General features: G+C 38.3%; 2 protein-coding genes across 4 annotated transcripts; one reads left to right on the forward strand and one right to left on the reverse strand.

Moving 5' to 3' along the window:
* The first annotated feature begins 7,497 nt into the window (after nt 1-7,497).
* MS3_00001945 (uncharacterized protein) lies at nt 7,498-10,524 on the forward strand. The gene is made up of 5 exons (XM_035733693.2): nt 7,498-8,151; nt 8,596-8,766; nt 8,854-9,051; nt 9,145-9,280; nt 9,405-10,524. Exons 1-5 carry the CDS (start codon nt 7,921-7,923, stop codon nt 9,698-9,700), a joined length of 1,032 nt encoding a protein of 343 aa, XP_035587815.2. The 5' UTR covers nt 7,498-7,920; the 3' UTR covers nt 9,701-10,524.
* Nucleotides 10,525-23,258: 12,734 nt separating this feature from the next.
* On the reverse strand, nt 23,259-60,579 carry HSP-25_2 (Heat shock protein). Of its 3 annotated transcripts, XM_051209466.1 has the most exons (5): nt 25,548-26,701; nt 25,210-25,380; nt 24,904-25,101; nt 24,614-24,758; nt 23,259-24,520 (listed from the first exon to the last, which is right to left on the reverse strand). In XM_051209466.1, the coding sequence occupies exons 1-5, from the start codon at nt 25,788-25,790 to the stop codon at nt 24,213-24,215; spliced, it is 1,065 nt and encodes a 354-aa protein (XP_051074924.1). In that variant the 5' UTR covers nt 25,791-26,701; the 3' UTR covers nt 23,259-24,212. The 3 variants fall into 3 exon arrangements, with proteins under 3 accessions (XP_051074924.1, XP_051074926.1, XP_051074925.1); XM_051209468.1 differs by lacking the exons at nt 24,614-24,758; nt 24,904-25,101; nt 25,210-25,380; nt 25,548-26,701 and adding exons at nt 59,097-59,241; nt 59,387-59,572; nt 59,693-60,579; XM_051209467.1 differs by lacking the exons at nt 24,614-24,758; nt 24,904-25,101; nt 25,210-25,380; nt 25,548-26,701 and adding exons at nt 59,097-59,241; nt 59,387-60,579.
* Nucleotides 60,580-63,174: the final 2,595 nt, after the last annotated feature.

Raw genomic sequence — 63,174 nt, forward strand, 5'->3', positions numbered from 1 at the left:
ACGGGAACGAGGATGGCAACAGATCTTCAAATTTATGTGCATTTAACAAATTGGTTATAGGTGGCACAATATTCCCACAAAAACGCTTACACACTGCGACATAGCTCTCACCGGGTCACGCTACATAGAACATTACCGACCATATTTGCATCAGTAGAAATTTCAACAGGTCAATGGAAGACATAAGAACCAGGAGAGAAGTTGATATAGCTTCGAACCACCATGGAAACAGGGTAAACCATAGAAACCGATCAAGGACAAACAAGGCAAGGCAATAGGAGGAAAACAGCTTAACCTGACAATATGCCACCTGAAGAACTGAAGTCAGACATACAAGCACACTCTATTCAAGAGGATTTGGGAGGAAGAACAAATACCTACGGACTGGAAAGAAGGAGACCTCATCAAGATACTAAGGAAAGATCTCAGCATATGTGAGAACTAATTAAAGAGACATCACGCTACTGTCAATACCACGAAACATCTTCAGCAGAGTGTTGTTGAACCGGATAATAGATTTAGAAGACGACCAACTTCGAGATCAACACACCAGATTCCTTAGGGATTGGTCGTACCTGACTGACGCACTCCAAGTAAGGACCGAAATCAGACAAGGCTGCTTACTTTCCTCCTTTCTCTTTCTTCTAGTAGTTGTCCGGATTATGAAGACCTTCAAACCTGATGGGAAGCACAGAATGCAATAGACAGCTTGCATACAGCTAGACGATTTGGACTTCAAAGATGATCTAACCCTTCTATTCCATATACACTAACAAACGCAGGTCAAGAAAACCTGTGTAGAAGAAGTCTCTGTCTAATTAGACCTCAGCATATACAAGAGAGAAAGCATGATTCTCAAACTCAACATAGAGAACACCGACAAAATCACACTTGATGTAGAAAATTTGGAAGATGTGGAAACATTTGCGTACCTATCAGATAAGCATCATCTATAAAGCAGGAGGATCCGATGCAGACGTAAAGGGAAGGGTTGACAAATAAGGGCCGTATTCTTACAGTTGAAGAACTTATGGAACTCGAGAAAACTGCCAACCAAAATCAAAATATTTACGTTTACAACATCCATTGGATACGATGACAGTTCACTGTCTGTTTGAAAGGTGAACATTTATGAATCTATTGATTACGTGGTGACATTCGGTTCTTAAATCAAATACTTTTACTCGTTAAAGCTACACGCTCTAATTTATTGATAATCAACATTAAAAGCTTTTAGATTCCACGTGCAAATACAAACTGTAACAAACCAAATTACTGACGGTCATCGGTACGCATCGTGGTAGTAAACGACGTCCCAGTAATTCAAAATCCCACAGCAACCATGAAATATAGCAAGAAACTTCATATAAAATTGATCAGCGTTTAGTACCAGTGTGAACTTTGAAATTCTAAAATGAAGGAAATAACAGTTAATAGGAACTACTGTGAACATTGTAGACGCCTTATGAATGGAAAAACGTCTGGGAATCGAAAAGACATTAGATACAGTAGAGTGAAGAACGGAACGTAAAAACATACATGACATACTATATACCATGGTTTATAGAAACGGCAGAAGTGATGCATGAATCTGAAAAGTTAACAAGATGTTTGGCGAAATTTCAACTGGGCATAATGAATGACTTCGAATTAAATATCACTGATGAATGTGTAGTGTGGTGTCGAGTGCCAGTTGACTATGAATACCACTACAAAGAAACACGTGCCAATAAATTCAGAAGGCGGAATAAAACCAAGTTTATTTGATTGGCGATCTCGTGCTATCGAAAGAATACCAAGATCGTGCCAAGAAATGGTACAAGCAGAAGCAGCAGAAGGGAGTACGTGTGAGCTAAGTCACTAACCGCGAAACAATAATGGAGAATAATGGAAGCACAATATGTCTGTCATTGGCACAGTTAAACAAACGAGCACAGTAAGACAATCACTGGTGCAATTGGTTATAATAATAATTGTTTTCATTAAACCAATCGCGTTTTCGTGATAAAAGTAAGTCACTATAAATGTATGATTACTCGTTGCGACTAGAACGCATGGACGGTGCCTGAATGATACTAAACTAAATTTGAGAAAATCTGACCAATTGGTAGTTTCAAAATAGGATCAGGAATTAGAATGATGAATTGGGATCAGGAATCAGAGTAAGGCATTTTACTACGACTGACATAAGTTATAATGTCGAAATGCCACTCCACCATATAGATGGATAAATTTGGCACCAGAATCCAAGTGTCTCTGTGTGGTGTTTGAATGATTTAATGATTCCTTTGTACTTGTTAAATGCTTGATTTCGAATTCCAAATACAGTACATTCGTTCGTGCTTATCTGGTACATCTTGATCCGATTGCATTATTTCTGGGATTCTTATTTCGTACTATAATTCAAATACTCCTAATTATCACATTGGCGTCGTGATGGAACCTGTGATGGAATTGTTGGATATACATTCAGATTTTGATGCTTTTGAGGAATACTCTGAAAAGTTCGAAATCTGGGCTATGACCACGGAAGATGATGAAGATGTTAATATTGTAGCACATATCCTCAGATCCATTGGAAAAGAAGCGTGAGTGATGAGATCAATGCTGCTGACATCCAGTGGCAACACCATGTTAGCAATGCAGAGGTTTAGCATCGTGTGTTCGGTCACAGAGACGAAAATGCAATTGGTGTCACCATCTTGAAGCATAGACTTCGGTGGCTTGGACATGTTCTACGAATGACGTCCCAGAGAATTCCACGTCGTGCATTATTTGCCGACTCTGGGACTGGATGGAAGAGGCGGAGAGGTGGTCAGTGTATGACATGGTATCGTGGTATGAAAGAAAGCTGCAAAGGGCTGACTTCTGTTGGTCCTTCTCGACTCCCTGGCTGGTGTCCGAGAGATGGTGCAACACAGTGGCTAGAGACGTTATCAGATATGGCTGAGAATAGAAGCCAGTGGCGATCCTGCTGTAACCTTTTTTTACTTTCTTCGTAAAAAGTGGTTGTATCTTCCCTAACTGAAAAATTCCTTTTGGTTGTACCTTTCCGTTTCCCTCATTATTATTATTATTAGTAGTAGTAGTATTAGCATTACATTACCTTACACTAATCTGGTCGTTATTGTTCCTCTTTTTTCTTTTACGCTCCTTACCTTCCTTTTTTTCTCTTCGAATTCTCATTGTTTTGTGTGGCGCATATATATTTGGTACCACCTTGTACCAATATTTATGTGTCCAAATAAAATAAAATAAATAATAATAAATATCTAGTACTTCTTCATCCAGTTGCATTATTTCTGGGATTCTTATTTCGTACTATAATTCAAATGCTCCTAATTTTCACACTCTGGTTGATTCGTCCATGAACTATGGTCCTGTCGATTACTCAGAAATTCAACACTAACTATTTAAAACTTATTCTGCAGATAAATAATGGTTTGTTAGGGCCAATATTATTAAAACACCAACTTGATTATAAACATTGCTCACCGTAGTTAAAAATAAGTTAAACTGATCAAGTAAATAAACAATGAACTGTTGCATAATCGAAGCAATTAAATGACTGTTTTAATAATGTGAACATAACAAATGGGTTATCCAATCACTATATACATATCGTATTCTTTCTAATCTCATCACGAAGTGTCAACTTGCATGGTTTTTAAAAGCAAATTGTAAGTCGACTGACAGCTACATTATCGAACATCTTATCTATTCCATCCACGATTAGAATTAAAAAGTACACGCTAATAGAACCTTATCTAAGTTCTTCAAGTAGAAAATTAATTGTTATGATTTCCATCTGTAAAGTATTTTCATATCACTTTTCCATCAATCTAATTGTCATTATATGAACCCTTCTTGATACTTGAAAATCTATTTATTCAGAAGGTTACTATATCCAATAAATCAATAGAAATATAATTAGAGATGGATGGTAGCTAGTAGTGGAATCCAGGATGTTCGTTTCTTCCTATTTGGACTCATCATCTGGATGTACCTGCACCCGAGTTGATGTTCACAATGGATTCGAACCCCGTACCGTTTGCTTCAGTTGTCATTACGTTATCCTCTAGACTATTGAGCCCAGATAGGCACTGACTTGTGAAATAGAGTTCTGCCCACTAGCCAAAAATGAGACTAAATAATCTCAGTTGTAAATAACAATGAAAAGATTGAAACAACCAATACAAATGAAGTACTAATTAACCGTTGGTACTGTTGAACATTTCAGTATATAATATCACAGGGACAAATATCCCCAAAACATCATTACTTTTCTTCTCATTAGCGAATACGTAAATAAGTATTGATATTTAAACATTTTGGCGAAGCAACTAATTAGATTTCTTGAATATAATGATTTTCGGAGGTCGAGCATCAATGCATCAGTGTTTATTATTTTTATCTATGCCATTTAACTACTAATATCCTGACAAATAGTTATAAATATTGCATGGACCATGTTAGGATAGCACCTATTGATTTATCAGGACACATTGTTTTAAATTTGTGTAAAATTATCAGACATTTTCCGAAACACATAAAATGATATTGTGCAACCAGAAAATATGGAGGTATATCCTTGTTTAAATAAGAAATTCGCAGGTTTATTTTATAAACGTGACATCGTTGACATAAATCTATCGGTATATATATATATATATTTATTTCGTCTCTTGTTAACATCTTAAAATAATCGTAAGTTTGAGTTGTGTATAGCATCGAAATTAACGTTACTCTATCAAATAAACTTTAATAGTTCTAAAAATTAAACCCTGTAGATAAATGTAGTAAATTCTCACTGGTCATAATCTGAATTCCTCTGTCATTCATGAAAGTTGATTTGCAATAAAATGATGGATTGTGTAAGTTGCAATACACTTAGATACCACCATTCGACTGTAAAAAGAAACCAGCTTTTGATCAAATCTGAAAGAAATCCATTTGAAGTCTAATAGATAGTTCCAGTTTTATCGAGTATCCGACTAAACCACCGAGATACGTGTTAAATTCAAGTTCAAAACTAAGTTTAATCTTCAGAACAGTTCTATTATTAGAAAATAAATGTCGATTAGTTACACAACGCAACTCTCGACGTATCTGCGGCGGTTGGTGAGTTAATATTTATGGAAAAGAAAATGCTTCCTGTAATAATTACACAAAGATTATTTATTATTGTGATTACATTCTTCGAACACTAACAACAGTTACCTTTAGCTTCTTCACATTCCTTGACTCCTTCTTTAAACCCAATACCTTCCACATTTTTGTCCTTTTATTCTCCGTCTGATTGTTGATACCCAGCCATCATTGACTCCGGACGTCACTACCGTCTGTCTTTTACGTTATCGCGCATTCCGATTAAAAATGCCGTTAGATTATGCAAATACTTAAGAATATAACACGATGACAAATATATCCCACACTGTAAACTCAAACTTTATTAGAAGTGAGACTGTTTACTGAATATTGGTAAGTAGTATGAAGTAATACGTAAAAAGGAGTTAGATAAAAGGAGTGTGAAGACAGAATGTAAAAGAGCTCAATAAATAATTTATCTATGGTTTCTTGAGATTTATGATGGAGAAACAGAGGATTAGGTAACATTGTTGTCTTGCAAATTCTTGTTTATGGAATAGATATTTCTCATCCAGTTACTTTTGAACAATCCATTTACAGTTTGATGCGGATCAGTGTTTGATCAGTGTTGTGGTTTCGGTCGAACTGTTGATCATTGAGATTCTCAATGAACTTGAAAAGGATATGACTCGAAAACAAGATTTCAATTTGCGACTTATAGTTGTGAAAATGCTTGCAAAAGCGAAAAAACGTTTGTTGGAGAAGTAAGTTTGCACTCAAGATAAAATAGTATTTGCTAGTATTTATTCACGTCCTGCATAAAATACAATACATGTATAATAGTTTCTTACCAGTGTTTCATGTTGAGTCCAAAAAACCATTCAGTTTTTAGGAAGCGATATCACACTCTCACTAGGAATACTGACTGAATTATATTGAGTGGTAACTGTGCTGACGTAACTTTGTAAACTCCTCAATTTCACAAACATTTTCCAGTTATTCTCCATGTTGTCGTATATTGCATGATTTTTATCTCAACAAACGATTATTATCACCATTACCAGTCAAATTTGTTATGACAAACCACCTCTTATAAAGACTTAATGCAGTTGATTAGTATGTCATAGTGTACCTGCAGATCCAAACCACAAGGAAAAATATAAGTTATTTCTCCACTAATACTTTATATTTTTGCCGAAACCACAATGTACCAGACCTATATTGTAGTGTGATAAAATTTAATACTGTGTCATTTAGATTTCGCACTTGTAATCTCCGATTCCGTTTAGGCTGCTCATATGCTTAAGCCCGTTGATGTTAACTTTATTAGTTTAATAAAGGAAATTCGCAAACTTCGAAAACATATTTTAGTTAGCCCCTGAAGAAGGTTATTTTGTACTTCTTTTCCCAAACGCGCTGAAGAGAAAGACCACAAATGAGACCTATATTTACTTAACAAACAATAAAACATAGATAAGCTTGTTCAAGTATGAACCATTTATTGATTAACATTGCAACATTGATGGCTCGTAGTTTGAACGGTTGTTATAATCCTTCAACTGTTATTACCGCAGTATTTCATACAAAAATGTGTGATGAATAGGAGTATTTGAATTATAGTACGAAATAAGAATCCCAGAAATAATGCAATCGGATCAAGATGTACCAGATAAGCACGAACGAATGTACTGTATTTGGAATTCGAAATCAAGCATTTAACAAGTACAAAGGAATCATTAAATCATTCAAACACCACACAGAGACACTTGGATTCTGGTGCCAAATTTATCCATCTATATGGTGGAGTGGCATTTCGACATTATAACTTATGTCAGTCGTAGTAAAATGCCTTACTCTGATTCCTGATCCCAATTCATCATTCTAATTCCTGATCCTATTTTGAAACTACCAATTGGTCAGATTTTCTCAAATTTAGTTTAGTATCATTCAGGCACCGTCCATGCGTACTAGTCGCAACGAGTAATCATACATTCATCAGTGATATTTAATTCGAAGTCATTCATTATGCCCAGTTGAAATTTCGCCAAACATCTTGTTAACTTTTCAGATCCATGCATCACTTCTGCCGTTTCTATAAACCATGGTATATAGTATGTCATGTATGTTTTTACGTTTCGTTCTCCACTCTACTCTATCTAATGTTGAGTATTATGTCGGCCTCAAGTGAGTTCTTGTTATCAAACTACAATCTATAATGTTTTTCATATCGTTCGTTAAATGTAGTTTTGATAAATTCTGTTCACCCCTCAGACGTTCTGCAATCTAAAGGTTAATTTTCATGAATACTTTATGAAATCATGTTCTGGTAAAAAGCTGACATCAGCAAACGTTTCTTTAATCATACTTTCTGATAAAAATATCATCTAGCTTTATCTATCCGAGAATTTTTTATTGGCTAGTAACAAACAACTGTCACGAATTATGTGGTTCGCAATAAAGTCTCTTATTCGACTTTGATATGACATTTCTCATTTGGAGCTTTGAAATAAACACAGAATGGACGAAAAAGGAGGATACTTTGAAATGTAAGAGTCAAACCTTCATAATTATGTAATTCTGTATATGTTCATATGAAATATATCACAATATGATTGGATTTCATGGTAAACTAATAGAAACATGTTATCTATCCAATCAACTTTTAAGTAAATTCTAATCAATTGTAAAATAATGACCTTGTCCTAAAACATTTACAGTTTTTGACTTTCTAATCAGTTGTTTTTCGAATAAAAATATAGGCAAATACTAACATTGTGTTATAAAAATCAAAACTTTGATATTTTCACTAGTTTTTATTAGTGTATTTATAAAATGTCAAATGAAAAGCATGAGGTTTTCAGTATTCCCGTAAATTGCGAAAACCGTACATTTGAGAAACAAAGACGTGATTTGCTAAGAACCTTGGAGCATAGGAATGGTGATGGTTCTATTGAATTATATACTGATGAATGGCCGAATGAATTAAATGGTTGGATTGATTCGTCATGGAAAAGCTGGAATGATCGAATTCGACGTTTGAAACAAGGAATGTTTACACTCTTGGTGAGTTTGTTATGAACGTTTTCTCATCGCTTCATGTGTTAAGGTACAAGATCATTAGCAGAAAAGTGCGACGAAAACTAGAGCCATTAAAAGTGTAGGTATCTGAAGAATATTAAAGAGCGTTTAGTGATTTACATTGTATCACTAACTATCGAAAACAAATGTTAATGAAGAAACAATGAATTCTTCATTAGTGACCGGTTATTTTGTAGTTGACCTACTAAATACTCAAAAACTCATTTAAGTTACAGTTCAACATACTTAATATTTTGATAGTTGTAATATTTCAACTTAAGATCAGCGCCTTTTAAAAAAAAATATTTAATACGTTTTTCATGTCTTGAATTCTCATACCAATGTGCATTTCTAAAATTAAAATATATCTCTTTCTCGACAAGCTAAAATGTAGCTAACAATGACTTCTCTGGGTTCTTCACATTTCAGCCTCTAAGTACATATGGTCTCGTGGGGACCTGTGACCCTATTTTGCTTATGGATCAAATGGAGCGTCAAATGCAAGACATACGGGACCAGATTCGTGATGATGAAATACATTCGACAGGCTCGATAAACGATTATCTTAAGAATGCCTATGAAATAGGTGAAGATGGGAAAGTGAGAATTCATATCTTATTTCTATTGAACATTTTTACGAAATAACATCAAATACCTAGGACAACCAAACAGTGTTTTGTTTTTTAGGTGCACTTTCAAGTGTGTTTTGATGCGAAGGGCTTTGAACCCGAAGATATCGAGGTGACATCGACTGACGACTACATTAAAGTACAAGCCAAGAAGGAGATAAAGACGGAAGATTCCAGTTGTAGTCGTGAATTTTGTCGCATAATTGAACTCCCTAAATCGATCGACCGCAACCAGTTGAATTGTAGTCTAACCAGCGTGAGTTATGCAAAATATTGTATATGAGACCATTTGTTTTGTTTAATGTCACTCATAAATTAGACGTATCTGTTTCTAATTTGTTTACTTCAGGACGGTGTCTTAAAGCTTGGAGCCCCAGCTAGTGTACCCGACTATCAATCACTCACATTTAATGATAACGGTCAGATTGCCATTCGGCCTAAGTCACATAATCAAGTTCAAAATGCTCACAAACTGGCAGTCAAGGGTGAGCCAAATACATCTGTACTTATATTATACACCTATTATTTAATCAAGAATTCCAACGTTTCAAATCTATTATTTAATCATCTATTGTTTATAGTTTAGCTCGTTTCTTTATTTCTTCTTAGGTGTTAATGGTTACTCCATTGTTGACAACCAGAACGGTGGTAAGGATTTACATGTTGAAATATCATTGGATCCAATTTATAAACCTGAAGACTTGTGCATCAGTGTTGATTCGAACCGAATTATGCTTTCGGGTCGTCATTACATGAATGGTGATCATTCAGGTTCCTATACTGAATTCACTCATTCATATGAAATTCCGGAAACACTGGACCCATTATCTGTTTCTGCTCAAGTGATTGACAAAACACTGGTTTTGGAAGCACCTCTGATGAAGTGTCATAAAGTGGAACAGTAATAAGATCTGGATAATCTTACTTATTTAAATCAAATAAAATTTATCATTAAATTTCTATGTTATTCAACGTGTATTTTGTTTACCGTTCAAGGAAAGTGACACAACACTTAACTAGTATCATGAATTTTCAAGTACTGTTGTGATCAAGGACGTGAATTACATTTTGAACTACAATTTAATCAAGACACATTTTAAAGGAACTCCCTTTAGTTAGTCAGAGCTTGTGATAAGCATACTACATCGTATATGTCTAAAAGATTATACAAAAAAGAAGATGAAATACATATCACAACTAAATGCAGTCTTTGTAGTTATTATATTCAAACGAATGTGATAAATGAGTAAAATGCCACAAAATGGGTAATACAAAATACTTCCTCAAATTAGATGCTTATTGGAATTCATGAACTACAAATTACTTGTCTAGAATCCTATAAACTATATCTTTATCCTCAAATAGTGTTCGGAGTCAGAGTACAACTAAACTTTTATGATAAAAACAACTCTAGTTTGTTGAGTGGGTTTCAAACTTTACGAAAGAGCAAATTTTTAACCATATAGTTAGTAAAAATTGGGATTGTTTCGAAAATTCAGCTGTCTGTACTGACGTAAACCAAGTAAAGTTATTCGCTTTAAACAAATAAATACATTTTCAATACTTAAATGTGATCAGTCTAGTTGGGGAGCACTATTACTGAGCGTTAGTGCCTTAAACCGACGTCTTTTAGTGCTGAATATCTTGAGGTAATTCTTGTTAATATTGATGTATTGGGTTATTCACTTGTTTCGTACAAACTGGTTTTTACTATCTATTATATAGACCTAATTGTTAGCTAAATAATATAAGAAGGTAGGCGTATAGATAAACTTATTTTATGAATGTTAATACATATTTCTGTAAGTGGCTAGTTATTTCATCAGATATCAGTTCATTACATTTTCCATTAACAATGTAAAATTCAATTAACAAGAGAAAGAATAAACGAAGATCGGGACAGCAATAATTAATGTTTTAATTAGTTCAAGTTGAACTGACTTTCCTTTCAGTATAGATTTGGTCTAAAGGAATATACCTAATCGAGTTTTATTTGCTTAGCACGTCAACATTTCAGCAGAACAAATTCTCATCAGTTATGTTAGTTAAAGTCAAGTAAGCTGAATGAACGCTTTTGAATTCAATTGTGAATCATAGTTAATAATTTTCTACGAATCTTTAGTCATTATAAAATTCATCTACAATATATTTCTATTCATCAAAGTATAACAAGAATAATAAAATAATAACCTTCAACTATGATACGTCTTATTTGCAAATTCATTGACTGTTCAATCACACTATGAATATGAATAAACCCAGAACAACAATTGAAGCAGAATAGTATTAATTTATTACATTTTTTGGTTTATCAGCAACTCCATACAAAAATACTTGTATTAAATTGTAGCGAAAACCTAACAGTTCTACACCGACAGTTGAAGCAAACAATCAAATCAAAGTAAACAATGCAATCACATTATGTGCATTCAACAGTCAGTTTATAATGAACTAAATGAATATGATCAAATATTGTCATCATCTTGGAGATTTCTAAGAGAATACTACTAGTAATTAAAAATGAAGCAACAATAAGAACACATGAATCCAATTTATTGGAGATTGAACAGAGCATATATAACCATTTATTAAGTATGAAAGTTTGAATAAATCTACCAATTGTAGTTCTCAATGAGTAAATGAGGGAATCTAAATAAGGAATCCTTGTTCAAATCTTCCTCTTAATAACAAACAAGAACCTATCAGAGCCAATCTATGATAAGCCTAAAATATATGTTTTATTCAAATCTGAATGTAAGACAATCATAAACCCGACTTAATGAGCAGAATTTAAAAGTGACTTACAGGACTCGTTCAATATTGATCACTAATTAGGATGATATTAGTAGCTCTTTAGTAATTATCAGAATGGGTTTTGTGGAGATTTTAGAAATTTCACAGGTTGAAATCATGAGTCAATTGAAGCTAGACAACCATGGAAAACCTGGAAGTACTGGACGGCCGTTTCATCCTAGTATGGGACTCCTCAGCAGTGCGCATCCACGATCCCGCACCCCGCGAGATTTAAACTTTATTTCAATCTAATTTAATTTTAAGAAATTCCCAACACTTTCGTTAGCTTTGTGACTTTTATTTTCGATAATAATTAAGTCAAATTGAACTAAATTCACTTATCGTCACCGAAGTTGATTTTGACTTCAATTTGTATGTCATCCACTTCAAATAGTTACTTTGAGTTGTGTTAATAAAATATTAAAAAATTTCGAAGAATACCTGTCAGTACTGCAGTATCAACAAACAATTAAAATATTAATTTCATGTTTGTTTAGTTCAGAGTTGATGCTCATTAGGAATGTAGATGTATTCAGTTTCGGATTTATTGTCATTGTCTTATTCGATGTAATAGGAACAGCAATTCATTTAGAGTGGAGTTAGTTAAAAGTTGTTAATTGAATGACAAAAGTATCCTGATTCCCTCTTGTCTTTAATAGTAGTTACTTTCACAAAAGAGACTGGTGATGAAATTCACAAGAATTTCTCTTTCTGTTCGATGGTCGTTAACCGATCCAATATAATACTAAGTACTGTTGTTCCTATAAGGTATACAGCTCCAACAAATTATCAAATGTATTTAATTAACCGTTGAGTAACAGACAGATATTAGTTATTCCACATCTCAACACTGACAAGGAGATAGTTCAAATACTATATACATTCTATACTCAAATAGAAAAACTAAAATGATTGCCTGTTCACAAACGGTAAGCATACGGTTAAAAATAATCAAAATCAGCTCTATGAAATATGAGTAGATATGTGAAAGTAAGGCGTGGATATATGGAGGTGTTTGTGATAAGGTGAAGGTCACTTTCAGGACAACATCCCACAAAATGTTGTGAACACGATCAATATCATTAGAAGAAAGATAAGACGTTGAAATGAGTAAGAATTAGAACGGTTTTTAACACACGCCCTTGATAATACACTGATGTCGCTCCGTTAGTCGGATTAAAACATCGTATGATGTTGAATGAAAGGTGTCCATATTGTTGAGAGACCGTTTGTTTATTTGGGGTTGTAGATACTTGATGAAGGCCATTGTTTTAATAGTGATATTCAATGTAATGTGGGTATGTGAAATATATATATATGTATATATATATGTCTGGAAAATAACAGAGAAATATGAATTCCTGAAAGCGTTTCGTTGCCAAATTATACTGGTTTCATTGACGACACATGAACTGAATGATCACTATTTTCAAAGCTATTCATTGTAATATAAGAAAGGTCAAATTAAGTCTTGTGAGTGTTGTGTTAATCGACATCTTATCAGTCTTCTCAAAATAGTCGGTGTGAATAAACGAAAATGATCAATTCTAAAACTGAAAATTAGGCGTCGACATGTAGATATATGAGAATGACAGTCATCTTCAGGTTGACGTATACGACCGCTGGGTATACAAGCGGTAGTATGAAAAGGCGTTAAAATATTTGTAAGTGAACTATGCCAATGATGCACTTCCTATAATTACATGAAATGCTTTGAACTCGGTCAACACTACTGAGATTTGTAGTGGTATTTTGTTTGATCGTCCAAAATTCAAATATCGGAATAATCCCATTGTGTCAATCGAGGGCAAATAAAGACAATTCAGATAAAAAAATTTGTTTCGACGATATCACTTATCAACAATAGAAAAATACCTTGCTTGTCTATCTCAAGGATTACAAAGTCAGTCAATAGCTCAATCTTGGAGTATCCAGTTAGTTCTGGTCACTCGGCTTCACTCAAATCCTGTTTGACAATCATTCATACAGTCAGAGGAATCGGTTCAAACGAATACAAGTTAAAATTTATAAACAACAGAGACTGTAGCTATCCACAAATTTGAGTCTACCCTCTATGTACAGAACACAGTGTGTTCAATCCCTCGTTGTAACATGGTTCTAAGGCTCCTTGATATCTCCCCTAAAGGAGCACAGATCGACGACCAGAAATTTTCGACCTACTCCCTTCCAATTATTTTCCACAACTATTAATTATTCATCATTATAACTTTCGATTATTCTGTTCTTAATATCTCTGTGATGAACGATTATATTCACTCTGATATTTTTCAGTAGCCGATCATTAAGTAACTTCTTCTCAATATCCGACTTTTGTAAGCAATCTGTGACACGACACCACTTCGATTTTTCAATTATTCACCCCATTCTATTTTTTCATAGACTGAGATATTTTAGCAAATAAATTAACTGTAAAAAGATTTTCTGACCTTTCGTGACTTATTTTAAGCCACTTCTTCAGAGAATAAATAACCAACTCAAAATTAATCCAAGTTTAAATAGAACGACGAAATAGCAAGAATATTAAACAGTATATATAATATATTATATAATATCCTTGTTATTCCTTTGTACTACTTAAACTTGGATTAGTTTCGATTTGGTTATTTATTCTCTGAAGAAGTGGCTTAAAATAAGTCACGAAACGTCCGAAAATCTCCTTTTTCTACTCATTGGGATATTACAAGTATTTATTTATAACAATCTACTCAATGCTCAGTTTATTCAAAATTACCAGGTCAAACCTTGGTAATGAAACCTACTAACTGTAAATAAGATTTTCTAGCTTTAGCAAATGAAGTGAGCTACAATCTGTAGCTCAGGTGAATGATTTAGGCGGAGTTTCGTTCTCTGAGCTGCCTGATTCAGTCGTCGAGTTTTCACGGTTCTTCTGAACAACATCATGTGCACAAAATTCGGGTAGAAGTGAAATATTCGAATTTCATCAAATATCAGTCAATCAGAAAATCATAATCAAGTATGGGACTAAGAATTAGATAGAAGGGAGAAACAATCAAAATAAAGAGATAGACAATGACAGTTTAATAGTCAACAATAACCAGTCAAGATCGAGGTCGATGGGACAAGTTCTTAGTTATATGGGGAGAAATTCGTCGAAAAGAAAACTCTCTTCACTGAATAATCTTTATTCTACTTCAATAATTAAGGGTTTTAAATATGGAATATAATGGTCTGTAGTCTAATAAATTTAGATGGAAATTTAATATTAGAGTGATTTTGAGTCATAGGTTGTTTATAAATATTAAATATCAAGAGAAAGTTATGTAAAAGTCCAGTGGCTAGTGAAAAAATGTTAAGATGAAAATAATCTATTGAAGAGTGACAATTAACCCACTTGAAAACTATGGAGAACAGAATTATTCAATGTTGTAGTAACATCTAGTTTATAATTCCAACACACTGGAAGAGAGTAGTCAGTAAAACTCATCTGTTTTATTGTTCTTTTGAATTTGAGTTTCCGAGCACCAACTGTCGATATCAGTGTGGGTGTTGTCTTCACGAACCAGATGGCACAGGTGTCCCTGAAAACTTTAACTCAGTGACCAATAAAACTCCTTTTTCAAACGCGTCTGTGTTGGGACATGTGAATGCTTCACTTCAGTATTAGACAATTGTTCATACAACGCAGTTGAATAGACAAAGCATGATGGTCACTTAGGCTATGAGCAATAAAGTGTGGTGAGACTATAATTTATGGACGACCTTTGAGCAACGCTAAAATTACCTTGAAAATGTCCATCTACTTACTAAAGTTATAAATTAGTGCGAGGGACTAGGATTAGGATTCACAGTCGAACGTTAGAGTTAGAAATTATATTTAATGTTTTCATCACGAACTGACATCAGCTATAATGCCGAACTGGTAACTATCCAAATGAGTCTATGAATCTTGCGCCATAATATAAGACCTTCTATCTTAAATCTGATTGGTTCGTCCATAAATTATAGTCTCGCCTAGAGGGTTTCTAGTGAGAGATAAGCAACCTGGTTTGAAAGCTCATCAACTATGCAATTGATTTGCCTGCAATAATCCACTGAAATAACGTCTCACATGTTGAGTTTATAATCCAAATGCTCTTGTTTTAAACAAGTTCTACAAGGCAACGTTCTCATTATTCCTCTCCACGACACCGGATTTAAGAGTCATTTCAATTGTACACTGTTAGATCTGGACTGGAACTTAAATTTCAATCGACTTGCCAATCAATGACAGAGATTGGGAAATCTTTCATTATTCAGTGATTTGTGCCATTTAACTGTTCACCAGTAATTCATAATACATAAATATTTGCACAGTTGCTTACAGTGACCTAAAGCATTTATCATCTTAAGCATCGATATCTATTGAGAAGTAATAAATACAGAAATCATCAATTGAGGTACATCCGTGTTACAAAACCCAATTTTGTCATTTTCAATCTGAACATAGATGAATGATGGACATGTGGTTTTGATTCGGACGATCATTCACCCTTGGAAAGAGTGATTGAATCAAGTATTTATGGAAATCTGTTTCGGGAAGCGGTATTCTGTTTGCGGCTTGAATAGTCTTAGTATAGCTGTCACGCAAATCATTCCTATATTATTCCATAGAAGGAGCTCGTTCATGAAATTGTGAGACTATGTCAAACCACAAATAGTTAATGAATTAGAAGAATCTCTACTGATCAGTACCTCTCACGAATGTTATATGTGAAAACGCGAGAGAAATCAAAAACGTGAACAGATCATTAAAGCCACAAATTGCTACTACAACGTCATTATAGACACACGTACATGCGTAAGGTCTTATAACGCAATCAAAGAAGAAATCTCGAACCATATAAACATGGGATGTAGACAAAGAAATCTGACCAGAAATAGAAAAAGTTCGTTTAGTAAGCCTATGTAAATGCAGAGAACTGAATCTCCTCAGACCTAACAATGTTCAAGTCTGATGAATGATGACTCGATAGACATTGAGAGAAACAAACTGTTGATTTGAATACCAACTTTAGATCAATTATTAAATTATTCTTCAACCATCGAAATAATCTAAATGCAATGAGTAACTTATTTTGAAAAATCGAACACAGATTTCTAATTTCTAATCGTGATATCGATTTTCTTGCCAAGCTTTTTCTGACCTTGTCCGTAAATTCACCTTCAAACGTTTTGTACTATTACTACTAATATTAATACTAATACTAAAATCACTATTACTGCTGTAACTACTACAATCAATCAAAAGTGGAATGCATGCTTGTGGACGATTGAAAATTAAGTTCAGTGAATATAATCGTTCATCACAGAGATATTAAGAACAGAATAATCGAAAGTTATAATGATGAATAATTAATAGTTGTGGAAAATAATTGGAAGGGAGTAGGTCGAAAATTTCTGGTCGTCGATCTGTGCTCCTTTAGGGGAGATATCAAGGAGCCTTAGAACCATGTTACAACGAGGGATTGAACACACTGTGTTCTGTACATAGAGGGTAGACTCAAATTTGTGGATAGCTACAGTCTCTGTTGTTTATAAATTTTAACTTGTATTCGTTTGAACCGATTCCTCTGACTGTATGAATGATTGTCAAACAGGATTTGAGTGAAGCCGAGTGACCAGAACTAACTGGATACTCCAAGATTGAGCTATTGACTGACTTTGTAATCCTTGAGATAGACAAGCAAGGTATTTTTCTATTGTTGATAAGTGATATCGTCGAAACAAATTTTTTTATCTGAATTGTCTTTATTTGCCCTCGATTGACACAATGGGATTATTCCGATATTTGAATTTTGGACGATCAAACAAAATACCACTACAAATCTCAGTAGTGTTGACCGAGTTCAAAGCATTTCATGTAATTATAGGAAGTGCATCATTGGCATAGTTCACTTACAAATATTTTAACGCCTTTTCATACTACCGCTTGTATACCCAGCGGTCGTATACGTCAACCTGAAGATGACTGTCATTCTCATATATCTACATGTCGACGCCTAATTTTCAGTTTTAGAATTGATCATTTTCGTTTATTCACACCGACTATTTTGAGAAGACTGATAAGATGTCGATTAACACAACACTCACAAGACTTATTTTGACCTTTCTTATATTACAATGAATAGCTTTGAAAATAGTGATCATTCAGTTCATGTGTCGTCAATGAAACCAGTATAATTTGGCAACGAAACGCTTTCAGGAATTCATATTTCTCTGTTATTTTCCAGACATATATATATACATATATATATATATTTCATATACCCACATTACATTGAATATCACTATTAAAACAATGGCCTTCATCAAGTATCTACAACCCCAAATAAACAAACGGTCTCTCAACAATATGGACACCTTTCATTCAACATCATACGATGTTTTAATCCGACTAACGGAGCGACATCAGTGTATTATCAAGGGCGTGTGTTAAAAACCGTTCTAATTCTTACTCATTTCAACGTCTTATCTTTCTTCTAATGATATTGATCGTGTTCACAACATTTTGTGGGATGTTGTCCTGAAAGTGACCTTCACCTTATCACAAACACCTCCATATATCCACGCCTTACTTTCACATATCTACTCATATTTCATAGAGCTGATTTTGATTATTTTTAACCGTATGCTTACCGTTTGTGAACAGGCAATCAATTTACTTTGACTACCTAGCTCTGTCTAATTTGACGTGGAGCGACGAGTATGTGAGTAGCAGACGTGATATATTCTCTAGCTGGAAATCAGAATGTATGTATCTGATCGATCTCCACACGTTATAGTTTCTCGTTGCATGGTGTACGTTTTAGAACTGGTATGTCATGTTGAATGGGATCGAGTTGATTTTCTTTCTATTTGCAGTCATGATGGCAACGAAATTCAAGCTGTGTAATAGATGATGTTATGGTGTAGTCCATTTCACACTTTATTGATTGCGGTAATTGGAAGTGTAAGGATTTTATGGAGTTACAAGCTGGTGTGTTTCTCTGTACAGTTATCTAAGTAGTGTGCCAGTTTACGTTTCCCGATCATCGCTATTTTCCTTGACTTAAATTCTTACCAACGAATTTCGTTTCGTAAAGTTTTTAATTTTCCTATTGTTGCTTAGTACTGAAATTGATCATTCTTTATTGCTATTTGTGCATCGTAAAATTGTTGCCTCGAGACTAATTTGCAATATTAAGGAAACGTTCTGACAATACGCATATACCGATAGAGACATATGAACTGCCGTCTTCAACTTCATCAGCTTTTCCGTCTTCTTCTATAATGACTAAATAAAATAGAAATGTTGTTTCTTTCTCTTTCAGGTATATTTTACATATTCCTTGAGTAATTTAACCAATCCTCCCTTAGTCTTGACGTGTAATGGTAGTTTCATTATTCTCATTTTCTTAACCTACCAGTAATGATATAAGCAGGATCAATGACCTGCTTCCGAGCAATTTAATTTGATGACTTCAGTACTTTTAACTTATCCCGTCTAGACCTCGTAGACTCCAGCGCATGTTGGTATTTAAGTTCAATATTATCAACTAAAAATAAAGAAATTGCATGGATTACTGTCAATCAGTCTCCGAAAATAGAATGAAAACTCACTGTTTGACTAGCCATGGAATCACGTGAGGTTAGTGTGTGGTAACCTGACGCGGTCTTCTAGTTTATGAATGTCAAAGTTCAAAATGAACTATTGTTTGTTTATTAGACAAAAAAATGCTTTGTTTCTCACACAAATAGGAAATCCGTGATAAGAATCGAGTTAATTCACTAACCGAATACTTTTATAAACGCATTAAAGAAATTCTTACGTTTTTCTGCTATCTCGAATTCTTTAAGTGATGTTCTACATCTTGACTGCACTCGGGTTTGGGAAGAGGTTTGAATGAGAAAATTAATTGATTCAGCCAACATCAATGTATTATCATAAATGTCCACAGTGATGTCCACAGTGATCAATCAATTGTGATTACATCTCAGTCCTACAGGAGGTCAGTCACGGCTCGGATAGCTCAGTGGTAACGTCTCTGACTGTGAAGCTGGGTTACACGAGATCGAATCCGCCAGGGAGCACCAGTTCCCTCAAGATTACAGGTACACCTTACTGATGAGTGCCAAGTAGCACGAAACCCGGGTCCAGGGTTTCCTGTCGACTACCTCCAACCACCATCTAAATCTCAATATATAGTGCCCGCGGTGTCGAGCCACCTAGACTGGTGGCCACATTGCAACATGATCGATAGCATTCGATCTGCACTAATAAGGACTATTATTATGATTAATGGCTTTATTCAATATTATCTTTTTGGTACAATATAGAATTCTCAGCACAAGCATGACATTGATCACCACCCAGTGATCAGTCAATTGTGTCCGCCGTCCCATTTCACAAAATAGGAAATCTGTCTATATTTTATCAGCGTTTACAAAAGTGATCTTTTAGAAGCTAACCACCGAAGAGTCGGTGGACCGCCGTTCGAGTCTATTTAATCGTTCCATTTGATGGATTGGTTCAATTCCTTACTTACTTACTTACGCCTGTTACTCCTAATGGAGCATAGGCCGCCGACCAGCATTCTCCAACCCACTCTGTCCCACTCTGCCTCCTTTTCTAGTTCCATCCAATTCTTCTTCATTTTCCTCATGTCTATCTCCATTTCCCGGCGTAATGTGTTCTTTGGTCTTCCTCTTTTCCTTTGGCCTTGAGGACTCCAAGTGAGAGCTTGTCTTCTGACGCAGTTGGGTGATTTCCTCAATGTGTGTCCTATCCACTTCCAGCTCTTCTTCCTGATTTCTTCATCCGCTGGGATCTGGTTTGTTCTCTCCCACAGTACGTTGTTGCTAATAGTGTTCGGCCAACGGATCTGAAGTATTTTGCATAGACAATTGTTAATAAACACCTGTATTTTCTAGATGATGGCATTCATAGTTCTCCAGGTTTCTGCCCCATACAGTAAAACTGTCTTGACATTTGTATTGAAAATCCTGACCTTGGTGTTGGTTGACAGTTGCTTTGAGTTCCAGATGTTCCTCAGTTGTAAATATGCTGCTCTTGCTTTACCGATCCGCGCCTTCACATCTACATCAGATCCACCCTGTTCATCAATGATGCTGCCCAAATACGTAAAGGTTTTTACATATTCCAAATCTTCTCCGTCAATTGTGATTGGATTGGTTCATTCTGTGTTGTATCGGAGAATCCTGCTTTCTCTTTGTGTATGTTGAGACCTACGGCTCTCGAGGCTGCTGCCACACTGTTCGTCTTCTCCTGCATCTGTTGTTGCGTTTGGGATAGAAGAGCCAGATCACCTGCGAAGTCTAGATCGCCCAACTGCATCCTAGATGTCCATTGTATCCCGTGTTTCCCTTCAGATGTTGACGTCTTCATGATCCAGTCGATCACCAGGAGAAAGAGAAAGGGTGAGAGTAAGCAACCTTGCCTGACACCGGTCTTCACTTCGAACGACTTTGTCAACTGTCCTCCATGCACAGTTTTGCAGTTTAATCCATCATAGGAATTCCGTATGATATTGACTATCTTCTGAGGCACGCCGTAGTATCGAAGAAACTTCCATAGTGTTGTCCTATTCACGCTATCAAATGCTTTCTCGTAGTCAATGAAGTAGTTGATGTAGAGTGATGAATTCCACTCAATTGATTGTTCCACAATGATCCGTAGAGTTGCGATTTGGTCTGTACACGATCTATCCATATGGAATCCCGCCTGTTGGTCTCGAAGTTGGGCGTCTACACAGTCCTTCATCCTGTTTAACAATACCCTGTTGAAGGCTTTTCCTAGTATTGAGAGAAGAGTGATGCCCCTGTAGTTATCACAGTTGCTGAGATCGCCTTTCTTCGGTATTTTGACCAGCAGTCCTTCCTTCCAGTCTTCTGGTACTTGTTCCTCATCCCAAATCTTATTGAAGAGAAGGTGGAGTATCCTTGCAGTTACTGCTACGTCTGCTTCCAGTGCCTCTGCTGGAATGTTGTGTGGTCCTGCTGCTTTGCCGCTCTTGATTTGTCTGATGGCCATGCTGATTTCTTCAATTGTTGGTGGGCTAACATCGATTGGGAGGTCCGTGGGTACTGCTTCGATATTGGGTGAGTTCAGTGGTGCTGGTCGATTCAAGAGTTCTTGAAAGTGTTCTACCCACTTGTTTCGTGGCTCTTCAATGTTGGTGATTACCTTGCCTTCCTTGCTTTTCACTGGTCGTTCAGGTTTGCAGCGATTTCCAGAGAGTCTCTTTGTTATGTCATACAGTTGTCTCATGTTTCCTTCTCTTGCAGCCTTTTCCGCCGTCATTGCTAAATCTTCCACATATTTACGTTTGTCAGTTCTGATGCTCCTCTTCACTTGCTCGTTTACTTCTGTGTATTCAGCTTGTGTCTTGGCTTTTTCTGCTCTTGTTCGGCTAGTATTGATTGCTGCCTTCTTGTTCCTTCTTTCTTGAATCTTATTCAGTGTATCAACAGTGATCCATTCCTTGTGATGGTGCTTCTTGTGACCCAGGACCTCATGGCATGTTGAAGTGATTGCCTCTTTGATCCCCTTCCAGTTGCTCTCCATAGTAGTTCCTTCTCCATTGAGTAGATCATGAAAGGCCTGGAACTTGTTGCTGAGGACTATCTTGAATTTGCTCAGTTTGTCAGAATCCCGAAGAAAGGCCGTATTGAACTTTTGTGATATTGTCCGCAGTGGCAGTTACTCATCTTTCCACTATTACTACGTAAAGTTCATAAAATGAAGCACATGACAAACAACTTTTGAATGCACTTACGAATGGTTAAAGTTAAATTCTAAACAATAAAAGTAACGGTGACGATTCGGCACAAAATTTCATTTGAAGAGTGACTGAAATTGCATGATTGATATTACAGACTTCCTTCAACATCCAGTTGAGTGGACACTCCCGTTCAACAGACCCACTTCGACGATCATATGATCTGATTTCTTGATTATGCAGTGTATAGGTTTGAACATTTCTTGACAAACAGTCAGGATATTGTTTCATTCACTGGTTTGTCTCAAACAATTATCAGGAGGATACAATAATGACGATTCGCTTTGTGATTGTTTTTAGTAGTTGTGAAGCGGACAGTTCTGGTAAGCGTTTTTTTAGCGAGTTAGTTTTGTATGGGATGGGGACGCTAACCCCATGCCCAAACCTCCTCCTTTACCCGGGCTTGGGACCGGCAGTAACTCTAGAAGAGCTACAGGCGAAGAATCCTTCACATACCTGGGAAGCATCAACGATGAACAAGGAGGCTCAGATGCAGACGTAAAGGCAAGGATTGGCAAAGCAAGGGTCGCATCCCTACAATTGAAGAACATATGGAACTCAAAACAACTTTCAACAAATACCAAAGTCACAATCTTCAATACGAACATCAAAACTGTCAGATCTACTGTACGGAGCTGAAACTTGGAGAACTACAACAACCACAATCAAGAAGGTACAAGTATTTATAAATAGCTGTCTTCGCAAGATACTCAACATCCATTGGCCGGATACCATCAGCAACAGTATTTTGTGGGAGAGAACAAATGAGCTTCCAGCTGAAGAAATTAGGGAAAGACGATGGAAATGGATAGGACATACATTACGCAAATCGTCGAACTGCATCACGAGACAAGCCCTAACTTGGAATCCTGAAGGGAAGCGGAAAAGAGGAAGGCCTAAGAACACATTACGTCGGATAGTAGAAGCAGATATGAAAAGGACGAATAACAACTGGAAGGAGCTGGAAAGGATTGCCCAGGACAGGGTTGAATGGCGAATGCTGGTGAGCGGCCTATGCTCCTTCACGAGGAGTAACAGGCGTAAATAAGTAAGAAGCGAACAGTTCCGAACTTCTGATCTACCGGAGCACGCTAGTCTAATCACTCTCATCGATATGCCGCTTGGGGTTGCGCAACAACACAAACTGGATCTAAGAGACCAAAGTTTATCAATTCCGAGACAGTCACAATTATCGCTAGAACAATCCACTTCTAAGATCACCCAAATCTCACAAACGGTCTGGATAAATGTTCGGTTTGTTGGGAAGAACGAGAACAATCGTAAATATAGGAGGGGTGATGTTTGGTAATCCATACTTCCATATGAGTCATTCACTTGCCATTAAAATCACCAGAACTAAGCCTTCCGATTCAGACACAATTTATTCCAACCTTCAATCGGTGTATTACACACAAATACTGGTAACTAATCTTCATAAGCAATCGTAAAATCCAGAGTTTATGTAGTCAATAAACGACTATTTCCATCTGAGTAAAAAGAGCACTAGTTGGTGTCACACGTCGAAATTCACTGCACCGTAATCCTAATAAAATTCATTCGCATGAAAGCACATTTCACACTAAATCTCAATCTGATACATGACAAATGTTAAAGCATAAATATAACTCGAAAAACCACCTGTTGTCCGACCCAATCAATTACCAAGACTCATGCCACAAACATTTCACGGTTATGAAAGCAAATAGCAAGTAGGTAAATTCATTTATTAGGAAATTAAAACAAACACGTAAGCATGATTATCGCCATTATTATTATCACCATCTTCATCACAATCATCGTAAATACAGTTCGTACTATTTAGCTCCTAATGAGTAATCGCATGCTGCTTCTCCAATGGCGCCTCCAATACCAATGTATTGCCAACTACCTGAGCAGAAACAGATAACGGATCAACTGTCTCGGGAATCGCATACGACTGACTGAACTCTGCAAATGAACTTGACTTTCCATATTGACCACTCTTCTGCTTATGATGACGTCCACTAACCACAACACGATTCGAATCAACATTCACACACAAGTCTTCAGGCTTGTACACTGGGTCCACTGGAACCTCAACATGCAATCGCTTGCCACCTGAACCATCATCCACATACGATAGACCATGAACACCTGAAATGGATAGGGAAAAATACAATGTTAGGAAAATGCAACACACACAAACGAGAATAACACACCCACCAGGTCAATCACAACTCCTCTCACCTTTTGCAACAAGTGCTTGAGACGCAGGAACTGCCTTAATCTGATTGTCCGATTTCGGTCGAACACCCACCTGACCAGACTCGTTCAGCGTCAACGACTGGTTCTGATCAACCTTCACTGGAGCCTCCAACATCAAAACACCATCCTGAAACGGATAGACAAACAAACGCACAGAACAAGATGAAACGAGACTTCCAACTATTCTAACATGATTCGGAATGCAAACAACTGAAAATACAACACACACAAAACCACCACCACCAACCACAGTCGTCAGCTCAACAACTTACATCTGTCATGCGACATTTCAGTTGACTATCATCAATACTCTTCGGCAGCTGCACCATACGACAGAACTCCCGACTACACTTCCCACCATCGGTCGTTGTCTCCTTCTTCGCGTGTACCGTCACACGGTTCTCACTCGACGTCACATTGATGTCCTGAGGAGCGAAACCTTGTGCGTCGAATCGTACCTTGAAATGTACCTACGCAATAAACAACAACCATAATAACACTCGTCAATCAACGGCCATGTTCAAACCAACTGCACAAAACAATAAACACAACCTACCTGCTCGTCAGCACGGACTCACCTTGCCATCCTCACCTATTTCGTAGGCGTCCTTCAAAAAGTCACTCACTGAACCGGTCGACGGAACATCCATTGAGCCCATTCTCTCTCGGATATCCTGGATATGACGATCCATTTGGTGCATTAAAGCGAATGGATTCTCCCAAACCCCGTGGGTGAAGTTGTCCAACGGCTGAAATTCAAAGAACATACCGAGCTCATCAAATCTCTCCTCGAATTTAATGCGAAATCTGCTCACACAATGCATTATTGCACTCCTAACATACACAAATAATAAATCATTATCTCAGGAGATCATATGCATTAATGGTCACCTGAATACTGAATAGCAAAACTCACTAATAGTGCGAACATTCCACGTCTCAAACGTCGCATGTCTTCATCCCATCTCCTCCACGAGGAGTTGATCCAGCTGTCCACAGTACTCGGCCAGTCTTCCGTGTACGGTGCGATTAGGTTGCCACGATGAGTACCACCTCCGTGTTCCAGGCCAGTTAACAGGTCACGTCTCTGCCTCTCAAATGACCGTTGCTCACGATTCACAGGAATACTAACTGCTTGATGATGTTGCCCACCAGACATATTCAACACGATAACAGAAATAGAACAACAATATGCGTTGAATGCTCGACTGTTTAACTTGCTTATATAGTGGTGGGTGAGAGAAATTATTCAATAACCTCTAAACGGGTAACAACCAATCAGAACGCTAATATTTCTACAATGTAATTAAGTCCAAATCTGATTGGTCATTGAAGGACATTTTCTCGAAAGTTCTAGATTTCTCTCGCCCTGTCTAGTCTACGTTCACATATGTTCGCTCTGTGTCAACACACATTACGCCCTATTCACCAGAACTCTAGAAAACACTACCGAATTCTAGTGAAATCCCGGTGCTTCCATACTAATGCTATTCACTACAAGTCACAACTGACCATTAGTGACGTCGTACTTGATAATTTTACTTCTATACACAATCATGGTTACTTGACAAGGACATCAAAAGCACAGTCAACAGACTGTTTGTGTGTTCGGCTCATTTTCTTATTAGTTGAAAGCAGGTAACTTAGGTTGTTTGGTGAAAACTGAACTACAAACTGTGATTTTCGTGTAAAGCAATCGAAATTTTCAAAATTTCATGATACGTGCTGCATATATTCAGACGCGAATTCATCCCAAACTGTACTTTACTGAGAGTATTTCTGAAATATTCCTTTCACCAGTTTGTTTACTTATCACATAAATAATCTGAAGTCCGCAACTTGATTGTTGGGGTCAACGTCTTCTCTAATCGATAACGTTTGCTGGTTAAATTTGTGATACTCGATACATTTATTGGTTCTTAAAAAGCTTTCGTACTTCGATTTATGCTTGTTTTCTAAATCCCTTTGGTTCTATGCACTGATGGGTTTTCAACATTAGTACACTTCTGAACAGCTTCTCAATATAAAGTATTTTTAACCAAAATTATTTGGAAACTTTACTAATTGTTGCGAAGTAATATTGCTGTAATCCATGTCCAGGTTGTGCTTCCTGCTAGAAACCGATCAAAACTTACGATTGCGCTTCCCAGGCGTTTCCTACCAGTCACCATTTGAAGGACGGGAGACACATGGAACTTCCTTTCATGGGTTTTATTTGGGACAGACCTCTTTCAATTCGATCTTTCCTCCTTTGACCGATGGGAATCAGCCGTCACCGAGCTCACTTGAGGTGACTTCACATCGATTTGTGTGTTTAATGAGCGAGTAATGTTCGTTGTGACTGATAGAGAGAGAATTTGTAGTACTTCACCAGAGTCTTGAATACGGGTCTCGGATATGAAAATATATTTCTCACATTGGCTAGAGTAAACACTAGAAGTGACTTTGTGATAAGGATAAACAGCAGTTGGTATGAAATCATCCGAATTGTTATCAAAATCGAGCTCACTTATTACTCGTGCTTCGCACTGATCAAGTTTCCCACTAACAACAAATGAATTATGAGGACAAATAATATTTGATATGACATCAAGATTTGATTCTTCCGAAATAGTTTCCTCGAATTTATTAAGAATGTCATTGCAGGGTAAAGGATCATTAGAAAAATCAGCATCTATCAAAACCACATCAGTTTTTCGATCACGATTAAATTCATTCAACATATTTTCTTCAGATTTGTAAGGACTTTCATCAAAAATATGTGAATCATTAGGAAAAACCATATCTGGTACAATAACATGAGAAATCTGACAAATTGATTGATTAGAAATTGTTGTCTCGCATGGATTCTGAGTTCCATTTAACTATGAATTGCTATATGACTCCACACTGTCTTTTGAAATCATCGATAAAGATAGATGATCATTATGAACACTAAACTTAATAGAATCAGAATTACAAGACTTAATATTAGTTGCAGCAAGATGAACAGTAGTATTACAAACTGACTGAATATGTCCAATATCACCACATTTAAAGCACCCAGAATTACGAAATCTACATGAATTGAAGAAGTGGAATCTGCCACACAGGACAAACATTGACCAAAATTGCGCCCATATTCGTGAACTGCATCGCAACTCCTCAATGAATTATCTGCATAACCCTGAGTATGCACTGGGTTGGGATGACCTAATGTAGTGGAATTGTTTATATCCTCATCAATCATTTGACGAAATCTTCCTCCTTTGCCGCATTCGAAATTTGTATACTTAACATAGTCTAGCAGTAGTTCCTTGAGAGCTGTATAAGTAAGCGAAATGGGCTTTTCCGGTAAAGCCAGATTTTTTATTAAACTGTATGCTTCTTTTCCGATGAATCTGAGGAAATGGGCTACAATATTAACATCTTCATCATCTTCCTTGGTCATAGCCCAGATTTCGAACTTTTCAGAGTATTCCTCAAAAGCATCAAAATCTGAATGTATATCCAACAATTCCATCACAGGTTCCATCACGACGCCAATGTGATAATTAGGAGTATTTGAATTATAGTACGAAATAAGAATCCCAGAAATAATGCAATCGGATCAAGATGTACCAGATAAGCACGAACGAATGTACTGTATTTACAATTTGAAATCAAGCATTTAACAAGTACAAAGCAATCATTAAATCATTCAAACACCACACAGAGACACTTGGATTCTGGTGCCAAATTTATCCATCTATATGGTGGAGTGGCATTTCGACATTATAACTTATGTCAGTCGTAGTAAAATGCCTTACTCTGATTCCTGATCCCAATTCATCATTCTAATTCCTGATCCTATTTTGAAACTACCAATTGGTCAGATTTTCTCAAATTTAGTTTAGTATCATTCAGGCACCGTCCATGCGTTCTAGTCGCAACGAGTAATCATACATTTATAGTGACTTACTTTTATCACGAAAACGCGATTGGTTTAATGAAAACAATTATTATTATAACCAATTGCACCAGTGATTGTCTTACTGTGCTCGTTTGTTTAACTGTGCCAATGACAGACATATTGTGCTTCCATTATTCTCCATTATTGTTTCGCGGTTAGTGACTTAGCTCACACGTACTCCCTTCTGCTGCTTCTGCTTGTACCATTTCTTGGCACGATCTTGGTATTCTTTCGATAGCACGAGATCGCCAATCAAATAAACTTGGTTTTATTCCGCCTTCTGAATTTATTGGCACGTGTTTCTTTGTAGTGGTATTCATAGTCAACTGGCACTCGACACCACACTACACATTCATCAGTGATATTTAATCCGAAGTCATTCATTATGCCCAGTTGAAATTTCGCCAAACATCTTGTTAACTTTTCAGATTCATGCATCACTTCTGCCGTTTCTATAAACCATGGTATATAGTATGTCATGTATGTTTTTACGTTCTGTTCTCCACTCTACTCTATCTAATGTTGAGTATTATGTCGGCCTCAAGTGAGTTCTTGTTATCAAACTACAATCTATAATGTTTTTCATATCGTTCGTTAAATGTAGTTTTGATAAATTCTGTTCACCCCTCAGACGTTCTGCAATCTAAAGGTTAATTTTCATGAATACTTTATGAAATCATGTTCTCGTAAAAAGCTGACATCAGCAAACGTTTCTTTAACCATACTTTCTGATAAAAATATTATCTAGCTTTATCTTTCCGAGAATTTTTTATTGTTTAATATACCTTTTGTATTGCTAACGGTATTTTGTTACCTGTGGTTTTACTAACGGTCAGACATCTAGGTTTCTTTACTATTAATTTTTTTTTGGTATATCACTATTAACCTAGTGTGTCAATATATTTTGTGTAAGCTCCTTTTGTTTGGGTACCACCACAAATTTGGTGAGCCCGTAAATTTTTTTTCCCTTGAAACTACTTTTGAGTTCACTTACAGACATTGCGGCGTTATTTTACCCTTGGTAGTATTTAATTTTTTGTATATTTGTAATGTACACTTCTGAAACTGAAGGCACCATCCAGGATAACTTTTCAACAGAGCTACACGCTCGAAACCTGATCAATGTGCCCCCATTCATTCGATTAAATCCGCGCATTTGGTTTGCCCAAGTGGAAGTACAGTTCCAGCGTCGTAATATACGCTCACAAACATCAAAGTACTCTTTCGTGCTTGGGCTACTGTCTACCGAAGTAGCATCTGAGGTGTCACATTTGATAGATAATATTCCTGCATCTGATCCATATGATCAATTGAAGCAGGCGATTATTCAACGTACCTCATTATCGAATGTAAAGAGATTACAGCAATTACTGCACGAATGTGAGCTAGGCGACGAATCACCGTCTCATTTATTACGACACATGAGACAATTAGCTGGCCCTTATAAATTTGATAACTCCACCTGGAGTCCCTCCAGGGGCTACTGCCGGTCCCAAGCCCGGATAAAGGAGGAGGGTTGGGCATGGGGTTAGCGTCCTCATCCCGTAGAAAACTAACTCGCTAAAAAACGCTAACCAGAAAAAATTATTCAAACCTTTTAAACTCTGCCCTGGGAGTCAGAAGGTCTTCATTTAGAAGAATTATGACGCCTCATGATGAAAGCCGAATCCCTTCGGAAGTTACGAGGCCGATGCCCCTTCTGACAACCAGAGTGACCATTTATTTAGGTACATGGATTGTTCGTACAATGTGGGACACCGGAAGAGCCTTCCAAATTGCTGCAGAAATGAGAAGATACAACCTAGAGGTACTTGGGATCAGTGAAACACATTGGACACAAGTTGGACAACAACGACTAACTACAGGAGAGCTCCTGTTATACTCCGGCCATGAAGAAGAAAATGCACCACATACACAAGGAGTTGCATTGATGCTGTCCAAACAAGCGCAAAATGCGCTTATAGGATAGGAATCTCATGGACCAAGGATCATCAAAGCCTCCTTCAAAACAAAGAAAGAGAGCATTTCAATGAACATCATCCAATGCTATGCGCCTGCCAACAACTACAATGAAGACGCTAAAGATCAATTCTACAATAGGCTGCAGTCAATCGTCGAGAAGTGCCCAACAAAGGACCTGACCATTCTAATGGGAGATTTCAACGCCAAGGTTGGAACGGACAACACTGGATATGAAGACATCATCGGGCGACACGGACTGGGAGAAAGAAACGAAAATGGTGAGAGATTTGCAAATCTATGTGCCTTCAATAAGCTGGTCATAGGCGGCACAATATTCCCACATAAACGCATACACAAAACCACATGGACTTCACCGGATCACTCTACACAAAACCAAATCGACCATATTTGCATCAACAAAACGTTCAGGAGGACTATAGAGGACGTGAGAACCAAGAGAGGAGCTGATATAGCATCAGATCATCACTTGCTGGTTGCCAAGATGAAATTGAAACTCAAGATGCACTGGACAACGAGGCGGACAATATCACAAAAGTTCAATACGGCCTTTCTTCAGGATACTAACAAACTCAACAAATTCAAGATAGACCTCAGCAATAAGTTCCAGGCCTTTCATGATCTACTCAATGGAGAAGGAACTACTATGGAGAGCAACTGGAAGGGGATCAAAGAGGCAATCACTTCAACATGCCATGAGGTCCTGGGTCACAAGAAGCACCATCACAAGGAATGGATCACTGTTGATACACTGAATAAGATTCAAGAAAGAAGGAACAAGAAGGCAGCAATCAATACTAGCCGAACAAGAGCAGAAAAAGCCAAGACACAAGCTGAATACACAGAAGTAAACGAGCAAGTGAAGAGGAGCATCAGAACTGACAAACGTAAATATGTGGAAGATTTAGCAATGACGGCGGAAAAGGCTGCAAGAGAAGGAAACATGAGACAACTGTATGACATAACAAAGAGACTCTCTGGAAATCGCTGCAAACCTGAACGACCAGTGAAAAGCAAGGAAGGCAAGGTAATCACCAACATTGAAGAGCCACGAAACAAGTGGGTAGAACACTTTCAAGAACTCTTGAATCGACCAGCACCACTGAACTCACCCAATATCGAAGCAGTACCCACGGACCTCCCAATCGATGTTAGCCCACCAACAATTGAAGAAATCAGCATGGCCATCAGACAAATCAAGAGCGGCAAAGCAGCAGGACCACACAACATTCCAGCAGAGGCACTGGAAGCAGACGTAGCAGTAACTGCAAGGATACTCCACCTTCTCTTCAATAAGATTTGGGATGAGGAACAAGTACCAGAAGACTGGAAGGAAGGACTGCTGGTCAAAATACCGAAGAAAGGCGATCTCAGCAACTGTGATAACTACAGGGCATCACTCTTCTCTCAATACTAGGAAAAGCCTTCAACAGGGTATTGTTAAACAGGATGAAGGACTGTGTAGACACCCAACTTCGAGACCAACAGGCGGGATTCCATATGGATAGATCGTGTACAGACCAAATCGCAACTCTACGGATCATTGTGGAACAATCAATTGAGTGGAATTCATCACTCTACATCAACTACTTCATTGACTACGAGAAAGCATTTGATAGCGTGAATAGGACAACACTATGGAAGTTTCTTCGATACTACGGCGTGCCTCAGAAGATAGTCAATATCATACGGAATTCCTATGATGGATTAAACTGCAAAACTGTGCATGGAGGACAGTTGACAAAGTCGTTCGAAGTGAAGACCGGTGTCAGGCAAGGTTGCTTACTCTCACCCTTTCTCTTTCTCCTGGTGATCGACTGGATCATGAAGACGTCAACATCTGAAGGGAAACACGGGATACAATGGACATCTAGGATGCAGTTGGGCGATCTAGACTTCGCAGGTGATCTGGCTCTTCTATCCCAAACGCAACAACAGATGCAGGAGAAGACGAACAGTGTGGCAGCAGCCTCGAGAGCCGTAGGTCTCAACATACACAAAGAGAAAGCAGGATTCTCCGATACAACACAGAATGAACCAATCCAATCACAATTGACGGAGAAGATTTGGAATATGTAAAAACCTTTACGTATTTGGGCAGCATCATTGATGAACAGGGTGGATCTGATGTAGATGTGAAGGCGCGGATCGGTAAAGCAAGAGCAGCATATTTACAACTGAGGAACATCTGGAACTCAAAGCAACTGTCAACCAACACCAAGGTCAGGATTTTCAATACAAATGTCAAGACAGTTTTACTGTATGGGGCAGAAACCTGGAGAACTATGAATGCCATCATCTAGAAAATACAGGTGTTTATTAACAATTGTCTATGCAAAATACTTCAGATCCGTTGGCCGAACACTATTAGCAACAACGTACTGTGGGAGAGAACAAACCAGATCCCAGCGGATGAAGAAATCAGGAAGAAGAGCTGGAAGTGGATAGGACACACATTGAGGAAATCACCCAACTGCGTCAGAAGACAAGCTCTCACTTGGAGTCCTCAAGGCCAAAGGAAAAGAGGAAGACCAAAGAACACATTACGCCGGGAAATGGAGATAGACATGAGGAAAATGAAGAAGAATTGGATGGAACTAGAAAAGGAGGCAGAGTGGGACAGAGTGGGTTGGAGAATGCTGGTCGGCGGCCTATGCTCCATTAGGAGTAACAGGCGTAAGTAAGTAAGTAAGTATAAATTTGATGACGCTTTCCTCAAGGAGATTTGGCTACAACGTTTGTCAACTGTAGTTAGGCAAATTCTTTGCGCTTCTAGCCAACCATTAGATTTAGAAAGTCTTGCTAGCATGGCCGATAAAATTTTAGAAGTTACTTTCTATACTACACCTTACGTACAGACATCATAGCCCAGATTTCGAACTTTTCAGAGTATTCCTCAAAAGCATTATAACTTATGTCAGTCGTAGTAAAATGCCTTACTCTGATTCCTGATCCCAATTCATCATTCTAATTCCTGATCCTATTTTGAAACTACCAATTGGTCAGATTTTCTCAAATTTAGTTTAGTACCACTCAGGCACCGTCCACGCGTACTAGTCGCAACGAGTAATCATACATTCATCAGTGATATTTAATCCGAAGTCATTCATTATGCCCAGTTGAAATTTCGCCAAACATCTTGTTAACTTTTCAGATCCATGCATCACTTCTGCCGTTTCTATAAACCATGGTATATAGTATGTCATGTGTGTTTTTACGTTCCGTTCTCCACTCTACTGTACAGACCAAATCGCAACTCTACGGATCATTGTGGAACAATCAATTGAGTGGAATTCATCACTCTACATCAACTACTTCATTGACTACGAGAAAGCATTTGATAGCGTGAATAGGACAACACTATGGAAGTTTCTTCGATACTACGGCGTGCCTCAGAAGATAGTCAATATCATACGGAATTCCTATGATGGATTAAACTGCAAAACTGTGCATGGAGGACAGTTGACAAAGTCGTTCGAAGTGAAGACCGGTGTCAGGCAAGGTTGCTTACTCTCACCCTTTCTCTTTCTCCTGGTGATCGACTGGATCATGAAGACGTCAACATCTGAAGGGAAACACGGGATACAATGGACATCTAGGATGCAGTTGGGCGATCTAGACTTCGCAGGTGATCTGGCTCTTCTATCCCAAACGCAACAACAGATGCAGGAGAAGACGAACAGTGTGGCAGCAGCCTCGAGAGCCGTAGGTCTCAACATACACAAAGAGAAAGCAGGATTCTCCGATACAACACAGAATGAACCAATCCAATCACAATTGACGGAGAAGATTTGGAATATGTAAAAACCTTTACGTATTTGGGCAGCATCATTGATGAACAGGGTGGATCTGATGTAGATGTGAAGGCGCGGATCGGTAAAGCAAGAGCAGCATATTTACAACTGAGGAACATCTGGAACTCAAAGCAACTGTCAACCAACACCAAGGTCAGGATTTTCAATACAAATGTCAAGACAGTTTTACTGTATGGGGCAGAAACCTGGAGAACTATGAATGCCATCATCTAGAAAATACAGGTGTTTATTAACAATTGTCTATGCAAAATACTTCAGATCCGTTGGCCGAACACTATTAGCAACAACGTACTGTGGGAGAGAACAAACCAGATCCCAGCGGATGAAGAAATCAGGAAGAAGAGCTGGAAGTGGATAGGACACACATTGAGGAAATCACCCAACTGCGTCAGAAGACAAGCTCTCACTTGGAGTCCTCAAGGCCAAAGGAAAAGAGGAAGACCAAAGAACACATTACGCCGGGAAATGGAGATAGACATGAGGAAAATGAAGAAGAATTGGATGGAACTAGAAAAGGAGGCAGAGTGGGACAGAGTGGGTTGGAGAATGCTGGTCGGCGGCCTATGCTCCATTAGGAGTAACAGGCGTAAGTAAGTAAGTAAGTATAAATTTGATGACGCTTTCCTCAAGGAGATTTGGCTACAACGTTTGTCAACTGTAGTTAGGCAAATTCTTTGCGCTTCTAGCCAACCATTAGATTTAGAAAGTCTTGCTAGCATGGCCGATAAAATTTTAGAAGTTACTTTCTATACTACACCTTACGTACAGACATCATAGCCCAGATTTCGAACTTTTCAGAGTATTCCTCAAAAGCATTATAACTTATGTCAGTCGTAGTAAAATGCCTTACTCTGATTCCTGATCCCAATTCATCATTCTAATTCCTGATCCTATTTTGAAACTACCAATTGGTCAGATTTTCTCAAATTTAGTTTAGTACCACTCAGGCACCGTCCACGCGTACTAGTCGCAACGAGTAATCATACATTCATCAGTGATATTTAATCCGAAGTCATTCATTATGCCCAGTTGAAATTTCGCCAAACATCTTGTTAACTTTTCAGATCCATGCATCACTTCTGCCGTTTCTATAAACCATGGTATATAGTATGTCATGTGTGTTTTTACGTTCCGTTCTCCACTCTACTGTACAGACCAAATCGCAACTCTACGGATCATTGTGGAACAATCAATTGAGTGGAATTCATCACTCTACATCAACTACTTCATTGACTACGAGAAAGCATTTGATAGCGTGAATAGGACAACACTATGGAAGTTTCTTCGATACTACGGCGTGCCTCAGAAGATAGTCAATATCATACGGAATTCCTATGATGGATTAAACTGCAAAACTGTGCATGGAGGACAGTTGACAAAGTCGTTCGAAGTGAAGACCGGTGTCAGGCAAGGTTGCTTACTCTCACCCTTTCTCTTTCTCCTGGTGATCGACTGGATCATGAAGACGTCAACATCTGAAGGGAAACACGGGATACAATGGACATCTAGGATGCAGTTGGGCGATCTAGACTTCGCAGGTGATCTGGCTCTTCTATCCCAAACGCAACAACAGATGCAGGAGAAGACGAACAGTGTGGCAGCAGCCTCGAGAGCCGTAGGTCTCAACATACACAAAGAGAAAGCAGGATTCTCCGATACAACACAGAATGAACCAATCCAATCACAATTGACGGAGAAGATTTGGAATATGTAAAAACCTTTACGTATTTGGGCAGCATCATTGATGAACAGGGTGGATCTGATGTAGATGTGAAGGCGCGGATCGGTAAAGCAAGAGCAGCATATTTACAACTGAGGAACATCTGGAACTCAAAGCAACTGTCAACCAACACCAAGGTCAGGATTTTCAATACAAATGTCAAGACAGTTTTACTGTATGGGGCAGAAACCTGGAGAACTATGAATGCCATCATCTAGAAAATACAGGTGTTTATTAACAATTGTCTATGCAAAATACTTCAGATCCGTTGGCCGAACACTATTAGCAACAACGTACTGTGGGAGAGAACAAACCAGATCCCAGCGGATGAAGAAATCAGGAAGAAGAGCTGGAAGTGGATAGGACACACATTGAGGAAATCACCCAACTGCGTCAGAAGACAAGCTCTCACTTGGAGTCCTCAAGGCCAAAGGAAAAGAGGAAGACCAAAGAACACATTACGCCGGGAAATGGAGATAGACATGAGGAAAATGAAGAAGAATTGGATGGAACTAGAAAAGGAGGCAGAGTGGGACAGAGTGGGTTGGAGAATGCTGGTCGGCGGCCTATGCTCCATTAGGAGTAACAGGCGTAAGTAAGTAAGTAAGTATAAATTTGATGACGCTTTCCTCAAGGAGATTTGGCTACAACGTTTGTCAACTGTAGTTAGGCAAATTCTTTGCGCTTCTAGCCAACCATTAGATTTAGAAAGTCTTGCTAGCATGGCCGATAAAATTTTAGAAGTTACTTTCTATACTACACCTTACGTACAGACATCATAGCCCAGATTTCGAACTTTTCAGAGTATTCCTCAAAAGCATTATAACTTATGTCAGTCGTAGTAAAATGCCTTACTCTGATTCCTGATCCCAATTCATCATTCTAATTCCTGATCCTATTTTGAAACTACCAATTGGTCAGATTTTCTCAAATTTAGTTTAGTACCACTCAGGCACCGTCCACGCGTACTAGTCGCAACGAGTAATCATACATTCATCAGTGATATTTAATCCGAAGTCATTCATTATGCCCAGTTGAAATTTCGCCAAACATCTTGTTAACTTTTCAGATCCATGCATCACTTCTGCCGTTTCTATAAACCATGGTATATAGTATGTCATGTGTGTTTTTACGTTCCGTTCTCCACTCTACTGTACAGACCAAATCGCAACTCTACGGATCATTGTGGAACAATCAATTGAGTGGAATTCATCACTCTACATCAACTACTTCATTGACTACGAGAAAGCATTTGATAGCGTGAATAGGACAACACTATGGAAGTTTCTTCGATACTACGGCGTGCCTCAGAAGATAGTCAATATCATACGGAATTCCTATGATGGATTAAACTGCAAAACTGTGCATGGAGGACAGTTGACAAAGTCGTTCGAAGTGAAGACCGGTGTCAGGCAAGGTTGCTTACTCTCACCCTTTCTCTTTCTCCTGGTGATCGACTGGATCATGAAGACGTCAACATCTGAAGGGAAACACGGGATACAATGGACATCTAGGATGCAGTTGGGCGATCTAGACTTCGCAGGTGATCTGGCTCTTCTATCCCAAACGCAACAACAGATGCAGGAGAAGACGAACAGTGTGGCAGCAGCCTCGAGAGCCGTAGGTCTCAACATACACAAAGAGAAAGCAGGATTCTCCGATACAACACAGAATGAACCAATCCAATCACAATTGACGGAGAAGATTTGGAATATGTAAAAACCTTTACGTATTTGGGCAGCATCATTGATGAACAGGGTGGATCTGATGTAGATGTGAAGGCGCGGATCGGTAAAGCAAGAGCAGCATATTTACAACTGAGGAACATCTGGAACTCAAAGCAACTGTCAACCAACACCAAGGTCAGGATTTTCAATACAAATGTCAAGACAGTTTTACTGTATGGGGCAGAAACCTGGAGAACTATGAATGCCATCATCTAGAAAATACAGGTGTTTATTAACAATTGTCTATGCAAAATACTTCAGATCCGTTGGCCGAACACTATTAGCAACAACGTACTGTGGGAGAGAACAAACCAGATCCCAGCGGATGAAGAAATCAGGAAGAAGAGCTGGAAGTGGATAGGACACACATTGAGGAAATCACCCAACTGCGTCAGAAGACAAGCTCTCACTTGGAGTCCTCAAGGCCAAAGGAAAAGAGGAAGACCAAAGAACACATTACGCCGGGAAATGGAGATAGACATGAGGAAAATGAAGAAGAATTGGATGGAACTAGAAAAGGAGGCAGAGTGGGACAGAGTGGGTTGGAGAATGCTGGTCGGCGGCCTATGCTCCATTAGGAGTAACAGGCGTAAGTAAGTAAGTAAGTATAAATTTGATGACGCTTTCCTCAAGGAGATTTGGCTACAACGTTTGTCAACTGTAGTTAGGCAAATTCTTTGCGCTTCTAGCCAACCATTAGATTTAGAAAGTCTTGCTAGCATGGCCGATAAAATTTTAGAAGTTACTTTCTATACTACACCTTACGTACAGACATCATAGCCCAGATTTCGAACTTTTCAGAGTATTCCTCAAAAGCATTATAACTTATGTCAGTCGTAGTAAAATGCCTTACTCTGATTCCTGATCCCAATTCATCATTCTAATTCCTGATCCTATTTTGAAACTACCAATTGGTCAGATTTTCTCAAATTTAGTTTAGTACCACTCAGGCACCGTCCACGCGTACTAGTCGCAACGAGTAATCATACATTCATCAGTGATATTTAATCCGAAGTCATTCATTATGCCCAGTTGAAATTTCGCCAAACATCTTGTTAACTTTTCAGATCCATGCATCACTTCTGCCGTTTCTATAAACCATGGTATATAGTATGTCATGTGTGTTTTTACGTTCCGTTCTCCACTCTACTGTACAGACCAAATCGCAACTCTACGGATCATTGTGGAACAATCAATTGAGTGGAATTCATCACTCTACATCAACTACTTCATTGACTACGAGAAAGCATTTGATAGCGTGAATAGGACAACACTATGGAAGTTTCTTCGATACTACGGCGTGCCTCAGAAGATAGTCAATATCATACGGAATTCCTATGATGGATTAAACTGCAAAACTGTGCATGGAGGACAGTTGACAAAGTCGTTCGAAGTGAAGACCGGTGTCAGGCAAGGTTGCTTACTCTCACCCTTTCTCTTTCTCCTGGTGATCGACTGGATCATGAAGACGTCAACATCTGAAGGGAAACACGGGATACAATGGACATCTAGGATGCAGTTGGGCGATCTAGACTTCGCAGGTGATCTGGCTCTTCTATCCCAAACGCAACAACAGATGCAGGAGAAGACGAACAGTGTGGCAGCAGCCTCGAGAGCCGTAGGTCTCAACATACACAAAGAGAAAGCAGGATTCTCCGATACAACACAGAATGAACCAATCCAATCACAATTGACGGAGAAGATTTGGAATATGTAAAAACCTTTACGTATTTGGGCAGCATCATTGATGAACAGGGTGGATCTGATGTAGATGTGAAGGCGCGGATCGGTAAAGCAAGAGCAGCATATTTACAACTGAGGAACATCTGGAACTCAAAGCAACTGTCAACCAACACCAAGGTCAGGATTTTCAATACAAATGTCAAGACAGTTTTACTGTATGGGGCAGAAACCTGGAGAACTATGAATGCCATCATCTAGAAAATACAGGTGTTTATTAACAATTGTCTATGCAAAATACTTCAGATCCGTTGGCCGAACACTATTAGCAACAACGTACTGTGGGAGAGAACAAACCAGATCCCAGCGGATGAAGAAATCAGGAAGAAGAGCTGGAAGTGGATAGGACACACATTGAGGAAATCACCCAACTGCGTCAGAAGACAAGCTCTCACTTGGAGTCCTCAAGGCCAAAGGAAAAGAGGAAGACCAAAGAACACATTACGCCGGGAAATGGAGATAGACATGAGGAAAATGAAGAAGAATTGGATGGAACTAGAAAAGGAGGCAGAGTGGGACAGAGTGGGTTGGAGAATGCTGGTCGGCGGCCTATGCTCCATTAGGAGTAACAGGCGTAAGTAAGTAAGTAAGTATAAATTTGATGACGCTTTCCTCAAGGAGATTTGGCTACAACGTTTGTCAACTGTAGTTAGGCAAATTCTTTGCGCTTCTAGCCAACCATTAGATTTAGAAAGTCTTGCTAGCATGGCCGATAAAATTTTAGAAGTTACTTTCTATACTACACCTTACGTACAGACATCATAGCCCAGATTTCGAACTTTTCAGAGTATTCCTCAAAAGCATTATAACTTATGTCAGTCGTAGTAAAATGCCTTACTCTGATTCCTGATCCCAATTCATCATTCTAATTCCTGATCCTATTTTGAAACTACCAATTGGTCAGATTTTCTCAAATTTAGTTTAGTACCACTCAGGCACCGTCCACGCGTACTAGTCGCAACGAGTAATCATACATTCATCAGTGATATTTAATCCGAAGTCATTCATTATGCCCAGTTGAAATTTCGCCAAACATCTTGTTAACTTTTCAGATCCATGCATCACTTCTGCCGTTTCTATAAACCATGGTATATAGTATGTCATGTGTGTTTTTACGTTCCGTTCTCCACTCTACTGTACAGACCAAATCGCAACTCTACGGATCATTGTGGAACAATCAATTGAGTGGAATTCATCACTCTACATCAACTACTTCATTGACTACGAGAAAGCATTTGATAGCGTGAATAGGACAACACTATGGAAGTTTCTTCGATACTACGGCGTGCCTCAGAAGATAGTCAATATCATACGGAATTCCTATGATGGATTAAACTGCAAAACTGTGCATGGAGGACAGTTGACAAAGTCGTTCGAAGTGAAGACCGGTGTCAGGCAAGGTTGCTTACTCTCACCCTTTCTCTTTCTCCTGGTGATCGACTGGATCATGAAGACGTCAACATCTGAAGGGAAACACGGGATACAATGGACATCTAGGATGCAGTTGGGCGATCTAGACTTCGCAGGTGATCTGGCTCTTCTATCCCAAACGCAACAACAGATGCAGGAGAAGACGAACAGTGTGGCAGCAGCCTCGAGAGCCGTAGGTCTCAACATACACAAAGAGAAAGCAGGATTCTCCGATACAACACAGAATGAACCAATCCAATCACAATTGACGGAGAAGATTTGGAATATGTAAAAACCTTTACGTATTTGGGCAGCATCATTGATGAACAGGGTGGATCTGATGTAGATGTGAAGGCGCGGATCGGTAAAGCAAGAGCAGCATATTTACAACTGAGGAACATCTGGAACTCAAAGCAACTGTCAACCAACACCAAGGTCAGGATTTTCAATACAAATGTCAAGACAGTTTTACTGTATGGGGCAGAAACCTGGAGAACTATGAATGCCATCATCTAGAAAATACAGGTGTTTATTAACAATTGTCTATGCAAAATACTTCAGATCCGTTGGCCGAACACTATTAGCAACAACGTACTGTGGGAGAGAACAAACCAGATCCCAGCGGATGAAGAAATCAGGAAGAAGAGCTGGAAGTGGATAGGACACACATTGAGGAAATCACCCAACTGCGTCAGAAGACAAGCCCTCACTTGGAGTCCTCAAGGCCAAAGGAAAAGAGGAAGACCAAAGAACACATTACGCCGGGAAATGGAGATAGACATGAGGAAAATGAAGAAGAATTGGATGGAACTAGAAAAGGAGGCAGAGTGGGACAGAGTGGGTTGGAGAATGCTGGTCGGCGGCCTATGCTCCATTAGGAGTAACAGGCGTAAGTAAGTAAGTAAGTATAAATTTGATGACGCTTTCCTCAAGGAGATTTGGCTACAACGTTTGTCAACTGTAGTTAGGCAAATTCTTTGCGCTTCTAGCCAACCATTAGATTTAGAAAGTCTTGCTAGCATGGCCGATAAAATTTTAGAAGTTACTTTCTATACTACACCTTACGTACAGACATCATAGCCCAGATTTCGAACTTTTCAGAGTATTCCTCAAAAGCATTATAACTTATGTCAGTCGTAGTAAAATGCCTTACTCTGATTCCTGATCCCAATTCATCATTCTAATTCCTGATCCTATTTTGAAACTACCAATTGGTCAGATTTTCTCAAATTTAGTTTAGTACCACTCAGGCACCGTCCACGCGTACTAGTCGCAACGAGTAATCATACATTCATCAGTGATATTTAATCCGAAGTCATTCATTATGCCCAGTTGAAATTTCGCCAAACATCTTGTTAACTTTTCAGATCCATGCATCACTTCTGCCGTTTCTATAAACCATGGTATATAGTATGTCATGTGTGTTTTTACGTTCCGTTCTCCACTCTACTGTACAGACCAAATCGCAACTCTACGGATCATTGTGGAACAATCAATTGAGTGGAATTGATCACTCTACATCAACTACTTCATTGACTACGAGAAAGCATTTGATAGCGTGAATAGGACAACACTATGGAAGTTTCTTCGATACTACGGCGTGCCTCAGAAGATAGTCAATATCATACGGAATTCCTATGATGGATTAAACTGCAAAACTGTGCATGGAGGACAGTTGACAAAGTCGTTCGAAGTGAAGACCGGTGTCAGGCAAGGTTGCTTACTCTCACCCTTTCTCTTTCTCCTGGTGATCGACTGGATCATGAAGACGTCAACATCTGAAGGGAAACACGGGATACAATGGACATCTAGGATGCAGTTGGGCGATCTAGACTTCGCAGGTGATCTGGCTCTTCTATCCCAAACGCAACAACAGATGCAGGAGAAGACGAACAGTGTGGCAGCAGCCTCGAGAGCCGTAGGTCTCAACATACACAAAGAGAAAGCAGGATTCTCCGATACAACACAGAATGAACCAATCCAATCACAATTGACGGAGAAGATTTGGAATATGTAAAAACCTTTACGTATTTGGGCAGCATCATTGATGAACAGGGTGGATCTGATGTAGATGTGAAGGCGCGGATCGGTAAAGCAAGAGCAGCATATTTACAACTGAGGAACATCTGGAACTCAAAGCAACTGTCAACCAACACCAAGGTCAGGATTTTCAATACAAATGTCAAGACAGTTTTACTGTATGGGGCAGAAACCTGGAGAACTATGAATGCCATCATCTAGAAAATACAGGTGTTTATTAACAATTGTCTATGCAAAATACTTCAGATCCGTTGGCCGAACACTATTAGCAACAACGTACTGTGGGAGAGAACAAACCAGATCCCAGCGGATGAAGAAATCAGGAAGAAGAGCTGGAAGTGGATAGGACACACATTGAGGAAATCACCCAACTGCGTCAGAAGACAAGCCTCACTTGGAGTCCTCAAGGCCAAAGGAAAAGAGGAAGACCAAAGAACACATTACGCCGGGAAATGGAGATAGACATGAGGAAAATGAAGAAGAATTGGATGGAACTAGAAAAGGAGGCAGAGTGGGACAGAGTGGGTTGGAGAATGCTGGTCGGCGGCCTATGCTCCATTAGGAGTAACAGGCGTAAGTAAGTAAGTAAGTATAAATTTGATGACGCTTTCCTCAAGGAGATTTGGCTACAACGTTTGTCAACTGTAGTTAGGCAAATTCTTTGCGCTTCTAGCCAACCATTAGATTTAGAAAGTCTTGCTAGCATGGCCGATAAAATTTTAGAAGTTACTTTCTATACTACACCTTACGTACAGACATCATAGCCCAGATTTCGAACTTTTCAGAGTATTCCTCAAAAGCATTATAACTTATGTCAGTCGTAGTAAAATGCCTTACTCTGATTCCTGATCCCAATTCATCATTCTAATTCCTGATCCTATTTTGAAACTACCAATTGGTCAGATTTTCTCAAATTTAGTTTAGTACCACTCAGGCACCGTCCACGCGTACTAGTCGCAACGAGTAATCATACATTCATCAGTGATATTTAATCCGAAGTCATTCATTATGCCCAGTTGAAATTTCGCCAAACATCTTGTTAACTTTTCAGATCCATGCATCACTTCTGCCGTTTCTATAAACCATGGTATATAGTATGTCATGTGTGTTTTTACGTTCCGTTCTCCACTCTACTGTACAGACCAAATCGCAACTCTACGGATCATTGTGGAACAATCAATTGAGTGGAATTCATCACTCTACATCAACTACTTCATTGACTACGAGAAAGCATTTGATAGCGTGAATAGGACAACACTATGGAAGTTTCTTCGATACTACGGCGTGCCTCAGAAGATAGTCAATATCATACGGAATTCCTATGATGGATTAAACTGCAAAACTGTGCATGGAGGACAGTTGACAAAGTCGTTCGAAGTGAAGACCGGTGTCAGGCAAGGTTGCTTACTCTCACCCTTTCTCTTTCTCCTGGTGATCGACTGGATCATGAAGACGTCAACATCTGAAGGGAAACACGGGATACAATGGACATCTAGGATGCAGTTGGGCGATCTAGACTTCGCAGGTGATCTGGCTCTTCTATCCCAAACGCAACAACAGATGCAGGAGAAGACGAACAGTGTGGCAGCAGCCTCGAGAGCCGTAGGTCTCAACATACACAAAGAGAAAGCAGGATTCTCCGATACAACACAGAATGAACCAATCCAATCACAATTGACGGAGAAGATTTGGAATATGTAAAAACCTTTACGGATTTGGGCAGCATCATTGATGAACAGGGTGGATCTGATGTAGATGTGAAGGCGCGGATCGGTAAAGCAAGAGCAGCATATTTACAACTGAGGAACATCTGGAACTCAAAGCAACTGTCAACCAACACCAAGGTCAGGATTTTCAATACAAATGTCAAGACAGTTTTACTGTATGGGGCAGAAACCTGGAGAACTATGAATGCCATCATCTAGAAAATACAGGTGTTTATTAACAATTGTCTATGCAAAATACTTCAGATCCGTTGGCCGAACACTATTAGCAACAACGTACTGTGGGAGAGAACAAACCAGATCCCAGCGGATGAAGAAATCAGGAAGAAGAGCTGGAAGTGGATAGGACACACATTGAGGAAATCACCCAACTGCGTCAGAAGACAAGCTCTCACTTGGAGTCCTCAAGGCCAAAGGAAAAGAGGAAGACCAAAGAACACATTACGCCGGGAAATGGAGATAGACATGAGGAAAATGAAGAAGAATTGGATGGAACTAGAAAAGGAGGCAGAGTGGGACAGAGTGGGTTGGAGAATGCTGGTCGGCGGCCTATGCTCCATTAGGAGTAACAGGCGTAAGTAAGTAAGTAAGTATAAATTTGATGACGCTTTCCTCAAGGAGATTTGGCTACAACGTTTGTCAACTGTAGTTAGGCAAATTCTTTGCGCTTCTAGCCAACCATTAGATTTAGAAAGTCTTGCTAGCATGGCCGATAAAATTTTAGAAGTTACTTTCTATACTACACCTTACGTACAGACATCATAGCCCAGATTTCGAACTTTTCAGAGTATTCCTCAAAAGCATTATAACTTATGTCAGTCGTAGTAAAATGCCTTACTCTGATTCCTGATCCCAATTCATCATTCTAATTCCTGATCCTATTTTGAAACTACCAATTGGTCAGATTTTCTCAAATTTAGTTTAGTACCACTCAGGCACCGTCCACGCGTACTAGTCGCAACGAGTAATCATACATTCATCAGTGATATTTAATCCGAAGTCATTCATTATGCCCAGTTGAAATTTCGCCAAACATCTTGTTAACTTTTCAGATCCATGCATCACTTCTGCCGTTTCTATAAACCATGGTATATAGTATGTCATGTGTGTTTTTACGTTCCGTTCTCCACTCTACTGTACAGACCAAATCGCAACTCTACGGATCATTGTGGAACAATCAATTGAGTGGAATTCATCACTCTACATCAACTACTTCATTGACTACGAGAAAGCATTTGATAGCGTGAATAGGACAACACTATGGAAGTTTCTTCGATACTACGGCGTGCCTCAGAAGATAGTCAATATCATACGGAATTCCTATGATGGATTAAACTGCAAAACTGTGCATGGAGGACAGTTGACAAAGTCGTTCGAAGTGAAGACCGGTGTCAGGCAAGGTTGCTTACTCTCACCCTTTCTCTTTCTCCTGGTGATCGACTGGATCATGAAGACGTCAACATCTGAAGGGAAACACGGGATACAATGGACATCTAGGATGCAGTTGGGCGATCTAGACTTCGCAGGTGATCTGGCTCTTCTATCCCAAACGCAACAACAGATGCAGGAGAAGACGAACAGTGTGGCAGCAGCCTCGAGAGCCGTAGGTCTCAACATACACAAAGAGAAAGCAGGATTCTCCGATACAACACAGAATGAACCAATCCAATCACAATTGACGGAGAAGATTTGGAATATGTAAAAACCTTTACGTATTTGGGCAGCATCATTGATGAACAGGGTGGATCTGATGTAGATGTGAAGGCGCGGATCGGTAAAGCAAGAGCAGCATATTTACAACTGAGGAACATCTGGAACTCAAAGCAACTGTCAACCAACACCAAGGTCAGGATTTTCAATACAAATGTCAAGACAGTTTTACTGTATGGGGCAGAAACCTGGAGAACTATGAATGCCATCATCTAGAAAATACAGGTGTTTATTAACAATTGTCTATGCAAAATACTTCAGATCCGTTGGCCGAACACTATTAGCAACAACGTACTGTGGGAGAGAACAAACCAGATCCCAGCGGATGAAGAAATCAGGAAGAAGAGCTGGAAGTGGATAGGACACACATTGAGGAAATCACCCAACTGCGTCAGAAGACAAGCTCTCACTTGGAGTCCTCAAGGCCAAAGGAAAAGAGGAAGACCAAAGAACACATTACGCCGGGAAATGGAGATAGACATGAGGAAAATGAAGAAGAATTGGATGGAACTAGAAAAGGAGGCAGAGTGGGACAGAGTGGGTTGGAGAATGCTGGTCGGCGGCCTATGCTCCATTAGGAGTAACAGGCGTAAGTAAGTAAGTAAGTATAAATTTGATGACGCTTTCCTCAAGGAGATTTGGCTACAACGTTTGTCAACTGTAGTTAGGCAAATTCTTTGCGCTTCTAGCCAACCATTAGATTTAGAAAGTCTTGCTAGCATGGCCGATAAAATTTTAGAAGTTACTTTCTATACTACACCTTACGTACAGACATCATAGCCCAGATTTCGAACTTTTCAGAGTATTCCTCAAAAGCATTATAACTTATGTCAGTCGTAGTAAAATGCCTTACTCTGATTCCTGATCCCAATTCATCATTCTAATTCCTGATCCTATTTTGAAACTACCAATTGGTCAGATTTTCTCAAATTTAGTTTAGTACCACTCAGGCACCGTCCACGCGTACTAGTCGCAACGAGTAATCATACATTCATCAGTGATATTTAATCCGAAGTCATTCATTATGCCCAGTTGAAATTTCGCCAAACATCTTGTTAACTTTTCAGATCCATGCATCACTTCTGCCGTTTCTATAAACCATGGTATATAGTATGTCATGTGTGTTTTTACGTTCCGTTCTCCACTCTACTGTACAGACCAAATCGCAACTCTACGGATCATTGTGGAACAATCAATTGAGTGGAATTCATCACTCTACATCAACTACTTCATTGACTACGAGAAAGCATTTGATAGCGTGAATAGGACAACACTATGGAAGTTTCTTCGATACTACGGCGTGCCTCAGAAGATAGTCAATATCATACGGAATTCCTATGATGGATTAAACTGCAAAACTGTGCATGGAGGACAGTTGACAAAGTCGTTCGAAGTGAAGACCGGTGTCAGGCAAGGTTGCTTACTCTCACCCTTTCTCTTTCTCCTGGTGATCGACTGGATCATGAAGACGTCAACATCTGAAGGGAAACACGGGATACAATGGACATCTAGGATGCAGTTGGGCGATCTAGACTTCGCAGGTGATCTGGCTCTTCTATCCCAAACGCAACAACAGATGCAGGAGAAGACGAACAGTGTGGCAGCAGCCTCGAGAGCCGTAGGTCTCAACATACACAAAGAGAAAGCAGGATTCTCCGATACAACACAGAATGAACCAATCCAATCACAATTGACGGAGAAGATTTGGAATATGTAAAAACCTTTACGTATTTGGGCAGCATCATTGATGAACAGGGTGGATCTGATGTAGATGTGAAGGCGCGGATCGGTAAAGCAAGAGCAGCATATTTACAACTGAGGAACATCTGGAACTCAAAGCAACTGTCAACCAACACCAAGGTCAGGATTTTCAATACAAATGTCAAGACAGTTTTACTGTATGGGGCAGAAACCTGGAGAACTATGAATGCCATCATCTAGAAAATACAGGTGTTTATTAACAATTGTCTATGCAAAATACTTCAGATCCGTTGGCCGAACACTATTAGCAACAACGTACTGTGGGAGAGAACAAACCAGATCCCAGCGGATGAAGAAATCAGGAAGAAGAGCTGGAAGTGGATAGGACACACATTGAGGAAATCACCCAACTGCGTCAGAAGACAAGCTCTCACTTGGAGTCCTCAAGGCCAAAGGAAAAGAGGAAGACCAAAGAACACATTACGCCGGGAAATGGAGATAGACATGAGGAAAATGAAGAAGAATTGGATGGAACTAGAAAAGGAGGCAGAGTGGGACAGAGTGGGTTGGAGAATGCTGGTCGGCGGCCTATGCTCCATTAGGAGTAACAGGCGTAAGTAAGTAAGTAAGTATAAATTTGATGACGCTTTCCTCAAGGAGATTTGGCTACAACGTTTGTCAACTGTAGTTAGGCAAATTCTTTGCGCTTCTAGCCAACCATTAGATTTAGAAAGTCTTGCTAGCATGGCCGATAAAATTTTAGAAGTTACTTTCTATACTACACCTTACGTACAGACATCATAGCCCAGATTTCGAACTTTTCAGAGTATTCCTCAAAAGCATTATAACTTATGTCAGTCGTAGTAAAATGCCTTACTCTGATTCCTGATCCCAATTCATCATTCTAATTCCTGATCCTATTTTGAAACTACCAATTGGTCAGATTTTCTCAAATTTAGTTTAGTACCACTCAGGCACCGTCCACGCGTACTAGTCGCAACGAGTAATCATACATTCATCAGTGATATTTAATCCGAAGTCATTCATTATGCCCAGTTGAAATTTCGCCAAACATCTTGTTAACTTTTCAGATCCATGCATCACTTCTGCCGTTTCTATAAACCATGGTATATAGTATGTCATGTGTGTTTTTACGTTCCGTTCTCCACTCTACTGTACAGACCAAATCGCAACTCTACGGATCATTGTGGAACAATCAATTGAGTGGAATTCATCACTCTACATCAACTACTTCATTGACTACGAGAAAGCATTTGATAGCGTGAATAGGACAACACTATGGAAGTTTCTTCGATACTACGGCGTGCCTCAGAAGATAGTCAATATCATACGGAATTCCTATGATGGATTAAACTGCAAAACTGTGCATGGAGGACAGTTGACAAAGTCGTTCGAAGTGAAGACCGGTGTCAGGCAAGGTTGCTTACTCTCACCCTTTCTCTTTCTCCTGGTGATCGACTGGATCATGAAGACGTCAACATCTGAAGGGAAACACGGGATACAATGGACATCTAGGATGCAGTTGGGCGATCTAGACTTCGCAGGTGATCTGGCTCTTCTATCCCAAACGCAACAACAGATGCAGGAGAAGACGAACAGTGTGGCAGCAGCCTCGAGAGCCGTAGGTCTCAACATACACAAAGAGAAAGCAGGATTCTCCGATACAACACAGAATGAACCAATCCAATCACAATTGACGGAGAAGATTTGGAATATGTAAAAACCTTTACGTATTTGGGCAGCATCATTGATGAACAGGGTGGATCTGATGTAGATGTGAAGGCGCGGATCGGTAAAGCAAGAGCAGCATATTTACAACTGAGGAACATCTGGAACTCAAAGCAACTGTCAACCAACACCAAGGTCAGGATTTTCAATACAAATGTCAAGACAGTTTTACTGTATGGGGCAGAAACCTGGAGAACTATGAATGCCATCATCTAGAAAATACAGGTGTTTATTAACAATTGTCTATGCAAAATACTTCAGATCCGTTGGCCGAACACTATTAGCAACAACGTACTGTGGGAGAGAACAAACCAGATCCCAGCGGATGAAGAAATCAGGAAGAAGAGCTGGAAGTGGATAGGACACACATTGAGGAAATCACCCAACTGCGTCAGAAGACAAGCTCTCACTTGGAGTCCTCAAGGCCAAAGGAAAAGAGGAAGACCAAAGAACACATTACGCCGGGAAATGGAGATAGACATGAGGAAAATGAAGAAGAATTGGATGGAACTAGAAAAGGAGGCAGAGTGGGACAGAGTGGGTTGGAGAATGCTGGTCGGCGGCCTATGCTCCATTAGGAGTAACAGGCGTAAGTAAGTAAGTAAGTATAAATTTGATGACGCTTTCCTCAAGGAGATTTGGCTACAACGTTTGTCAACTGTAGTTAGGCAAATTCTTTGCGCTTCTAGCCAACCATTAGATTTAGAAAGTCTTGCTAGCATGGCCGATAAAATTTTAGAAGTTACTTTCTATACTACACCTTATGTACAGACATTATTAGAAACCTCGAACGATAAGCAAACTCCCACCATAGCATCTTTAAATGCTGAACTATGCGAACTACGAGCACATCATGAACGAACTGTCGCCAGTCTTGTTAATAAACTGGATGCATTACAATTATTAATCCCCAATTTCACATCTACAAGACCTCGCTCTAGTTCTCGAGGGAGTAAGAATCGAGATAACTCAAAAGGAAATAAAAACGACGACAACATATGTTGGTACCACAAAAAATATGATGACAAAGCTAGGAAATGTGTTACATCTTGTAAATTTTTCAAGTCATTTTCCTCACCAAAACGTGTCAACCAAACCATGGTAGCGACAAATGTTTCTGGTCATGCGCCTACTCGTCTTTTCCATGTTCTTGATAAAACTTCAGGGTACAAATTCTTAGTAGACACTGGAGCTGAAGTCAGTGTCATCCCACTTACCTTAGCCAACAAACCCATTGCTAAGAGTGGAAAATATACTCTAAGAGCAGCTAATAAAACCGAAATAAAGACATTTGGTGAGCAATCTCTGACATTAGACTTGGGAATTAGACGTCATTTAACCTGGGTGTTCATTATTGCTGATGTCCGCCACCCTATATTAGGTGCAGATTTTCTAAGCTTCTACAACTTACTAGTTGACGTTAAAAGAAGAAAACTTATCGATTCCTGCACGAACCTTCAAGTCCACGGAATTCAGTCGGACTACCACATACATAGTATTAAAATTGACACCCCAGGAAACGACATATTCGCCACTATTTTATCTAAATTTCCCAAAATAACGAAACCGGACTACGGTGAAAACATGGTCCAACATTCTGTAGTACACCGGATCATCACAAAAGGTCAACCAACTTCGGCACGTCCACGCCGATTACCACCGGACAAACTGAATGTTGCAAAAGCTGAGTTTGATCATATGATGCAGCTAGGTATAATACGTCCGTCAAGTAGCCCCTGGGCATCCCCACTCCACATGGTGCCCAAGCGAGACCAAGATTGGCGACCTTGTGGTGATTATAGATCATTGAACAACCTAACATTACCGGATCGTTACCCAATCCCTCATTTACATGATTTTTCGCTCACTTTACATAGCAAGCAAATTTTTCTAAAATCGATCTTGTGCGAGCGTATCACCAGATTCCAGTAGCATCCGAGGACATAGCAAAATCAGCCATCATTACTCCATTTGGTTTGTTTGGATTCCTAAGAATGACATTTGGATTAAAGAACGCCGCACAAACATTTCAACGATTTATGGATGAGGTCACTAAAGGCCTAGATTTTGTTTTCGTGTATATTGATGATGTCTTAATAGCTAGCAGTTCGCTCCATGAACACGCTGATCACCTACATCAATTATTCGAAAGATTTCAGAAATATGGCATAGTGATTAACCCATCCAAATGTATTTCTGGAGTTGAGAGTTTAGAGTTTTTAGGTCACTTGATCGACAAACGTGGAATTAAACCTTTGGATACAAAAATAGAAGCCATAAAGAATTTTCCAGAACCAGACTCATGGAATAAACTTCGACGTTTCATGGGGATGATCAATTTTTATCGTCTCTTTATTCCACATTGCTCAGCCATCCTACAACCTTTGACGGTGTTAAAAGGTAAAGTCAAAAAGTTCACATTACCCTCCCAAGCGAAAGATGCCTTTTTGCAGCTAAAACAGCAATCGCTTCTACTACCATGCTAACCTACTTAAACCCTGACCCGGAGGCAACACTAATTCTGTGTAAAGATGCATCCCAGGCAGCAGTAGGTGCGGTACTACAACAGCGAGTAAATAATGAGGTCAAACCACTTGCTTTCTTTTCAAAGAAGCTAGAACCAACCCAAACTCGATATAGTACTTTTGGTAGAGAATTATTGGCTATTTACCTAGCTGTTAAACATTTTAAACACTTACTGCAAGGCAGAGATTTCGTGATACTCACTGATCACAAACCTTTAACCTATGCCTTTAACGCTAAAAGTGACCGTTATTCCCTAGAGAAATGCGACAATTGGATTATATTTCCCAATTTTCGACCAACATACAGTTTATAAAAGGTGAGTCAAATGTGGTCGCGGATACTTTGTCACGTTTCAATATCGATGCAATTTCCTTCACCAAAGGAATCGATTTATTAGATATGGCACGTTTGCAGACAGATGATCCTGACCTTGATGCTTGTAAACAAAGTTCGAGCTTGTCCTTAAAAAGTGTTCCTATACCGCATTCTGACTCTACTATCATTTGTGATACTTCTACTGGAACGCACAGACCTTTTGTGCCAATAGTGTACAGAAAAAGAGTTTTTGATTGTCTTCACTCACTATCTCATCCAGGAATTCGCACTACTGTGAAACTGATTGCCGAAAGATTTGTTTGGCCAAAGATGAATGCAAATATAAAAAATGGACCAGGACTTGTGTACAATGTCAACGCAGTAAAATACATAGACATACAATTACAACACCATCGACATTTAGTCTACCCGATCATCGTTTTCAACACGTTCATGTTGATTTAGTTGGTCCTCTTCCTCCATCTAACGGATTCACTTACATTTTTACTGCAGTGGACCATTTTACCAGATGGCCAATTGCATGCCCAATAAAAGATATCTCCGCGGAAAATGTGGCTGCCGTATTCCTCGACAGATGGATCGCTAATTTTGGTGTACCTTCTACAGTTACTTCTGACAGAGGTTCACAGTTCCAATCTCACCTCTTCAATGAATTCACCCGCATTTTAGGAATCCATCACATCACTACAACAGCATACCATCCAGCAGCGAATGGACTAGTGGAACGATTCCACAGACAACTAAAAAGCTCATTGATGGTACAACCTGATGTTTCTAGATGGAGTGAATCTTTACCTCTTATTTTACTAAGCATACGTTCCGCAATTAAAGAAGACCTACAATGTACTCCTGCACAGCTCGTCTATGGAACTAATTTAACCTTACCGGGTCAACTAGTGACGCATAATGGCAAACCCGTATGTACGGATCCCACTTCTTTTTGCGAAAGACTAATGAGCTATATGAATAACATTAAGCCTGTTGCACCTCGACCAGTTGTCTTCAAAGAGCAAATTAGCAAGCATCTAGATATATGTAAATTTGTATTTGTTCGTGTTGACTCCTAAGACGTCCTCTACAACATCCTTATGAAGGACCATATGAAGTAGTTGAGAGGCAAACAAAATATTTCACAATCAATAAGAACGGAAAAAAAGAAACAGTTTCAATCGACAGGATAAAACCTGCTTTCGTCGAGTCCGAAACACATGACAGCCGAAAGCCGTCTAAAGACAGCGGCAATCACACAACGCAGCTTCCAGTGTTTCCAAATAATTCTTCACCAACTCCTACGAAATCAGTACTTCGTAAAACAGACGGTTCTAAGGTTACAGCTCCCACAAATTTAAATCCTAGTTCCGACACTACCTTCTACGAAAACAACTCGTTCAGGAAGACATGTACATTTTCCTAAACGTTATGTTGAATTAATTATTTAATCTTTATTCTGTCATTACCTGTAATGTGATTAAATATCTATATTAGCAGAGTTACTAATGACATTTTTTTATGCAAGCATTTTTTTTCTAAAAAAAATACTTGTGTACTACTAATATTGATAAATTCATTATGTTTTTCTCTACATGTGTATGCGTTTCATATGATGTTTATTATTAATTGTGCAAATATATTCAATTTCGTTGGACTCGTTCAGTTTATCACTAATTGTTTACACAATTCATACATGTATTTACACTTTTCGGTGAACTCTCAATTTAATTACCGTTATTACTAATGATGCTATTATTATTATTATTATTATTATTATTATTATTATACACTCCGTTATTCTTGTTAAACTTCTTATATACATTAAAGTCTCTTTACTACAAGAGAAACATTTTGTTCTTAAATATGTATACACGTATGAATTTTTTTAAAATAACATTTGTTTACCCTTTTCGTTGAGTAATTTTTTCCTCTCTCCAAAGCATTTAGAGTTTTACGTCGGGCATACTTCCACCGACGCATGCCCTAGGGGGGGGAGTTATATGATGACATATATTCAGTGATTTTCGTAACAACAAAAATAAAAACCACATTTTTTCTCTAATTTGTCACACTTTATTTGTAACCACATTTTTATTCAATATCTGTTGTTTTGCCGTATCACTTGTTAAAAAGACGATGATAATTGTTTCGATGAAGGATATACGATTCTACTACCGCATTGTATAAAATATAGAACACTATCTACGCCGTTTGTTCTTCTGTTTTATTGGCCACCGTTTTGATTGAAGACTATAATAATATTATAACATCATTATAGGCCTTCCGACTCAACGTTGGACCTTTGGCGCAGATTTCTATTGTATAATACTATTGGACTCCGTATTCCTCATTACGTCATTTGAGTAGTCACTTGCAGAGGAACACCTGTCAATCAAGTGAACTCAGTTTGTGGTCGTTGTTCTCACGAGGCAGTTCACAAGTAACATTCATTCTATAGTAACTTAGTGTCTGTTTCTTTAATATACCTTTTCTATTGCTAACGGTGTCTTGTTAGCTTTGGTTTTACTAACGGACAGACATTTAGGTTTTTACTATTAATTATTTTTGGTATATCACTATTAACCTAGTTATCAATATATTTTGTGTAAGCTCCATTTGTTTGTGAACCACCACAGTAGTTCCTATTAACTGTTAATTCCTTCATTTTAGAATTTCAAAGTTCACACTAGTACTAAACGCTGATCAATTTTATATGAAGTTTCTTGCTACATTTCATAGTTGCTGTGGGATTTTGAATTACTGGGACGTCGTTTACTACCATGATGCGTACCGATGACCGTCAGTAATTTGGTTTGTTACAGTTTGTATTTGCACGTGGAATCTAAAAGCTTTTAATGTTGATTATCAATAAATTAGAGCGTGTAGCTTTAACGAGTAAAAGTATTTGATTTAAGAACCGAATGTCACCACGTAATCAATAGATTCATAAATGTTCACCTTTCAAACAGACAGTGAACTGTCATCGTATCCAATGGTTGTTGTAAATGTACTATTGAGTGTAGGTAGTTTTGGTGATTAAATGATTATATGCATGCTCAATACAGCCGTAGCCAATTACTTTATAATTCAATACCAGTTATTTTATTTATGATAATCAGAAGTATTCAAATCAACGTACCAATTAATGATTCCCCAAATGGTGCAATTTAAATCATGTAGAACTAGATGAGCACAAATGAACGTATTATATTTTAGTGGCCCGGGATCTGACTCCAATAAGATCGTTCCTGAGTGCTATTGAGATACACATATAGTTATTCCTATTATAAAATTATCGACTTAGATCGCGTTAGTGAATAATGGAATTAAATAAGTCAAATACGAGAAAGGATTTCCGAATACATATATTTTGTTCAATCATTGATCTGAACAGATACTCAGAGAGACGCAGAGAAGAAGAGAGAGCGAAACGACACGCAGTGGAGAAGGCATGTGAGCCAACACCTTTTATTCAAGCGTTAATCAATAATTATAGTCACACAAAAATAAGCTACACATGTGATGAATAGGATAAGAAGTGTACACACACATACGCTGATATGAAAACAGCCAAGGTTGATAAGTGAATAATTGACAAGGTCAAAAAGTGACTCAAGTAGAATGAATAGATTAGCCTGTACAAAAGCTAGAATAAGGTATATGGGCTTAACATTTCAACCCAAACTACAATATTTTGGCGATTGATCTTCTTGCACTGTCCAGCTATCAAACGGAGGTTTTCAAAAACAAACTAGATACAATAATACCCAGAGACAAAAGTAATTTATGACCAAAAGGGTGGAAAACTGTAAATTGTTTGGACCAAAACTGCTAACAAATACAATAGAAACAAAGTACTCAGAAGTATCGACGATAAACTACTTTGGAATCAGAAACGATACTCTAAGCGGATACTTTAAGTGAAATAAATTCAATTAAAGTGTAAACAGTGGTCTTGTTATGTAATAAACGATCAAAACAATGGAATTTACTCAGTGAGGAAAAATACCACTATCCTTTCTAAACAGCGCGCGAAGATCACATAAAAATAATTTGTATATTTATCATTTTCTTAAATCGTTTACAGATGGAGGTAACCAATGTGCGTAGAGTGAACTAACGTAGTTTTGAGATTGGGTACAATATAACAATATCCAGTTACAATTTACTGGGATTTATGCGCAAACAAAAGCGAACGAATGAGGTTGTTCAATTCCTTTCAAATCCAATCAACAGAGTTCAACTTAAAACAATCTTTTGTGTATATTGTTATGTACCAAACAAACTGTCAATCATATTAACATAAAATTCGTTTATTTGCCTTTATACTCACGGACACAAATTCTAACATATCTAAATCATGTTGGATTATTGCGCTTTAAATATAACGTGATTGCAGTTCATTACACCATCATGATTTTATTTGGATGTAAACGATGATTATTCAAGCTTGAATATCTTGAAATGAAAGGCCTACGAGAATCTAACATTCTCGATATAGAAAAAGACGGTCAATAACAGAAAGAAGTATATTTCTGTGTGAGCACAAGACATGAACACGCGTTTCGAGTTTAAGATTGGATAAGTCTAGACAAAGTAATCACCTATTGATCATATATCAAAAATAACTTGATGACTAGACACTTTAATCCAGGTAAACATGAAATTGTACAGATTCCCTGAAGATCCAAATGAATTTCTGTAAATCGCAATGAATGCAATTTAATATGGTAGACTTGAAGAAAGTTGTTTAAACTGATAGTATTACATAGTTTAGTAAAGTCTACCTTAGATGACTCGACAGAATATGAGAAAGATTGACTTGCAGGCTATTTATTGTAAATAGAAATTTAAAACTCATAGAAACCCACGATCTGTATGACTAGTATGGTAAGCGAATAAAAGTTGGGAACCCCAATGAGCGAAAAGCATTCTGCACTATAACCTTTTAAAATCCAGATGATTAAATGCACATTATATCTTCAGTTGACATACCACATTATTCTACAAGGTGAGTTGAAGTAGATTGAGGTTTTAACACTAAAAAGTACCATAGAGTTAAATAAAGATAACCAAAACAACAAACCTAATTAGAATACACATTAAAAAAATTAAAAACATTGAATTTGATTTGACCATTCTCAAGACACATGAATTCAACTAATAGTGAATCCAAGTGAATAGATCACTGGTTATATAAGGCTAAATTAACCGTAGATAGGTTGTTATTAGGAAAATCCAAGTGACACAACTTCCCATATAAATAAAAAGGGATAAATATCCATACATTCCATACAAATTTCAAACTGACAAAAATTAATAGGCCGTTAGTACGAGTCACAACCAGAAGCAAGATGTGAGTTGTCTCGAAAGTTAATCAGATTGATGTTGATATAGGTTGAAAATCGAAAAACAATCCTGCTTGATCACATAAGCTATTATACAATAAACCCATTTGGGATCTTTGGCCTGGATTTTATAGATCGTGACAACGTATTCGCGTTTATTAATGAGGTCCATTTTTAAATCCGTATTACGCTTCAGTAATTATTGATTCATTACAAATGGGAAGAAGTGGTACTTACGAATAGTCCTAGTGAGAAGTCTACTCAAAGAGCAATGATAATATTTAGTCGTGAAGTGATACCCTACACACTCATCAACCGTCTATCTATTACTCCACGTCCACGCTCCATTCACAACATTAACAAGCATGCAGTCACGAAAATCCCAATGAAAAATCAATTTCACAGAATCTGAACGCAGGAACAACATGTAAATCAAAACCAAACTATCGTCTTACCAACCGCACACCAGAAAGTAAACGTTCAACAAGTCAACTGAATACGCTGATCACGAAATAAATAACATGGGATCGAATGCAATTCAAAAATATTTATTCAGAAAAATCACATCAATATTTTAACATTAAGCAACGATTAGTTTAGTAAAACATATTCTCTTCTAGTGAGTAATTGCATGTTGCTTCTCCAATGGCGCCTCCAATACCAATGTATTGCCAACTACCTGAGCAGAAACAGATAACGGATCAACTGTCTCGGGAATCGCATACGACTGACTGAACTCTGCAAATGAACTTGACTTTCCATATTGACCACTCTTCTGCTTATGATGACGTCCACTAACCACAACACGATTCGAATCAACATTCACACACAAGTCTTCAGGCTTGTACACTGGGTCCACTGGAACCTCAACATGCAATCGCTTGCCACCTGAACCATCATCCACATACGACAGACCATGAACACCTGAAATGGATAGGGAAAAATACAATGTTAGGAAAATGCAACACACACAAACGAGAATAACACACCCACCAGGTCAATCACAACTCCTCTCACCTTTTGCAACAAGTGCTTGAGACGCAGGAACTGCCTTAATCTGATTGTCCGATTTCGGTCGAACACCCACCTGACCAGACTCGTTCAGCGTCAACGACTGGTTCTGATCAACCTTCACTGGAGCCTCCAACATCAAAACACCATCCTGAAACGGATAGACAAACAAACGCACAGAACAAGATGAAACGAGACTTCCAACTATTCTAACATGATTCGGAATGCAAACAACTGAAAATACAACACACACAAAACCACCACCACCAACCACAGTCGTCAGCTCAACAACTTACATCTGTCATGCGACATTTCAGTTGACTATCATCAATACTCTTCGGCAGCTGCACCATACGACAGAACTCCCGACTACACTTCCCACCATCGGTCGTTGTCTCCTTCTTCGCGTGTACCGTCACACGGTTCTCACTCGACGTCACATTGATGTCCTGAGGAGCGAAACCTTGTGCGTCGAATCGTACCTTGAAATGTACCTACGCAATAAACAACAACCATAATAACACTCGTCAATCAACGGCCATGTTCAAACCAACTGCACAAAACAATAAACACAACCTACCTGCTCGTCAGCACGGACTCACCTTGCCATCCTCACCTATTTCGTAGGCGTCCTTCAAAAAGTCACTCACTGAACCGGTCGACGGAACATCCATACATTGGTATTGGAGGCGCCATTGGAGAAGCAACATGCAATTACTCACTAGAAGAGAATATGTTTTACTAAACTAATCGTTGCTTAATGTTAAAATATTGATGTGATTTTTCTGAATAAATATTTTTGAATTGCATTCGATCCCATGTTATTTATTTCGTGATCAGCGTATTCAGTTGACTTGTTGAACGTTTACTTTCTGGTGTGCGGTTGGTAAGACGATAGTTTGGTTTTGATTTACATGTTGTTCCTGCGTTCAGATTCTGTGAAATTGATTTTTCATTGGGATTTTCGTGACTGCATGCTTGTTAATGTTGTGAATGGAGCGTGGACGTGGAGTAATAGATAGACGGTTGATGAGTGTGTAGGGTATCACTTCACGACTAAATATTATCATTGCTCTTTGAGTAGACTTCTCACTAGGACTATTCGTAAGTACCACTTCTTCCCATTTGTAATGAATCAATAATTACTGAAGCGTAATACGGATTTAAAAATGGACCTCATTAATAAACGCGAATACGTTGTCACGATCTATAAAATCCAGGCCAAAGATCCCAAATGGGTTTATTGTATAATAGCTTATGTAATCAAGCAGGATTGTTTTTCGATTTTCAACCTATATCAACATCAATCTGATTAACTTTCGAGACAACTCACATCTTGCTTCTGGTTGTGACTCGTACTAACGGCCTATTAATTTTTGTCAGTTTGAAATTTGTATGGAATGTATGGATATTTATCCCTTTTTATTTATATGGGAAGTTGTGTCACTTCGATTTTCCTAATAACAACCTATCTACGGTTAATTTAGCCTTATATAACCAGTGATTTATTCACTTGGATTCACTATTAGTTGAATTCATGTGTCTTGAGAATGGTCAAATCAAATTCAATGTTTTTAATTTTTTAATGTGTATTCTAATTAGGTTTGTTGTTTTGGTTATCTTTATTTAACTCTATGGTACTTTTTAGTGTTAAAACCTCAATCTACTTCAACTCACCTTGTAGAATAATGTGGTATGTCAACTGAAGATATAATGTGCATTTAATCATCTGGATTTTAAAAGGTTATAGTGCAGAATGCTTTTCGCTCATTGGGGTTCCCAACTTTTATTCGCTTACCATACTAGTCATACAGATCGTGGGTTTCTATGAGTTTTAAATTTCTATTTACAATAAATAGCCTGCAAGTCAATCTTTCTCATATTCTGTCGAGTCATCTAAGGTAGACTTTACTAAACTATGTAATACTATCAGTTTAAACAACTTTCTTCAAGTCTACCATATTAAATTGCATTCATTGCGATTTACAGAAATTCATTTGGATCTTCAGGGAATCTGTACAATTTCATGTTTACCTGGATTAAAGTGTCTAGTCATCAAGTTATTTTTGATATATGATCAATAGGTGATTACTTTGTCTAGACTTATCCAATCTTAAACTCGAAACGCGTGTTCATGTCTTGTGCTCACACAGAAATATACTTCTTTCTGTTATTGACCGTCTTTTTCTATATCGAGAATGTTAGATTCTCGTAGGCCTTTCATTTCAAGATATTCAAGCTTGAATAATCATCGTTTACATCCAAATAAAATCATGATGGTGTAATGAACTGCAATCACGTTATATTTAAAGCGCAATAATCCAACATGATTTAGATATGTTAGAATTTGTGTCCGTGAGTATAAAGGCAAATAAACGAATTTTATGTTAATATGATTGACAGTTTGTTTGGTACATAACAATATACACAAAAGATTGTTTTAAGTTGAACTCTGTTGATTGGATTTGAAAGGAATTGAACAACCTCATTCGTTCGCTTTTGTTTGCGCATAAATCCCAGTAAATTGTAACTGGATATTGTTATATTGTACCCAATCTCAAAACTACGTTAGTTCACTCTACGCACATTGGTTACCTCCATCTGTAAACGATTTAAGAAAATGATAAATATACAAATTATTTTTATGTGATCTTCGCGCGCTGTTTAGAAAGGATAGTGGTATTTTTCCTCACTGAGTAAATTCCATTGTTTTGATCGTTTATTACATAACAAGACCACTGTTTACACTTTAATTGAATTTATTTCACTTAAAGTATCCGCTTAGAGTATCGTTTCTGATTCCAAAGTAGTTTATCGTCGATACTTCTGAGTACTTTGTTTCTATTGTATTTGTTAGCAGTTTTGGTCCAAACAATTTACAGTTTTCCACCCTTTTGGTCATAAATTACTTTTGTCTCTGGGTATTATTGTATCTAGTTTGTTTTTGAAAACCTCCGTTTGATAGCTGGACAGTGCAAGAAGATCAATCGCCAAAATATTGTAGTTTGGGTTGAAATGTTAAGCCCATATACCTTATTCTAGCTTTTGTACAGGCTAATCTATTCATTCTACTTGAGTCACTTTTTGACCTTGTCAATTATTCACTTATCAACCTTGGCTGTTTTCATATCAGCGTATGTGTGTGTACACTTCTTATCCTATTCATCACATGTGTAGCTTATTTTTGTGTGACTATAATTATTGATTAACGCTTGAATAAAAGGTGTTGGCTCACATGCCTTCTCCACTGCGTGTCGTTTCGCTCTCTCTTCTTCTCTGCGTCTCTCTGAGTATCTGTTCAGATCAATGATTGAACAAAATATATGTATTCGGAAATCCTTTCTCGTATTTGACTTATTTAATTCCATTATTCACTAACGCGATCTAAGTCGATAATTTTATAATAGGAATAACTATATGTGTATCTCAATAGCACTCAGGAACGATCTTATTGGAGCCAGATCCCGGGCCACTAAAATATAATACGTTCATTTGTGCTCATCTAGTTCTACATGATTTAAATTGCACCATTTGGGGAATCATTAATTGGTACGTTGATTTGAATACTTCTGATTATCATAAATAAAATATCTGGTATTGAATTATAAAGTAATTGGCTACGGCTGTATTGAGCATGCATATAATCATTTAATCACCAAAACTACCTACACTCAATAGTACATTTACAACAACCATTGGATACGATGACAGTTCACTGTCTGTTTGAAAGGTGAACATTTATGAATCTATTGATTACGTGGTGACATTCGGTTCTTAAATCAAATACTTTTACTCGTTAAAGCTACACGCTCTAATTTATTGATAATCAACATTAAAAGCTTTTAGATTCCACGTGCAAATACAAACTGTAACAAACCAAATTACTGACGGTCATCGGTACGCATCGTGGTAGTAAACGACGTCCCAGTAATTCAAAATCCCACAGCAACTATGAAATGTAGCAAGAAACTTCATATAAAATTGATCAGCGTTTAGTACTAGTGTGAACTTTGAAATTCTAAAATGAAGGAATTAACAGTTAATAGGAACTACTGTGGTGGTTCACAAACAAATGGAGCTTACA

Source organism: Schistosoma haematobium, chromosome 1 (genome assembly GCF_000699445.3).
Source record: "Schistosoma haematobium chromosome 1, whole genome shotgun sequence".
Classification (NCBI taxonomy): Eukaryota; Metazoa; Platyhelminthes; class Trematoda; order Strigeidida; family Schistosomatidae; genus Schistosoma; species Schistosoma haematobium.

What these genes read in the sequence shown, in the direction of transcription:
- HSP-25_2 (XM_051209466.1), bottom strand. Translation starts at nt 25,790, where the DNA reads ATGTCTGGTGGGCAACATCATCAAGCAGTTAGTATTCCTGTGAATCGT. An exon ending in GTGGAATGTTCGCACTATTA is followed by an intron (nt 25,381 to 25,547) that starts GTGAGTTTTGCT and finishes TTTGAATTTCAG; the next exon opens with CCGTTGGACAACTTCACCCA. An exon ending in TCAAGCACTTGTTGCAAAAG is followed by an intron (nt 24,521 to 24,613) that starts GTGAGAGGAGTT and finishes TATCCATTTCAG; the next exon opens with GTGTTCATGGTCTATCGTAT.
- MS3_00001945 (XM_035733693.2), top strand. Translation starts at nt 7,921, where the DNA reads ATGTCAAATGAAAAGCATGAGGTTTTCAGTATTCCCGTAAATTGCGAA. An exon ending in AAGGAATGTTTACACTCTTG is followed by an intron (nt 8,152 to 8,595) that starts GTGAGTTTGTTA and finishes TTCACATTTCAG; the next exon opens with CCTCTAAGTACATATGGTCT. An exon ending in TGAATTGTAGTCTAACCAGC is followed by an intron (nt 9,052 to 9,144) that starts GTGAGTTATGCA and finishes TGTTTACTTCAG; the next exon opens with GACGGTGTCTTAAAGCTTGG.